The sequence below is a fragment of the Dioscorea cayenensis genome, chromosome 8 (assembly GCF_009730915.1).
Source record: "Dioscorea cayenensis subsp. rotundata cultivar TDr96_F1 chromosome 8, TDr96_F1_v2_PseudoChromosome.rev07_lg8_w22 25.fasta, whole genome shotgun sequence".
Lineage (NCBI taxonomy): Eukaryota > Viridiplantae > Streptophyta > Magnoliopsida > Dioscoreales > Dioscoreaceae > Dioscorea > Dioscorea cayenensis.
Genome location: NC_052478.1, coordinates 5949223 through 6019030, shown reverse-complemented (window position 1 = coordinate 6019030; position 69808 = coordinate 5949223). Strand labels below are relative to the sequence as shown.

At 35.6% G+C, this 69808-nt stretch overlaps 10 protein-coding genes across 11 annotated transcripts; 6 read left to right on the top strand and 4 right to left on the bottom strand.

Moving 5' to 3' along the window:
- Nucleotides 1-1272: 1272 nt before the first annotated feature.
- On the top strand, nt 1273-3632 carry LOC120266334 (U-box domain-containing protein 19-like). Its single transcript, XM_039273956.1, has one exon. It carries the CDS (start codon nt 1294-1296, stop codon nt 3370-3372), a length of 2079 nt encoding a protein of 692 aa, XP_039129890.1. The 5' UTR covers nt 1273-1293; the 3' UTR covers nt 3373-3632.
- Nucleotides 3633-12429: 8797 nt separating this feature from the next.
- On the top strand, nt 12430-16279 carry LOC120266608 (probable xyloglucan endotransglucosylase/hydrolase protein 33). Its single transcript, XM_039274249.1, has 4 exons — nt 12430-12895; nt 12972-13072; nt 14957-15165; nt 15734-16279. The coding sequence occupies exons 1-4, from the start codon at nt 12661-12663 to the stop codon at nt 16146-16148; spliced, it is 960 nt and encodes a 319-aa protein (XP_039130183.1). The 5' UTR covers nt 12430-12660; the 3' UTR covers nt 16149-16279.
- Nucleotides 16280-18047: 1768 nt separating this feature from the next.
- Nucleotides 18048-20907, bottom strand: LOC120267858 (protein STRICTOSIDINE SYNTHASE-LIKE 10-like). The gene is made up of 3 exons (XM_039275533.1): nt 20601-20907; nt 20229-20501; nt 18048-18632 (listed from the first exon to the last, which is right to left on the bottom strand). The coding sequence occupies exons 1-3, from the start codon at nt 20852-20854 to the stop codon at nt 18152-18154; spliced, it is 1008 nt and encodes a 335-aa protein (XP_039131467.1). The 5' UTR covers nt 20855-20907; the 3' UTR covers nt 18048-18151.
- A 9236-nt stretch (nt 20908-30143) lies between these two features.
- LOC120267026 (protein NSP-INTERACTING KINASE 1-like) lies at nt 30144-34723 on the top strand. The gene is made up of 11 exons (XM_039274705.1): nt 30144-30678; nt 30761-30893; nt 30973-31044; nt 31138-31281; nt 31359-31430; nt 31556-31615; nt 31753-31850; nt 33120-33269; nt 33363-33704; nt 33807-34186; nt 34268-34723. The coding sequence occupies exons 1-11, from the start codon at nt 30531-30533 to the stop codon at nt 34586-34588; spliced, it is 1920 nt and encodes a 639-aa protein (XP_039130639.1). The 5' UTR covers nt 30144-30530; the 3' UTR covers nt 34589-34723.
- A 3342-nt stretch (nt 34724-38065) lies between these two features.
- Nucleotides 38066-42810, bottom strand: LOC120266376 (anaphase-promoting complex subunit 11). The gene is made up of 3 exons (XM_039274001.1): nt 42681-42810; nt 40899-41169; nt 38066-38298 (listed from the first exon to the last, which is right to left on the bottom strand). The coding sequence occupies exon 2, from the start codon at nt 41152-41154 to the stop codon at nt 40900-40902; it is 255 nt and encodes an 84-aa protein (XP_039129935.1). The 5' UTR covers nt 41155-41169; nt 42681-42810; the 3' UTR covers nt 38066-38298; nt 40899.
- Nucleotides 42811-47532: 4722 nt separating this feature from the next.
- Nucleotides 47533-48231, top strand: LOC120266375. Its single transcript, XM_039274000.1, has one exon. It carries the CDS (start codon nt 47641-47643, stop codon nt 48190-48192), a length of 552 nt encoding a protein of 183 aa, XP_039129934.1. The 5' UTR covers nt 47533-47640; the 3' UTR covers nt 48193-48231.
- A 5653-nt stretch (nt 48232-53884) lies between these two features.
- LOC120267204 (9-cis-epoxycarotenoid dioxygenase NCED3, chloroplastic-like) lies at nt 53885-54614 on the top strand. The gene is given in 2 exon segments (XM_039274899.1): nt 53885-54228; nt 54230-54614. Coding segments are annotated over 2 exon segments (729 nt in total).
- A 391-nt stretch (nt 54615-55005) lies between these two features.
- Nucleotides 55006-57881, bottom strand: LOC120267203 (G-type lectin S-receptor-like serine/threonine-protein kinase At2g19130). The gene is made up of 5 exons (XM_039274898.1): nt 57584-57881; nt 57353-57494; nt 57155-57211; nt 56646-57036; nt 55006-55182 (listed from the first exon to the last, which is right to left on the bottom strand). Exons 1-5 carry the CDS (start codon nt 57879-57881, stop codon nt 55006-55008), a joined length of 1065 nt encoding a protein of 354 aa, XP_039130832.1.
- Nucleotides 57882-57914: 33 nt separating this feature from the next.
- LOC120267202 (G-type lectin S-receptor-like serine/threonine-protein kinase At2g19130) lies at nt 57915-58766 on the bottom strand. The gene is made up of 2 exons (XM_039274897.1): nt 58530-58766; nt 57915-58424 (listed from the first exon to the last, which is right to left on the bottom strand). Exons 1-2 carry the CDS (start codon nt 58764-58766, stop codon nt 57915-57917), a joined length of 747 nt encoding a protein of 248 aa, XP_039130831.1.
- Nucleotides 58767-62560: 3794 nt separating this feature from the next.
- On the top strand, nt 62561-68765 carry LOC120266717 (eukaryotic translation initiation factor 3 subunit C). Of its 2 annotated transcripts, none has more exons than XM_039274373.1 (4): nt 62561-62644; nt 62867-62929; nt 63025-64842; nt 67547-68765. In XM_039274373.1, the coding sequence occupies exons 2-4, from the start codon at nt 62906-62908 to the stop codon at nt 68522-68524; spliced, it is 2820 nt and encodes a 939-aa protein (XP_039130307.1). In that variant the 5' UTR covers nt 62561-62644; nt 62867-62905; the 3' UTR covers nt 68525-68765. The 2 variants fall into 2 exon arrangements, with proteins under 2 accessions (XP_039130307.1, XP_039130308.1); XM_039274374.1 differs by having other exon boundaries at nt 62608-62713.
- The last annotated feature ends 1043 nt before the right edge of the window (nt 68766-69808 follow it).

Sequence of the window (69808 nt, the reverse complement as noted above, 5' to 3'; positions counted from 1 at the left end):
CCATTAGTGAGAAAACTATGACCATAAAAGTTAAAACTATATATCTAATATATACTTGTAGATCCCTTCCCATTGGCTCACTTGATGGTAAGTGTGTTATATTATTTTCCGTTGCTCAACCTGGCTGGTAGTCTGGTCTTATGAAATAAATATTTTTCTTTAGTTTTTGAAGTGCAGGCTTCCAATCAGAAAACAATTGATAAAGAAAAGAACTATATATCTGTCAGATTCATCTGTCTTATAATAGCTTTGTTTATGGGCGTTGTTGATTAACGCTTCTATAATGTTATATTTTATTTTTAACAAAATAATAATAAAAAAGTATAACCCGAGGTCTTCTCGGAAGGTCATCTTTAATTATAATACATTGCTCTTCTCTAAACATATATTTATATATAGTTAATTTTGTAATTTTGATAGCATCCCGTACTTTATCACAGATTGTACAATCACATTTTTAACTATTAAATTAACTATATCATGTGATATGAGTTATCTCATCCATTAAAAAAATTATATATTATATTATATTAGAAGAACTGTAGTTAATCCAAGATTTTTTCTCTCTTGGTATAATAATTTAATTTAAGTTAGTACTTTTTAATTTGTAATCCGTTATTTGAATTATTGTTTTCTTTGCATATAAAAGATCTAGACACATTTTTATTTTAAAAAAATTGAATCCATTCAATTTTTTCTATATAAAAGTTATAAATAATTAAAACCAATTAGAATATTCCATGTTGAGTTTCCCATGAAATGAAGCAACCCTGGTGGTCGTGGGCAAGCAGTCATCTTCCCTCTGACAACGTCCTACACAATGTACTTCCACATAACTCCAAAAAAAACACTATTTAATATCATTTCATCTTAAACAGTACTTTTAAAAAAAATCTACCAAAAGCTACACGTGGCAAACAATCAGCAAATTCATTGCTGTTAGGCCCATCACAGCTGATCCAATCCAAGTCGGCAAGAAGTCTACTCTTTGACCAAAGGCTCTTCAGCCACGTGTAATGGGCGGTTAGTAGACCCCACTCCAACACGAATCACAAAGTCCATGTCACCACAAGCGCGCGACAATTCCCCGCCCGTGCAGGCAAGACCACTTCCCAGCCCGCCATCCGGGAAACACCCTTCCTCCTGCCACGTGTCCTATTCTCTCTCCAATCAGCCTGCCACGTGTCCAACCTCTCTATCTCTCTCTCTCTCCCTCTCTGTCTTTATATAACTATCTTGTAACGAACTCCCCCAAAAAAACTCAAAATCGAAAACACGATTCCAAAATCCAAAATGAAATCAGAATCATCACAACGCCGGTTTCTCTCTTTCCCGGCAGTCCACCCCTGCGAAGCCATCTCTCCGGCGACCCTTCTCCGATCTCTCATCACCCTCGCCGGTGACATCGATGGCTTCCGCTCCGAGACCTTCACCTGCCACCGCCGCAGTGCGCGTGAAGCCATCCGCCAGGTCGGCGCCATCCTCGAGTTCTTGCAGGACATCTCCTCCTCCTCCTCCTCCTCCTCTCTTTCCAAATCCACTGTTCTGAGCTTCTCTGAGCTCCATGTCACGCTTCAGAAGATCAGGCTTCTTCTTGGTGATTGCTCGAGCCGTGGCGCCAGACTCTGGCTCCTGGTGCGCTCCGACCGCGTATCAGGCGAGTTCCGGCTTCTCATCCGGTCAATTGCGACGTCTCTTGATGTTCTCCCGTTGGACTTCGTTGATTCGTCACCGGAGATAAAGGAACTGGTTCGGTTGATCTCTTGGCAGGCTTGGAAGGTTCCGATCGAGACTGACGCCGATGATGAGCGCGTCGCCGGTATGGTTAGATCGATTATGAAACAGTTCGAGCACGGGTATGCTCCAGATACGGAAAACGTCGAAGAGGTGATGGATCATTTGAAGATCAAGAACTGGGCGGAATGCAACGAAGAGATCTCTTTCTTGGAATCAGAACTCTTCTCCTGCGAGGACTCCATTGATGCCGGAGTACTCAGTAGCTTGATGGCATTTATGGTGTATTGCCGAGCCGTTCTTTTTCATTCCGATTCCGATTCCGATTCCCGGTCCGGCATTGCTAATAGGAGGAGCAAACAGAGTACTAGATTTCAAAAAGATTCCTTGCTCAGCGATATCAATCTGGAGGATTTGAAATGCCCGATTTCTCTGGAGTTGATGACTGATCCTGTCACGCTCTCCACCGGCCAAACATACAACCGTTCATCAATCAAGAGGTGGTTCGATTCTGGTTGCCTCACTTGCCCGGTCACCGGCGAGAAGCTCACCAATGCAAATATGATGGTACCCAACTCCACTCTCCGGAAACTGGCGGAGCAGCTTTGCCGAGAAAACAACATCCAAACCAATGAATTAAACAATAACAAAAGAGATCTCTCCAAGACAGTGAAGCCTGGCGGCTCTGCCGCCGCCATAGTGATGAGAATGACTGCCTCGTACCTTGTCGACATGATCTGGACTTCTTCTAGTGAACAAGTTAAAGCTAAAGCTGCGTATGAAATCCGGTTGTTAACAAAATCCAATCTATTTAATCGAGATTGCTTCGTGCAATCCGGCGCAGTCCCTTGGCTACTGAAACTCTCTTCTTCATCCAATCCTTCAGCTCAAGAACACTCAGTGGCTGCACTTCTCAACATCTCCAAAGTGGAGCTTGGCCGCATTGCTATCTTCGAGAATGGTGGCCTGCTATCATTGCTCAGAGTATTAACTCATGGAATCAAGGTTGAAGCTAGACAGAATGCAGCTGCCATCCTTTTCTACCTCTCTTCCATTGATGAGTACCGAAAAGTTATTGGAGAAGCACCGGAAGCCATTCCGGCATTGGTTGATCTTCTCAAACGAGGAACATACAGAGGAAAAAAGAATGCAGTTGTGACACTGTTTGGTCTTCTCATTTTCCCCGGAAACCTCCCAAAAGTCATTGCCGCCGGTGCCGTTCCAGCCCTCATTAATATACTATCAATAGAAAAAGAAGACCTCATTGATGACACCACAGCTGTTCTAGCAAGGATTGCAGAGAAACCAGAAGGAGCTAAAGTGATACTGCGGTCCTCTGCTCTGCCATCAGTAGTACAAGTTCTCCGATCATCAACTTCAAGGTCCGGCAAGGAGCATTGCGTTGCATTGTTGCTCTCTTTGTGCCACAATGGTGGAACAAAGGTTGCAAGGCTTTTGGATGAATTCACTACACTAATGCCATCACTGTATTCACTCCTCACTGAAGGTTCTCCCCACACTGCTAAGAAGGCAAGAGCTCTGCTCAACCATTTGCATCACTCCCATGAAGAAAGCTGCCCGGCTGGTTCGGTTCCTCCACAGTATCAACAAGATCAGTGGTCTGTTTCTGCACAGTGACACAGATACTGATTTCTCCCACTCTTGCATACAAATTAGACATTCTTTTTCATTCATCAGAGACATTTTAGAATTCTGAAGGTATATATGTATGACGTTCTAGCTCGAGTTTTAGAAAGAGCTGGAAAGGTTTCCTCGTGTACAGAGTTTGTAAGAAATGTTTCTTTTTTCTGAATTTTGTTAGCCATGGGAATAATGATCACTGTATTCATCGACTTTGTATTATGCATGGATTGAATAAAAAGAGTACATTACAATTCTTCTCTATCTCTTTTATTTATTTTTATTTTTTTTTATTTTGTTGGGTTAGGTTGATTAAAAGCATATAGAATATCAGAACTATTCAAAGTCTTTTGCTCTTCATCATCAAGCTCTAGGAATTCATTGCCCCATGTTTGATTCAAAGGGTAGCTTTGAAAGTTTCAAGCTGTTTCTCCTTGTCTGTAGTATCTTTATGGGTTTGTGTATCTGTAATCCTGAAACATTGTAGGAACAAAGTAGAACTTTGGCATGAACAAGAACTATACAACCAGCTACATGACATAGATTTTGACTGCAAAACAGTTCTATATATGTATCAGTTACCCATATATATTACAATAGCATGGTAACAGATATCAGTCACTGGATTAACATAGAATCACAGGGTAAACTTCAGAGAGTCCAGTCTTTGCGTACCATTTTGCAATTAATTCATGCTCAGCGTTGTAAGGTTAAAGCACAGTAATCAGATTGCAAAACAATTCATTGATTCATATAAAACCCTCTTTTTTTTTCTTTTTTTTTTTTTTTACAAAATAGACAAATAATTATTCACATTATTCACCATATATATATAAAGAGATTCAATCTCCTAATCTCTTATATGAAACTCAAATGCGTTATTGTTGGACTGTACCAATATTAGTTAATATAAACCTTTTTCATCACCCCAAATTGGACTTCTACGTCCTTTTAAATATATACACTCGATTAGGTAGACACATCCTACAATTAATTCCTGTTAACTTTTTGAAGAGATGTTCATATGTGCTTTTAATCCTAAGAAATACAGAGACATATATATATATATATATACACACGCACATGAACTAGAGATTCATTAGACATGGAAACTTATAGAAATAGAGACTAAGATGACTCTAAAAGCCAAAAGAAAACATACACACAATGATACCGGAGAATATATGTCACAGTTTTCTCAAGCTGTCAGCTCTTCCTCTTCAGGTGAGTTACCTCCGTTGAAGAGAATGGAGAAGCGTAGTGGTTCCGGCCTCAATGCCGGTCAGTCTTCTCTCGCTGGATCTAAGAGGCCGAGATCCCGAAAGATACGTCCTGTGGTCTTTGCTTTAGGAACACCCACAAAACCGTGGAATGTTGACATCAAATAGTGTGCATGTGTTGTGCGTGTGTTGGCCATATGGCCGCTCGCTGTCCGGTGGTGTCGAGGAGGAGCCCACATAGGAAGAAGGTGCACGTTTGATCCAAGCGTGTTGGGTTGCAAGTGGAGTCGTCAGGTGCTCCGGTCGTTGCAGAGGTTGACTTGTCTCGTGGGGTAGCGAGGAACCAGCAGGTCAACCCGGCTTCTCTCTGGATCCCTTACCATCGGAGACCTCAGAGCTGCGAGAGGAATTGGCAAATGTGGCAGAGTTGACTCTTGTGGAGGGGTTTGTTAATGAATCGAATCTATTGGCTGTTATCCCCTCCGTTATCAACATGACCTTGGCTGGCCCCATTACACTGTTAAATGCTTGCTCGTTCTTGCTTCCTTTGTCAAGCAAGGAGGAGGTGAAGGACCTTTGTAAACTAGGGAAATCTAAGATCGTGACGAAGGATGGCCCTTGTGTGATCATGGTCACTCCTTGGTCTGCTGAGATTGGAGCGGTGGGGAGAGCTACGGGAGAGGGACAGTGGGTCCTAATTTAGAACTTGCCGCTCCATGCTTGGTGTTGGCGAGTAATCTCGGAGGTTATTCGCCCAGTGGGAGAGCAAGTTGCGTTGTCGCAGGCGGTACTCCCCCATAAACAATACTTATTGGTGTTAGTGCGGCGTCGATTGGGTGTCTCCTTGCCTATGGAGTTGGATTTCAGTATGGAGATGAGAAGATATAATGTGCTCTTTACTGAGAAGCGTGCGGAAGCCCCGGTCTTTCGTAGGGATCTGGGATACTATGTTATCGCACCAAGAGAGAGTACTGCTGGGGAGGGAGTTGCTTTGGGTGACCGGAAGACGAAGGAGGTGGAGCGGCGACCGTCTTCTGGTGCTTCCACGAGTTCGGTTAATAATTCGATGGTTGAGCCTTGCTCCCATCTGGTAGATAAGCGTAACAAGGTGACTCCGTCCGACCACGCCGATGACGAGAGTACGGTTGGGTTACCGGCTACTTTGTTAAAGGTAACGTCGGTGGTGGTTGAGCCTCGCTCCCACAGTGGTGCTGATGAGTGTCCTCTGTGCGGGGACTGGTCTGCAGGACTGATGGTTCGTCCATTATCTCTGGGAAGTCCGGTGGTCGTTTATTGGCTCGGTCTCCCGAGCGCCGCTCGTCAGAGGGGGCAAGGAGTGGGTTTTCGCAGGGTGCGAAGGATATACGTGTCGAGGTCTGGCTCGCTCGTTCATGGGAAGCGCTGGACCACGATAACGAGAGGACAGATGGCAACGTCGGGTTGGCTGGGGGAAGTGCGGTGCAGGTTAAGGAAAGGAGGGTGCAGGTTAAGGATTCCAGAGATGATGCGGTGCAGTTTCAGGAAAGTGAGGAGCAGTTTAAGGTTAAGAATTTGAGCGGGAAACCATTGGTCCACATTAACGAAGGAGGGGGCCCAGCTAATGGCTCACTTAAGTTGGTGCTGGACCACGTTAGTGAAGTCAGCGTTGAAGATCCTCTGGTTAACGTGGCTGGGCTTAATTTGGAGGTGGGCCGCGACACGTTTGTGGAGCTTAATGATCCAGTTATCTTGTGTGAGGTGGGCCAGCAATTGGGCAGTGCTTCTCCTTTACTTGTTCCTGATTCTGTTGAGAAATATGGGCCGAACAGAGATGCTGGACAGGGGTTGGTTACTGATTTGAAGATTTTGGGCCATAATTCAGCCCAGGGTTCTCACACAAGGATTGATGATGAAAACCACCATAAGCTCTATGGTGGTTTCAGGGACAGCTCTATGGTCCCTAAATTGGCACCACCATAAGGTTATTTTTGGAAGTTTTTTGCAGTGGTTTCGGCCCTTGTCCCAGGATCTTCTTCAACTGAGGTGGGGGGTAACTGTGACACTGACCTAGTGGGTGGAGGGGATGCTTCTGAGGCTCACTCATCAGATAATTCGGTACAGGACATGGAAGGTGACTCGGATGATTCTGTGTCCGAATTTGAAAGGAACTTAAGGAATCTCCTGCCATGTTTGCATAAGGAAAGTGCAGCGGCTAAGATAGGCAAGCGGCGGGGACCAGGAAAAGTGAATGGCAGAAGAAACCATCCTCGAAGTTCAATGAAGAACCACCTAAATCGGCTAAGAAAAAAGGTGTTTCTGGAGCATGTGACAAAGGTACTAGCTCGAAACCTTTATTCATTGCCGATTGGTCTGATGCGTAAATTGCTAAATACTGTAATGCATGTGGTATTTCCTTTTCTGATTCTGCGAATAAATGCATCAACCATATTCATTTTTTAGAAGTGTCTCGTTCTTCATGTCCTTTGGGAACCGTGGCGACCTCTGTGGACGATCGGGAAACTAATTAGTTGTCAATGAACTTAGTTAATTGGAATGTTAGGGGGTTGGGATGGCCGTCTAAACGCTTCTTAGTTAAGGACTTTCTTATTATTCATCATGCTGAGGTTTGTTGTTTACAAGAAACTAAATTGGAGGAGATCAGTCTAGCCACCTGGCGGGAGATTAGTGGGAGCCACCTGGATCAGTTTGATTTTGTGCCGGTTAGGGGATCGGCGGGAGGTATTGCTGTTGGTTGGAACAATGTCCTTCTGACTGGTATTCTTACTATGCAAGGGGAGTTTAGTTTAATGATGAAATTTTGCTCTAAGGTGACTAATCTTACCTAGTATTGTATGGCGGTGTATGGGCCAAACGACAGGTCTCGAAAATGTGCTTTCTGGGAGGAGGTGAGGTTAATAAGAGGATCTTCTTTGGGCCCATGGGTGATTTGTGGAGACTTTAATGCTATTTTTGATGTGGGAGATAAATCGTCGGGCAACCCTAATATGGAGGATATCTATTGTGCCAATTCCCTTATGCACGATTTGGGGTTATAGGAGCCGCCTGCGACGGGTAGAAGATTCACATGGACGAATGGTCGAGAGGATCCTATCTGGGTCAAATTGGACCGGTTCCTGGTTAACACTGATTGGATGGCTTGCTTCCCCAGAGTGATTCAAACTTGTCTTCCCAGGCTGGGATCCGATCATGTGCCGATTAGACTGGAAGTGGGGACCTATACTTCTAATCCTCGGCCTTTTCGTTTTTAATTGGCCTGGACAACTATAGAGGGGCTTCAGGAATTGATTCAATTATGGTGGTCTGATATGTCACAGGTGGGATGTGGGGCTTTCATCTTTGCTAAAAAAATCACGAGGGCTAGGGCTAAGTTAAGGCACTGGGATAAGGTTAACTTTGGATCAATTAAACTCAAAAAACTGGCCTTGATGCATGATGCTGAGGGCCTGGATATTATCAAGGAATCGAGGAGGCTCACTTCGGCAGAGATTTGCCAGGAAAAAGTTCTTTTAGAGAAATTGGCGGAACTAGGCAAACAAGAAGAAATTTACTGGAAGCAGAGATCTAGATTGCAATGGTTAAAAGAAGGGGATGAAAACACAAAATTTTTTCATGCTGTTGCAAATGGTCGCAAGAATCGCAATTTCATTCCTCAGCTGTGAAATGGCGAGAACACGCTTGTGTCCCCCCGTGAGATTGGTAGAGTGTTTGCTGATCTCTTCAAACTTCATTTTGGACATAAGCGCCCTTCGAGATTCAGAGTGGACTTACATAAATTGTTCGCGCATAAGGAGTCTATGGATCTAGAGGATCTGGAATGGCCCTTCACGATTGAGGAAGTTAGAAGAGCTATATTTGACCTCGGGGGTGATAAAGCTCCGGGCCCGGATGGCTTCCCTATTTGCTTCTTTAAGCAAAACTGGGATACGATCAATGAGGATCTTTTTCGTCTTTGCGAAGATTTCTACTTCCTTAGAGCTAATCTGGAGAAGATAAATTAGGCCAATATTGCCCTTATTCCTAAAGTGGATGCGTCGGAGTCTCCCAGTGATTACAGACCTATCAGTTTAATTAACTCGGCGCTGAAGATCTTGTCCAAATTACTGGCCACTCGGCTCGGTAAGGTTTTAATTGATCTGGTGGAACCTAAGCAGTCGGTTTTCCTCAAAGGTCGGTGCATTCTTGATAGTATTTCCACTGCGGAAGAACTGCTTTTTAGCATTCATAAGCATCGGGCCTCTAGTCATGTTTTAAAAGTTGACTTCTCTAAAGCTTTTGACATGGTGGATTGGGACTTCCTTTTTGATTTATTGCAAGTTAGGGGTTTTGGGGATAGGTGAGTGGGATGGATTAAAAGTATCTTGTTCTCTTCTAAGGCTTCTATTCTGATTAACGGTTCCCCAAATGGATATGTTCGTTATCAAAGAGGTTTAAGACAAGGAGATCCGCTGTCTCCCATGTTGTTTGTGCTTGTCATGGACTCTCTTTGCTCAATGTTCACCCACGCGATTAGATCCAAGGTTTTGATTGGGGTGCTTTTAGGGGACTTTGGGAACAGATGTAACCTGCACTATGTAGACGATCTGCTAGTCTTGACTATGGGTGGCCTTGAGGACTTGAGGGTGATTAAGCTGATGTTATATGTCTTTGAAGGGATGACTGGGCTAGCGATGAATTTTTCCAAAACTTGTCTTTACGCTTCCGCCCGAGACTCGCTTCCAGATTCAGCTGTGGCAGATATCCTCAGCTGTGCTAGAGGGAGTCTCCTGGTTACCTACGTGGGCATCCCGATCTCTGGTAGAAGGCCTCATAGGCAGGATTGGGAGGAGCTCATAATTAAGGTCAGCATACGGCTTGCCTCGTGGAGAGTGCGATATCTGTCGCTCGGTGGATAACTTACTTTGGTTAACTCTGTCCTTTTGGCGATTCCTACATATTGGTTATCCATTTTTAAGGTACCTTGTTAGGTCATAAAAAAGATCAATAGGATTCGTAGAGATTTTTTATGGTCAGGAATGGACATTGACCATCCTAAATGTAGACTGGTTCGCTGGAAGAATCTTTGTCGCCCTCGCGACCTGGGGAGTTGGGGAATCTTAGATTTGCAGTGTTTCAACCAAGCCTTACTAGGCAAATGGTGGTGGAAATTCATGTCTGACGCGTCTTGGTGTGGGGCGAGTGTTATACGTTATAACTATGGTTTTCAGCGTTGGAACCTGTTCCCTAGGCTCTCAGGGAGGGTCTCCTTCTTTTGGAAAGGAGCGCTGAGTTGCCTCCCTGCTCTAAGAGGATGTGTGCTACAAGGAGTGAGCTCGGGGATGGAGTCCCTTTTTTGGAAAGATCGTTGGATTAATGGTTGTGCCCCTATGTTTATTTGGCCTGAGAAGTTCAGTAGGACGAGTGCACCCAATGGTACGATCCGTGATATGCTGTCCGTTTGTAACCAAGCCCCCTTTTCGTCTAACCTTGATATCCAGAATACCATGGCTCTGCTATAGAGAACGAATAGGAGTGGGGAAGATAGGAAGTGGTGGAGGCTTACGGGAAATGGTATTTTCTCGGTTAAATCGTTTTATAGCTTCTTGATAGATGGTGGGTTGAGGTGCCCTATTGCGCGATTTTTCTGGCATAACTTATGCCCCAAAAAAATCACTTTGTTCAACTGGCTCGCTTGGAAAAATAGAATTCTTTCTCTTGATAATTTAGCGAGAAGAAGATGCAACCGACTCCCTACTGCCACCTGTGTTATGTGTAATGTCGGACTGGAAATGATGGATCACCTGTTTCTCCAGTGCTCGTTTGCTAAACAAGTATAGGACTACTTTGTGCGTCTCTTCTAGCTCCCGGAGGCTCCTATATTCATGCATTTGGTTTGGGGTTCTTAGCGTTCCTCGCTGAGGAATGATTGTCGAGAATTGGGGAATCTAGTCGTTAAAGCAATTGTTTGGAATATTTGGATTGCTAGAAATGACTGCATTTTTAATGCTAATTGTTTGTCTGCACATGCTCTTGCCATTAAAATTGATCATATGCTATTATCTTGGTTTACTTCAGTTGTTGAGTGGTCTAGAGCGAAGTTGGAAGCCCCCGCTGATGCCATTCGCCGTAGCCTGTTACTTGATGGACCTTGGGTGGAGGCGATAGGAGGAGTGTTGCCTTCGGAGGAGTCAGGAGGCGCTGTGCCTTCTGAGGACACTTTGGCCCAGTCCACGGGCTAGTTGTTGTTTTTGTGCAGGCGCGGTGTGGCGCCTTTTTGTCAGTTTGTTGTTCCTTCTTTCTTTTGTTGTTTGCCTGCTTGTACTGTGCCACTTCTTGTGGATTAGGTGATGGTCCTTTGTTCTGTTATTGTGCCTTGACTCGTCTGTGTAGTTAAGGCATGTGGGTCTTTGTACTTGTTTCTTTTTTCTTAATCGAAGTGGTTTATCCACCTTTAAAAAAAAAAAAAAACTAACATAGATAATATAAGGTCAACCTACCCCCTGAGAAGTAGATGGCTCTATCTCACAGGGTTCTAAAAACCTGTGACTTGACTATGCTTATTGAATCCTATAATTATATTCGGCTCAGGAGCCATAGAAACCCACAAAATAAATATATGATTAATTTTGTCTGGTGTGATGGATATCTATGTTCATGTGGAGTTAAAAACTGTGATTATTTCAAACCATTCAAATATTATAAAGCTATTATTCTTTTATAAAAAAATAATAGCTTTAGTAAGGAAATCCTAAGTTTTCTTTTCCAAGATGAGCGGAGGAGCGTATACAAGCGTCGGCGGAGCAAGTAGGAGTGGGGTCTGCACACACAAGGGCGCTAAGACCACTCGTACACAATCACTACTCACACTCCCAAAAATGTGCCATCACCTATTAAATTTTTTTAGTGAGCTTTAAAAATTTTTTTCAAAATTCTCATAGATCACTACAAAAACTAGGCAAATCTGACAACCCAAATAGATGGCCTTAAAATGCCCAAATTCACGAGGTAAAGAGGCACACAAGGAAAAGATGATAACTCCATTCAATTATCAAGTGGCAGAGAATGCAAGCAGTAATTGGGAGTCCATTGCATCCCCTAATGCTTGGGTTATCTACAATGAGAATTTTGTTATACCATGAATAAATTGTTTTCAAGGAACTTTGCACACTTTAAACTGCAGGTTTATTGAAAACAAAAAAAAAACAAAAAAAACAAAAACTTTAAACTGCAGGGGTTCCTCAGCATATAGACTTCCATCAATGAGAAACAAATAAAATGACATAAACTAAAAAACCATAGCTGGATCTAAATTTCATCTATTGTGATCATCCTCATCTGATGGTGTGACAAAGATTCTTGAGCCAAGTTCACGGCTACGTCCGAGAAGGGACAATATACTTTATTTTCAAAAAATTACTTTTTTTATTTATAAATTATTTTTTCTTAATAAGAAGTGGATAAACAACATATGCTTTGTAAATAAATTAGAAAGTGACATCTTCCTTTACTTTGCCTCCCTGTGAGGTTGTAAAATCACTTCAATATAAAAATAACCCAAATGAGACTGTGACCATTACATAGATAAAACATCACTTCATCCGTGTCTCCACTCTCCAATCATTTGAACATGAAATGTGAGATTTCACCATGGATTTCACACCACTTTTAAACTATAGTTTTTTTTTGTCCAGAATGACACCCGCATCTTAAAACTTCAAACTTCGATTAAACTACTGTAAATTGTTATTATATATATATACAGTAAACGAATTTAATTAAAGGTGACAGAATAATCTTTCTTTTCAAATAGTCCTTGAGTTCATACACATACTTTGCATAAATTTGGGCAAGAAGTTGCAGCTGTAAAACATTAAAGAACAGCCCATGCACCATTCCCTACTAACAAACCTCAACCCATGTGCCACCCCTGAAGCATGTCTTGTAATCCAGCCCATTTTAGAGAGGGACATCAACCAGCCAAGAGAATAACCCTGCACCTGCAGCTCTCCCTATTCTCCCTATTATTATTTATATAAATACCACTATTCAAACCTCTTCTTCTTCTTCAATCTCAAGATTCTCAACAAGTATGACCATGTCTCTCAAATACAACTTCTTCTTATTGATCTTAATCTCTTTTTGTTTCAGCATCACCACTCACTCTTTGCAGCATGATCTTACTCCTCCAAATAACCTCCAACACCTCACTAATCTCTTCCCTCATCTCTCCTTTAACAAGAGTTTTTCGTATTTTTTCGGCAGCCAAAATATTCAAATACTTGATAATGGCTCCTATATCAACCTTATTCTCAATAAGGTTTCAGGTACATAGTTTCATCAGTTTCATGTTTCATTGCATAGCTTGTTTCTCAGAGAGCTTTTTTTGTGATTAATTTATAGGGTCTGGTTTCAAGTCACTAGATATGTATTACTATGGCTTCTTCAGTGCTAGTATCAAGCTTCCTTCCACTTACTCTGCCGGCGTTGTTGTAGCATTCTATGTAAGTCCTCCTCCCACTTATTATTAATTTCTTATCACTATTTTAAGCTGGAAATACTAGTAGTGACAGTTGCATATCATTTAATAAATTAGCAAAACTTTATGGTCCAAAACTTATGAATTTGTTTTAATCTTGTGATCTTGTTTTATAACCAGAAAATACATGAAAATTCTTGAAACTAGTGCCATTAATTCTAGTACTGAATGCACTTTTTATTGGATTCCAAGTTGACTGTTCTTGCAACAACACATTTAACAGTTTTAATTGCTGTAATAGCCACCCACCGGTCATTACGTACTGTATAATTAGTGTCATTGATGTAACATAGCAATACATTATAAATATGCATTAAGATTTACATTGAGATCTGACAGTACACTCTCAGATTGGAGGCCTACTTTTTGGAAATAAAAAAACTTAAATGAATGTGTGGGTAAACTTCATGTTTCATGATGGTAAATTAAGTCATGTCTCATGTTTTCACCATTGCTTCATTGGTACATATATTTGGCTGTTCTAGTTAGTTATTCCAAAATCATTTTAGTTAAGTAAAATATTATTATATTTGTTTTTTTTTTTTATGATGTGGTCTAGCCATATTTTTATTTAAGCTTTAGCCATATTTTATGAAAGAATTAAAATTTTAATTCTTCGGTACGAGAATCATTCATTGAGTAGATGGTTATTATTTAAAAAAAAAACTTTCATGAGATTTATGTTTACAATTGTGGGTTTTTTTTTAATCATTTGGTTTATTTCTATCATTTAGACATAATAAAAGATCTTTGCTAGAAATGAGACAACCCCAAGTCTTTGTCATTCAAATGCTTGCGTGGGGGCATGAAGATAAAGTTAATGGGTTTGGGGACTTTCATTCCAGTTGTTGGCACAAGTTGTGAATGGGACATCTTATAATTAAACATTTTAGGTTTGAGTCTACTAATTAGGAATTTTTTGTCATTTAGTTGGAAAACTAGGCGATCAATGATTGGTTGTGGGATCACTGTAGGTCATCCATTTTTTTATTTGTAAAAAAAAAGTTAATTAGATAAATAAATATTTTTAATAATTTCTTTTAAAATTATTAATATTGAATATATATCATTAATTAAAAATAATTTTAAAATATTTATTTTGATTACATAACATTTTCATATACAAAAGTTTCCCTTCACACAGATTTCAAATTTTCAAACCTTAATTTAATTTTTTTTTCTAAACCTTTCTGATAAATATTTCGGGTAACTTTATTCAAAATAATAATAATAATAATAATAATTCGGGTTTTTAACTGTAAATTTACTAAATTTTCTCAATAATTTTTTCTATGTTTTTAAATATAGAAAAAGTTAATAATACATTTTTTACCATCATTACACCATAAAAGTTGGTATTTTTTTTCTTATAAATTGAAAACTAAAAAGTCAGATTCTATGATTTGTTCATAATTAGAGTTGATATTTTATTTTTCTTCAAAATTGAAAACTAAAAGGTTGGATTATATGATTTGTTTATAATTATAAAAAAAATTTATGCAAACATTGTCAGTTTACTAGGTTTTAACTAATGTATATGATTGAATGCATTGGATCTAGAGGAGTATTATTGGCAAAGTTTTTTTTGTAGAAAAAAAAAAGTTTTTTTTTTAGATCTTTTTCGCCCTAATGTACAGCAAACAAGCTCACGAGATGCTGCTACATTGATATGAAAAAGCTTTTAAAGGACATATGCAATCAACCAAACACAATGTCTGTTTGTGTGATATGATGGTGTGGGTTATGGCATATTGGCATAAATGCAAGAACTCATGGAATTATTGAATGAATGTATATATAAACGTTTATATTAAAAAAGAATTTTTTTCTTTTATCTTTGATACATCAGATGTCAAACTCAGAGGTGTATCCAAAGAAGCATGATGAAATAGACATTGAGCTCTTGGGACATGAAAAGAGGAAGGAATGGGTGCTTCAAACTAATGTGTATGGAGATGGAAGTGTTTCAACTGGCAGGGAGGAAAAGTTTTACCTCTGGTTTGACCCTTCTCAACAATTCCATGAATACACCATCATTTGGAACCCCCACCATATTGTGTAAGCATATTTCTAACCCTAAAAATTATACATACCATAGAATTTATATTTAAGTTATATCTATCTATATATCTATATATGTATATATCTATATCACCACAAAAAGAATAAATTAAGGCATTAATTATGTAGTAAGGGTAAAAGATTTTTATATTTAGTAAAAAAAAATATATTAACTGATTTAGTAGTATCGATTGTAATAAACTCACGAATTAAATTACTATTACTTTTTTTTATATATCTTATGATCATGTTAACTTCGTAAATAAAATAAATATTTTGTTAATAAAAATGTTTATTAAGAAAATATATTTGTTATAATAGTGTTTTAGTAATTGAGATATTAAGTTAAACATAGTTTTAAACAAATTTTAAATTAATTGTATTATTAGGCTATGGTGTTTGGGGTGCATTTTGATCTATGTATTTCAGAAAAGAGGATTATGGTCATGTACTATGCTTATAAATTCCATTTTGATCCGTATTATTTACATAGTATCCCCATGATAATTCTTTTATTTTTTTAAAAAAAATACTTAATACTGAGATCTACATGTTATATATATAGGTTTATGGTAGACAATATTCCGGTAAGAGAAGTGAACCATAGTGAAGCCATGTCAACAGCATACCCTTCAAAGCCTATGTCAATGTACTCAACCATTTGGGATGGATCAGATTGGGCCACACATGGAGGAAAGAAACCAGTCAACTACAACTTTGCACCATTTATTGCATCATTCAAAGAAATGGAAATGGAGGGTTGTGTTTGGAATCAATCAAATAGCAGTAATTACAATTGCTCAAACAATAATGGTGATCATAGTGTGCCAATGGGAATTAATCCAATTGAAGGAGAGCAATTTGTGAAGCTTTCTGAAGAACAAAAGATGGGAATGAAGTGGGTTAGAGACAAGTTCATGTTCTATTCTTATTGTAAGGATCTTAATAGGTTTAAGATTTTACCACCTGAATGCAAGTAGATCAAAGAATTTAATTATAGTGGTTAACTAAACATTGTTGGGAGTTTATGTATTTGTTCGATTATTTTTAAATGTTGTAATAGTCTATCTTTTAAGAGAAAAGAATTTTGAGTCATGCCAATAATTATTTGCAGTTACTTGCAATTCAATATGTAAACTAACTCAAGGGGCTTTTTATATATATATATATATATATATATATATATATATATATAAAGCCATTCTCTATATTTGGCAATTCTTCTAAAAATCCTCAATATACTGTAATTAATTAGAACCTCAACGTTTATATTAAGGTGTCATTTTATTTTATTTTATTTTATTTTATTTATTATTATTACTATCATTATCATTATTATTATTATTATTTTGATAATATGAACTAATCATTCTATACACGTTTTTTTATTATTATTAGGCAACAATCATGCATTAAGAGAAAGTCAAATCCTCTACTTTTTATATAAGAGTCAAATCTCTTACAATTAAGTTATTGCCACTGAGACATGTTTATGACATGATATTTAAAATAAAATTATTTTTCACCTCTTTAATTTTTTTCCTTTTTTCTTTCAATTAAAAGAATAAATTTTAAAAAATTCAAAAAAAGTTTGTGAATAATAAAGTCACAAATTGAAAATATTATAATAGATTAGAGTATTAAATAATTAGTTTGCTTTAGCCTTTAGTGCATATTATCTAAGGTGTCAATTTTGCACTAGCTGGCCTAACCCAATGGATAAGGCATTCCATTAATAGAGGATGCCCAGGCGCACTATGGGTATGTGGCTATTTGTCAATGCACCGGGTCTAACAAGCTGGGTTCTAGACATGACACATTCACTCTCATATAATAATCAGGTGTTTAAAACCCACTTAATGTACAATAGGCAAACATACATTTTACGTAGCAGGTGACGAGAGTCCTCTTGTGCACAAGATACCATAAAGAATCCTTGGTGTGGAAGTGGGTTTACAAACTTATCACCATGTCACCAGGTGGGCTAGGACATACGACTGGACAATCAATTTCCGGCTTTACACTAGCCCTAAGTATTACATTTGTCGTATTTGTCAAATATGTATATATATATATATATATATATATATATATAATTTACATCTTCTATGAACGTCCATAAATAAGAAATCTATGGATGTCCAATTATCAGCCGTTGAATCAAAATCCAACGGCTGACATTGATAAACAGTATTACTGTTCATTATACTATTCCAAACAGTAATTACTGTACATATTTCTGTAGTAACTACTGTTTATCAATATTAGCCGTTGGATCGAAATCCAACAGTTAATAATGGATATCCATAGATTTCTTATCTATGTACGTCCATAAAAGATTGGTCCTTATATATATATATATATATATATATATATATTCTTTAGGGTTTTATTTGAAATATATACACATATTCTTTTAAGGGTTTTTTTTTCAAATTTATTCTCATTTAAACACTAGTTTCTATAAAATTTCACTTTTACCTTCTAGTAATGGATGACCATACACACTTTGACAATCGCTTGAAGAACAGGATGGAGAGTTAACATTAAGATCACATCAATTTTTTTCAAAAAAAATATTTACAAAAAAATTTTAAGACAAATAGGGAGTATAAAAGTTCCATACATAATTATAAATTCTAAAAATCCAAGAAGGTAGAAAATAATCTTAAAATATGTGGTCTCATATTATAAGACTCAAACTTGACCTGTACCAAACTCATTTGGATAAAACATGAGAATTTCAATGAAACTTCCATTGTAATTTAAAAACACCCCAAAATGCTTAATTACTGAAATTGATTTTTTTAGAAGCGAAGACCTTCATATTTCCAAAAAGTCAAAAAAACATATTACTAAAGCATTTATTCCATTACCATTCAGTCTAAACAAGCACACTGACCACTCACAAAAACTAGAATTAATTAAAACCATTCCAAATAAAATATAACTACAACACAAACCCTAAAAGAGCTCAACCTAATTAATTCTTATAAACACCAACGTAGGGCATAACCACAGACCCAACCCACAAAGTCCCATTGCCCTCCTGCACCTCACTAATGGAAGTCCAAACTCTCCCTTTCAACACCTCCAACACTTCACCATTTTCACTAAACCTCATTCCCACAGGGCGCTCAAAAGACCAATCAACTCTTCCATTAACCTTTTCTTGGTTTAGGGCAACCCAAAACTCACCTTTAGGGTTCTTCTTGATGTTATCAGGGTACCCAGGCAGTTGTGCAAATATTTCTAAGGTGCCTGTTTTGGGTCCTTGAAGCCAATAACGTAGGAGTCTGCATCTAGTGGTCTCTGCCACGATGAGAAAAGTGTTGTCTTTGTTTAAGGCCACCCCATTTGGGAATGCAAGCCCTTTTTTTAAGACTGTCACTAATTTGCTTGTAGGGTTGTATTTCATTAATCTCCCTGTTGCATCGCCTGCTATCACTGCCAATATATATTCTCTGCCATAAAAATAATTAATTAAATAATTAATAAACTTAATTAAGTTGTTAAGAGTGGCATGCAAAGATTGTTAAGCTTGTGGTGATTTTTGGGTTATTCTAGAGTCATATATTAATTTTTTAGTGAGTTTTAATAAATTTGAGAATAGGATCTTTACCCTGCAATTAAAGGGAAAAAAAACAAACAAATCTAAGTGAAAAAGTTAAGATTTCTAAACCTTTTTTGTTTTTTTGTTTTTAAAAAAGTTTTTTTTCCTTGCATAGTCCTGTTTATGAAATGAAAATACCTAGGGATCCCTAACAAGTTTCATAAGAAATTCAAGGTCCCTACTACATTCTAAATAACTAATAAACTCTAAAGTTATTACACAGATACTTGTCTCTCCTTCAATTTTTAAAATTACTATTTTATCCCTTTTTTAAAAAAAATTCTCAACTACAAAGCTCAAAGAAAGTGAGCTCAACTAACCGTGAGAACCCTGCATATGACTAGGCCAAGCTCACATAGCCCAATGCCTTAGCACAAAGCCAAATGGGCCTCATAGAACTCACCCAACCCGAATAACCTTAACTTGTAGCTAGGTGAGCCTCAGTGAGTTCGCCTAGCCAATAAACAAGCTCCAACTACGAGAAGCCTACTTGTGGCCAGGGTAGGCTTGCCTTAGCCTCGATAAGCCTCGCTAGAGCTATTTATGTTCATCCACGGATCAACTCTAGTCATATGGGCTTATCGAGATTAGGCGTGAGTTTATTGGTAAAACACCGGGAGAGAAAAGAATAAAGAGAAAAAAGAAAAAGTAAATGTAATTTTATAAAAAATAATTATTTTTTAAACCAGAATTATGAAAAATATGTATTTGACATTTTCAAGGCCTATATTGGCTATTTGTTATGATATGTGTAACTTTTCTTTGGGCCTCATACATCACTTAATAAAAAAAAATTATATATTGGTATAAAAATGATATTTGTTTGTATGCCCTATAAATGATTGTTATTTTTTTTATACTTCATCCTATAAAAAGCAACCATAAAACAAATTATTTTGATTATTTTACAATTTTTTTATGTGAAACAAAAGATACTATATGAATATTTATAGTTATTTAATTATCCAACAGCATACTCTGTTTTTTGCATATGCATCTGATCTGATACATAATAAATACTATTGTGGTCATTAATTGCAAACCAAATTATGAAGTAATTAACACCCTCATGAGTCTCATTTATGCTACTTGTTGGGATTCTATCTGAGTTAAATAGGGGATTCAATGTTATATTTAATTCGACAACCACCAATATTTTCTCATCTTAAACATTTAACAAAAATACTGAGAATAATCATGTCATGTCATGCTACATCAGCTATAATTTAGCATCAAATGAAAAATATAACAATACTCCATTTATAAGCTGATGACCTGAATCAGATACAACAATTAATGATTCAGTTGGTGCACTTGGGTTTTAAGTTTTCATATCACAAATATTAGTTAATTTCTTTAATTTGAGAATAATGAAGAAGATTTTCAAAGAGCTAACAGCAATAATAAAAAGAAAAAAAGAAGAAAACCATAAATTAGAATAATTCACCTTCTTTGGAAATGAGTACTGCTATCAGTGAAATAAACCATGCCATTCTGTTGATCAACATCCAAACCATTAGTGAACCCAAATGGTTGATCATCAGCAGAAACAGCAACCTGTGCCGCCTCTCCTCCCTCACGTCCAACAGTTAATAATCCAAAATAAGCATCAGTGATATAAAGATCACCAGTGCCTTCATTAAACTGCAACCCTAATGGCCTCCCACATTTACTCTCTAAACTTACATGAAAATATTTTATGTTATCACAGTCACTTGTCCTGAAAATTCAGTAATTAAAACCATAGTAAAAAATTCATAAGATATTATCTTATGTATAGTTATATATGTATCTGTATTATATACATATATAAATATACCTGATGTTTGAAGTGGTGGCAAACTCTTGCCAACCAAGACTAGAGCCTCTCCATTTGAGTATACGGCCATTGGAGACGCCGGTGTAGGGGCCTTCGCCGACGGCATCGAAGGCGATGCTTTCGGGGCCAAAAGCTGATGAGAGGATGAGCTTGTCTTGGACATGGAGGTTGACAATATCCCTTTCAAGCAATGCAGAGGTTAATGGGTTTTCTAGTGTGAAGAAGATGATGAGAAAGATGGTCAAATTCTTCATTGCTGGTGTTTCAACTTCAAAAGGCAAAAAAGATGAGAGAGCTTAGTTGGAGGTATTCTTGAATGCTTTGCAGGTACTGAGAAGCATTGACATATATATATATATATATATATATATATATATATATAAAGAGCATGAGAAGGAGAAGGAGGAGGTGGAGGAAGAGGACGGTTGGTAGGTGCTGACAATTGTATTAAATTTCGTCAGACAGAAGAAATCCAAGGAACTTGCTTGGATCATGTTCCATTATATATATAATGTTATTTATAACTTAATTGTTTCCGTGATGGTTAATGTAACATTTAAAAAATTATAGTTTCTATATGTTCATGTAAATCATTTATATTTGTCAATATAGTTATCATCCTGTTATTTTTATTTATATATAAACAATGAAACTTAGAAGGTAATAAAAGATCAAGATTAGTAGTAAAAACTACTACTGCTACTCCTCCTCCTCCTCCTACTACTACTACTACTACTACTAATAATAATAATAATAATAATAATAATAATAATAATAATAATGGTATAACACTTTTCTCCCTAATATAATTTCAATGATGGGCATTATGTCCAAATAGCTTAATTTAATAAAAAGAATTTAAGAAAATGAACAAATAACTTATCTCAACAAATACTGCATAAAAGATTTATTTTTTTAATGTAAAAAATGGTAATATATCTTTTTTATAAATTTATTAATTATTATTTTTAATTACTGAGGCATACCAGTAAATATGCATATGGTTTATATATAATTTTTAACAAAATATATATTAGCAAATAAAAAATGTCATGGTGTATATCAATATATAATATTAAATAATTGAGATTTTTATGTACCATTTAGTCCAATCAATATTTAGACATTATAATTTAGATGAAATTAATGTACTAACAGTCCTCAAATTATACAAGAAAATGTACTCTGGTCCATGAACTATATCATTATATGCAAATTAATTATTTCATCTAACTCTATTGCTGGCATGACAATAATTCTAAATTAATGATTTTTTTATTTAATAAGTGCATTTTTCAAGTGACATGGTACTAACATGGTAGTGCCATGTCATCAATAAACCATGCCAACTGCAAAAGCTCTTCAATTTTAAAAAAATTAATTTTATATATTGATTGGCTGGTTATAATGTATCAATAGTCCATGGACTTCAAATATATATATATATATATATATATATATATATATATATATATATATATATACTTTGGTCCCAAAATTATACTATTTTCAGTCAGTTGGCCCCTCAATTATACCATCATGTGCAAGTAAGTCTACCTTTTTAATGTTCAGTGATTATCACACATTTTCATCTAATAGTTAATGTTTGAGAAGCATGTAAGCAAAAAGATCTAAAACATGTGAGTGAAAAACTTATGCTTCCTCATTGTTTTATACTTTTATTTGGATACATAACACATGCATGATCAACAATGTTAGTTTTAAGAAAGTGGATAAAACAATGTTCATTTTTGACTGACAATGAGTACAAATATATTTACCTAAAGTTAAATAATTAATTTACTTAAAAAGCCCAATGAATGTCTAAAAGAATTTGCTATTTTATTGATGTTTTCATTTTTGTACCGTGGTTTATTTGTGTTGTTTTATCCATTTTTGACCTTACAAGGGCATTCAATGCAAATAGCATAAAGAATTAATAAACTGCACATATTGGGTGGCAGCTGTTATCACATTATCACCAAATAAGTCAAAGTAAATTAGAAACATAATTTTCTTTTAAATTAATACTCTGATGTTTAAATTTTGCCAACATCAATGGCTACAGTTATTTTTAATATAGTTAAGAGTATTTTAACTACATACATAATATATGTGCATATATATACATGTGAGCATATACTTATGTCTCATCAAATTTTTAAGAAAATTCACATGTCCTACAAAGAATTATTAATTTATAATTAATTTTAAAAAATTAATAAACATTTTCAGTTGACTTGGCTGCTTAGTGATATGACTTTGCTAACAATGACCATTGAGTGCATATTTTTATGCTTAGAAATAGAGATGTCAACTGGGAGGAGATTCATCGAAAAATATATTTCCCGGTCTCCGGCCCTAAAATTATACTCCCATCCCTGAACTTGGCCCCGAACCTGAATACGGGGAATTTTTTTTTTCGTTCCTGTCCTCACGGAGATTTTTTGGGTTCAAAGATTCTATGTCAAATATTAATAAATTAAAATATTTATTATTATTTAAAATAAAATTTATAAAATATTTATTAAAAATATCATAAAATTTTTTAATAATTGAGAAACTCATTTACAAATACAATTTTACACAAAATACCAACATACACAACACCAATAAATTATTTGTAAAATTTAAAAAAAATTTAAAAATACAATATAGTTAATATAAGTTTAAGATTTTATTTAATTTTTATACTAACGTTCATTTAATTATTAATAATTTGCTAAATAAATAAATATATATGTGGGTTTTTTTTTCAATTTTTATTTAGATATTTGTAACATATTTTATATATATATATATATATATATAATATTTTTATACTCAATTTTTATTTACTTATAAATAAAATCTCAACTAGATTAGGGCTTTAGAAATCGAAGCTTCTTTCCTTAGGGGGGAAGGCTCACACTGCTAATCTCTATACTAACTGTCATTCCCACCTACTGGATGTCGATCTTCAAACTTCCTCGCTGGGTGTCGAAGAGCATTGATAAGATCAGGAAGGATTTTTTGTGGTCAGGTTCGGAGCCCTAGTAGCGAAAAATCAAATTGGTTAACTGGAATAGGCTTTGCCGATCAAGGGAACAAGAAGGGTGGAACATCCTTAATATTGAAACTTTCAATGTTGCTCTCCTCAGAAAATGGTAGTGGAAGCTCCTCTCGAGAAGAAGGTGGTGCGGAGATGCCATCTTTCATGAAAATTACTTCAGTAGGACGCCTTACTGGAATCTTTTCCATAAGCAGAGGGGTAGAAGATCCTTTCTGTGGAATGGAATTCTTCACTCCTTACCTACATTTAGGATTAATCTTGTTTCTTCTGTGGGTGATGGGCTACCACCCTTTTCTGGCTCAACAATTGGGCGGAGAGTCGTGTTCCTGCTGACATTTGGCCTCACCTTTACCGGTCAGCTAGCAACAAAGAAGGTACAGTGAGAGAGCTGTTTGAGACGTCTGGGGGCCCTCCGCTGGGTGACTTCCCTCCAATTAGAAGGGTAATCGACAACCTCAGGTCTTCCTTACCCATGGCTGCTGATCGTAGGCATTGGAGTTTATCCTTGAATGGGACTTTCTCTGTTAAATCCTTTTACAACTTCTTGAACGATAGAGGACTATGTTGCGGCTAAACTCCTATCATCTCAAGAGTTGCTATCCTAAGAAGGTTAATCTTTTCAACTGGTTAGCTTGGGATGATAAGATCTTGGCATTGGAAAACTTAGCGCCCAGGCATTGCAATCCTTTCTCAACTCCCATATGCGTGATGTGCCACGCAGATGTGGAGTCGTCTAATCATTTGTTAACCCAATGCCCTGTGGCATTGCACATTTGGAACTTCTTCGGATAGCTCTTTGAGGTCCGAGGTAGCCCGACCTACTTGAAAGATTTATGGGGGACATGGCGAACTTCTATTAGGAAACCCCTTTCCACTTTCTGGGACTTACTTATTAAAGCTATCACTTGGAACATTTGGCTTGAAAAAAATGCTCGCATTTTTTCCTCTGCTTGTGCCTCTACTGCTACCATTATTATTAAAATTGTTCATATGGTTCTCCTATGGTTGAATGCAATCCCAGACTCCAAGAGGACAAAACTAGATGAGCCAATGAAGAAGATCAAGCGGAGCCTTGAGTTCCTCACTTCTAGGGACGCGGAGTGTGTCCCCTCTGAGCCTCATTCCTCCCTAGGCGCTGCTTAGCTTCTAAGTGTTTTATTATTCCCCAGAGAGGCCACTCTCTGAGGAAGGGGGTCCTGGGGATTCTCTTTTTGTTGTTCTTGGGTTCTTGTTGGTGGCTTTCTCCACTTCTTGTGGTTGTTTGCTGTTGGTCTTTGAGTTTTGTATTGTTTTGATCCTTTTAATAAATGTGGTTCATCCACTTTTTTTTAAAATATATATATATATATATATATATATTTCGGGTCAAGACGGGGAGGATATTCTCTGGTCCTGGTCTCAACCCCGATAGGGATTTTTTTTTTTACCCCAGCCCCAACCCCGACCCCCAAAAAATTTCCCGACCTGACCCCAACGGAGTGGGGAATCGGGTTCTCTGTTGGGGCTGGGGCCCATTGACATATCTAATTAGAGATGCTTTTAGTATTATATGAGTTGAAAAATGCATATATTATATAAAAAAATTTTAATTTACTATTAATTAATGGAATAAAGCATATCCAGATTTACATCCTATTCAGCTATATATATCAAATATAACAACTTTGTGGCCCAATTGGGCCAGTCTACCATGGCCCATGGACCTAGCCCAACTTATTGAACTATGTATTACTCCATATTATTAAATGTGAGGAAAAGATCTTCCCAAAAGACAAAGTCATAAATCATGTGTGTATTTCTCAAAGTATTCAATGTTCACTTCGCATAGATAACAATATTCACAAGTTATATAAAATCATTTATAAAAGAATATAATATCCAATGATATGATATTTTCAACTGTTCTTTGAGAGACTTGTGGTAAAAAGAAGAAAGAAAATTAGTAAACTTAAAAGTTGAATTTTTTAATAATAAAATTATTACTCTAATAATTTTCAACATATCTAAAGGCTACAGTATCAAACATATATGTCGGTAATATTTTTCATTTCTCGAAAAAAAGTGAAGCTCGTTGATGCTCGAGCTTTCTAAGACACATGTAGCAGTGATCATGGTTTTTGTATGTATTATTATAACATAAACCATATGAATTTTTTTAGGAGAATTTTTTAAAGAAATAAAAATGAAATTTAAATAATTTCTTAAAAACATTATAAACCAGTCGTGTTGGATCATGTTGTTAATTTGCCCAAAAAAATAAGTTTTAGAATATTTATTTATTTATTTTTAAGAAATGCGAACAAACCCAGATAGGATTTAAACTTTGGGATTTTGGAGTTAAAAGGAAGATAAATATTATCTTTTTGGCTAACGATTTCTTAATCTATTAATACTAAATGGTAACTTTTAACCAACAACCTCTTGGTTTATTGGTATTGAGTCTTATGCATAGAGTGTTTTTGTTCATGTCGAGAAAATATGTTCAAATTTAAGCTTACTCAATGTGAAAACACAAGTGTATTAATATATTAACTCCATATTTATACATATTTTATAAAAAAAAAACTATTCTTTGCTAGGGATGGTATTTAAAATATCAAAATCTGAACAAATATATTAAATATTGATTTTGATCTTCTTAGAGGAAGCACAATATATATAATAAATAATTATTTAAAAATAAAAATACTTAGTTTAAAAATATAATTAGTGAAATATTGGTAACCACTCCTCACCCATCCACGAAAGAGACATTATTTTTTTAAAATTTTTTTAATTATTTTCAACATCTAGTAGATGTTTGTATTTTAGTTTTACTCTTGTGTTACATTATTTTTTATAATCCCATATTTTTTTAATATAAATGATTTATTTATTTTGTGTTACTTTGTAAATTTATATCACTTGATAATAATGTCTCCTATAATATATTTTCACAGATATCATATTAAAAAAAACACCCCTCACCCATCCGCGAAAGAGACCTTACTTTATTTTAGTTTTTTAAATTATTTTCAACATCTAGTAGATGTTTGTATTTTAGTTTTACTTTTGTGTTACGTTATTTTTTATAATCCCATATTTTTTTTAATACAAATGGCTTATTTATTTTGTGTTACTTTGTATATTATATCACTTGATAATAATGTCTCCTGTAATATGTTTTCACAGATATCATATTAAAAAAAACACCCTCACCCATCCGCGAAAGAGACATCACTTTTTTTTAGTTTTTTAAATTATTTTCAACATCTAGTAGATATTTGTATTTTAGTTTTACTCTTGTTACGTTATTTTTTATAATTTTATTTTTTTTTAATACAAATGGTTTATTTATTTTGTGTTGCTTTGTAAATTTATATCATTTGATAATAATTTCTTCTATAATATGTTTTCACATATGTCATATTAAAAAAAAACATAAAAGTATATAAATTAATATATTTAGTTTAAATCTAAAATCACAAAATAGAACAAGGGATATGATTCAAAGCCCAAATTCCCTGATTGGTTTACTAAAAATACACCTGTCCATACATATATTTGAAAAAAAAAAATATAAAAAAATGGAGAGTTAAATTGGCAAGAAACCCAATAAAGGTAGAAAGAAGTGGGAGAGTGCCCCACCACCCAACAAAGATATGCTGACAGCCTGAATCTCGAGATTCCAAGCTCTTGCTTTTGTTGGCTTTGGGTTTAGGCTTTATTTCTATTTTTAATTATTTTAATGGTGAAAACCCAAGGGAATGTTAGCCCAACCAATTCCAACAAGCGCGCGCATCCATCTCCCCAACTTTTTTTTTTTTTTCTATTCTTTCCCTCATCCACTTTCTTTTACACCTTTGCTTCTTCTTGCATCCTTCCAAGACAAAAAAACTAAAATAAAAAAACAGAACTGTTATAAAAACCATTTTCTATCTTTAGAAATATGATAAGTTATTTATTTGTGTCTTATGAATTATTTTACAAGGTAGATAAACCACCCAATGCAATTAATATTGTGAATGCTTTTAATCTTTGATTTAAAAAAAAGGGTAATTCTCTTACAAAAGGTAATTTGTATCTTTTAGCTATATGGACAAAAAAAATCGTTGGTTTTGATTTTTTTTTTTTAAATTAGGTTTGTTGTAAAATTAGTTTTCAATAAGTTAAAATGTTGTTTGAAGTATTTTGAAAATATTCTATATAAATAATATATGTGTAAATAAGAAAATGTTTTTATTCATGTATGAAATATATTTTATATGCATTCGTTATAAAAGAAAATAGTATGGGACATATAAAATTGATTTGAGTGGGACAACCACATTTTCAAAAATAGTTTCAACCTCTTTCTCCTTATTCTCATTAACATTAATCATATGTTTTTTTTTTAATTATATGCGGTTTTATACTAGAAGAAAAACATACCAGAGACCTTTATGTCGATCATCAAGTAAAGCTTTGACATCTTTAGCTCAATTTTTTAATTTAGGATAAACTATAAACACACCCATTGACATAGCTAATTAAGTTTGTCAGCGTCTTTGTTACTTTTTATTTTGTGGAGTATTTTGTATTTTCAACTTTTTGCTATCACTCTTAGTAATTAAATTTGATATTTTACAATTGTTAATGCATTTGTGGACTATTTATTTATTTATTTTTAATGTAACAATTCATAAAATATATTAAAAAGCTAAATCAACGGTTAAATTAGCTTAGAAGTGGATAAAATTTTATGTATACTCAATTTTATTATAAGTCATAAATAAAAATAAAAAATAATAATTATATATGATAAATATGAATAAGCTACAAATTTTAGCCATTGTTGTGAGAGACCCCCAACCTCTCACTCACAAGATTTTCCTTATTGATGAGGTGAATACTTATATTATATATGGATCTCATTAAATGTTTTAAAAATATATAAAATAAATATGAATAAATACAGTCAAACACACAAAGCTCAATGTGCATTTTCAACTTTTGAAAGATACACAACTTTGAGTCTGGGTATACACGAGGCTACAAAAAGCATCAGTCCACACAATAATTTTACATTGTATATCATGAATGAATTATTATTAATTTATTATTATTATGTAACACTATTGATTTGTTGTTTTATGCCACAAAATACTATTTTTGAAACCCCCCAAGGCCCCAAATAATTCAAATAGATTAATAAAAAAGGAGGCCCTTTGCTAGGAATGTTTTGTGAACATATAAAAAAGAAATGGGGGAGAGATCTAGAGGGAATTAATGACTCATGTTTAGTCCTAATAAACAGTTGTTAGTACAGTCCCCAAAGTTTAGGATTTTGTTAGGGGTTTAATTAAGTAAAAAATTTTGGAGGAGTGGTCCATGATCCAGTTAAGCTTGGACTATTATTTGGTGTTTGCAAGGGCTGCTACATTTGGAGGATCACATCAACTCAGTTCATTGAAAGGGATGATAACAGGAGGGATACATTGTCCCCTTCTTCTGGACAATGAAAATCATTCTTGTTTCCAGCTTAGTGTCTTGATGATGGGGACCATTGGGGGTACATGATATTGCTTACATGGTCCTCCTCCTTCTATGTCCTTATTATTACAGCACTGTGCCTCCTCTTTCTGAAATTTTGAACTTAATTGTACATTTTTTTTTTTTTAGATATATTCTTTGTGTTTGTGTTTGTCTCCCCCACAACTAAAATTCTTTTTTTTACCCATTACTTCATTGAAAGAATATATAGGTAATAGACAAATACAACAATGACATTACATGAGTAAAACCTCAAGATCCAATAACAATAAAGAAAAACACCGGAACAAATATTAAAGGTTTGTTATCTACTAATAATAGAGAAAGACACCGGAATAAATATTAAAGATTTATGAAAAAGACTTAACAGCACATAAAAGACAATCATTTATGACAGTTTTTTTTTTATTTTTTGTGTATTAGGTGACTTTTAAATTTAATTATTTTTACCGAATTTGATGTATGGGCTTGTTCTATGAGATGTGGGTGTACTAAGATAGTTGAGGCATTTATCGCAACAATCATGTAATCTTTTAATTTAATCTTTTTTCACATATCACAATTACATGTTTTTTTACAAATGTGCATCAACATAAGTTTTGAATGAGAGAGTATCGTTCATTGTTAAAAAATTTATGAGTGGTATTCGCAGTGGTAATAAAATTTTCTGATTTATTAACAATGTATTATTTTTAGTTATGTCTCTACAAAAATAAAGGGAAAGAAAGAAAAAAAAAAGATAAATAAACACAGAACATACGTACTACATGTCTGACGAGCCAAGTTGGTGCCCTGCACAAGCATCAACCAACCAAGAGTTGGTATGACTGTCAGAGCAAAAAATAAAAAAATAAAAAAGGAAAAAAAAAGAAAAAGGAAAAGAAATAAAAAAAAATAAAAAAAAAAGAGATGCTGTTGTGCATGCAATCAATCTTTTCTTATCTCTATCCCTTTTTCCATCTTCTTTATTCATCAATGTTAGTATCACGCGTGAGTTATGCATTTCCATCTTGGCACCAAACCAAACATCTCTTTTTTATTTTGAAGAGTGCATGTCTCATATTTGAGACAATGTTGTTTGTGAGCAACAAATCTTTATTCCACTTGAACAAGCCTCTGTTTCAGTCACTTTGCAGTTTCTTGCACTCATTTCTTCTTCCTGCCATGTGAATCAAGTGACAGGCATGTTGGTCCCTCACTCTCTCTTTTTCCTCCTTTAACCTGCTTTCAGAACTCCAAGGACTCTGGCCCCTGTCATGGACCCTTGACATCAGAGTGAGGCATGGCAAGGCTGCTTGTCACTTTGTGAGCAGCACTACAAGTAGTGACAGCTAAGAAGAAGAAGAAGAAGGCAATATAGCCCATCAATGATTTTTCCATCTTTCCTTGTGACAATCTCTCCAACAATGGCTAATGAGAATGGGAAAGCTGGGATCTTTCTCTTCTTGCTGTTGCTGTTTTGGTTTTATGGTTTTGGTTCTTGTCTTCTCTCCCCTAAAGGAGTTAACTTTGAAGGTAGGTGGTTGTGGTCTGGTGTTTGGACATTCACATTGAATGCTGCCTTTGTTTTGACTGGTCTTTTTTCTTCATGTTGTAGTGCAAGCTTTGATGGGGATTAAAGCTTCTCTCAAGGACCCCCATGGTGTTCTTGATAATTGGGATCAGGACTCTGTTGATCCTTGTAGCTGGACTATGGTTACATGCTCAGCTGAAAACCTGGTTATTGGACTGTAAGACTTTGTACAAGTTTTGTTTGATGCCCATTGAACCTCTGTAGAAATTCTTATATATTTGTTGCCATTACTGCAGAGGAACTCCAAGCCAGAGTTTGTCTGGAACACTCTCTTCAAGTGTAGGAAACTTGACAAACCTTGAGATTTTGTAAGTTCTTCATAGAGATCAGATTATTATTATTATTATGTCATTTTCTTGTTTTGTTTTTGATATTTAACTTTCATCTTAATTTAAGTGTAGGCTCCTGCAGAACAATAATATATCAGGACAAGTGCCCTCAGAGCTAGGCAAGCTTTCAAAGCTTCACACACTTGACCTTTCAAACAACTATTTCACTGGTGAAATCCCCACTTCCCTAGGGAAACTGAAGAGCCTTGAATACTTGTAAGGGTGCCAGATTGTGATCCTATCATGTTACTTTGGTGTCTGATTGGTTTCTCTTCTTGATTGATTGTTAACAGGAGGCTGAGCAATAATAGCTTGTCTGGAACTATTCCTTCGTCCCTGGCTAATATCACTCAGCTTGCATTTCTGTAAGAATTCCTTCTTTCTTTCTTTGTTGTTGATATGCATCCTTTGGCTGAGACTTTTCTGGTGTTAATTACTCAGGCTTTTTTTGTTTGTTTGTTTGTTTTTTTTTGGACAATGAATTGCTCAGGGATTTGGCCTATAATAATCTTAGCGGTGTTTTACCCAAGTTTCCAGTAAAGACATTCAAGTAAGCTGTGAGATTTGATACTCTTCAATACTGCTTAAATTTTAGTGTTGCATTGCTAATTACATGTGTAATAGTATATTTGCATTATTTGTTATATCTGCAAAACACTGCATAATTTTTCTTTTTCTTTTTTGCAGTATTGTTGGAAACCCTTTGCTATGTAAAACAGGTCAAGAACAAGGGTGCTATGGAACAGTGCCAATGCCTATTTCTTTTGATGTGAATGTTAAGCCAGGTAATAATTTATTACTGAGCAATTGCTGTTAAAGAGTTTTTTATATTTTCGTTTGTTATATCCCTATATGAACCATTTTTTATCAGAATGCATAGATGAACTGGATATAATTTGGTTTGCGTTGTCTTGATACTCCAATTAATTTGGATTATATATTTAATTCTGTCTTTGCTTGATATTATTTTAACTATACAAATTTATAAGCATTGATCATGAATGATGTCTTATGATGATTTCCAACAACTGGATGGGCAATTAACACATTGGTTTTCGGCTCCAATTCAATGTGTTCGTTGTTCTGCATTATTCTACTCTATATGCCTTTTTCACACACAAATTATAACCTATGCAATGAGTGAAACGTTTCACTTAATATTTGGTACCATCACAATTTTTTCCTTCCTTTTCCCAAGATATTCAAACAGATAAGTTGCTTCAGAAGATGGCATTGAGGTCTACTCTTGCTTTATGTGTAGCTTGTTTGGATGAAAGGGACATCAAAGTCTAAGCTTCAAATACAATATAATTAAAAGCGTTAGTTGGGAATCAAATGCCACTTAAAATCCTCATGATAGCTAATTAGATATCCAAAAAAGTTTGGTAAAAACCAAGAAGTGATTATTCTCCACTAGTTTTGTTTGTGGTCATCCTTGCTCCAACAGAAAAGTTAAAAAGGATCACTTGTGTAGCTTCATTGTCAAGATTGAATTTGTATGATGGAAAGAATTCAAATGGCATCTATTCAGTGGAGGGTAGAACGAATTACATTTCTTAGATTATCATTGAATTATTGAGGATTTGATCAGTGTGGTCTTTCAACTTGTTGGTCACAGCCATCACGATGTCCATATGAATGCGACTCGTGCCAGAAAAAATGCACTTATTGCTATTCCTAAATCCTAATTCTATTGTTCTTGGCGTTTGAGTGGTTGCAAGGCCTAATGCCACTGTCTAGCTCAATTTGCAGGGGCTTTCCAATTTACATACCGTCACTTTCTCTGGTGATCAATTGTTTGTTAAGTTAAAGAATAGAGCATAGTTAATTAATGTATTTTGTGAAATTATTTCTCATATAAACCAGTCCTTTTGTTCATGTTTTTGTCGTTTATATTAATCTATTTCCATTTGTTTTCCTTAATGTTCAAGGAGCAATTTCTGTACTTTTTCCAACTCTATGCCTTAAATTAGTAAGGCACTGATTAGTGCTGTTTACACTTAATTTTAAATGGTGAACTTTTAATCATGAATTTCACCACCTTTTTTCGGAAGGCTCTCCTCCTCATAGAAGATCTAAAGGCCACAAAGTTGCTATTGCATTTGGTGCCAGCATTGGCTGTGTCTCTCTTCTCATCCTCGCCTTCTGCTTGTTTCTATGGTGGAGACAAAAGCATAACCAACAGATTTTTCTTGATGTAAATGGTTAGTAATATTGCAAGAAATTCAAGTACTGTGCCCTCTATCTAAAGATTCAAATTATACTCTTACTGTTATTGAATTGTTTCTTTGTGTCAGACCAACATAACAGCGAAGTTTGTCTTGGAAACCTGAAGAGATTTCACTTCAGGGAGCTGCAGATAGCCACAGATAACTTCAGCAGCAAAAACATTCTAGGAAAAGGCGGCTTTGGAAATGTCTACAGAGGTCATCTCCAAGATGGAACTATGGTGGCAGTAAAACGACTCAAGGATGGCAATGCTGCAGGTGGAGAAATTCAGTTTCAGACTGAAGTCGAAATGATTAGCTTAGCAGTACACCGAAACCTCCTGAGATTACTGGGTGTGTGTGTCACTGCAACTGAGAGGCTTCTCGTCTATCCCTACATGTCTAACGGAAGTGTTGCTTCCCGACTCAAAGGTAACCATTGTACGTAATTGCAGAAGTCTTCGATTATACTAAGACTTATTTTTGTTCAGGTTAGAGTGAATTTGCTATTGTTGTCTTCATTCTGCTTTTTAGGAAAGCCACCACTGGATTGGAACATGAGGAAGAGAATAGCACTTGGTGCAGGAAGGGGTTTACTATATCTCCATGAGCAATGTGATCCAAAGATAATTCATAGAGATGTAAAGGCTGCAAATATATTACTAGATGATTATTGTGAAGCAATAGTAGGAGATTTTGGACTGGCCAAACTCCTCGATCACAAGGACTCTCATGTGACCACTGCTGTGAGAGGCACCGTCGGCCATATAGCCCCGGAGTATCTCTCAACCGGACAGTCTTCTGAGAAAACCGATGTCTTTGGTTTTGGTATTCTCCTTCTTGAACTGATTACTGGTCAGGGAGCACTTGATTTTGGCAAGGCAGCAAATCAAAAAGGAGCAATGCTTGACTGGGTGAGCACAAGCTATGTTGCTATTTTACTGAAACTTTAAAGTTTCATTGATACTCATTTTTATTTTTATCTGTTGATGCAGGTGAAAAAGATACACCAAGAGAAGAAGCTTGACATGCTGGTAGACAAGGATTTAAGGAATGGATATGATCGAATTGAGCTTGAAGAAATGGTTCAGGTTGCACTATTGTGCACACAATACTTCCCGGCCCATAGACCGAAAATGTCTGAAGTGATCAGGATGCTTGAAGGTGATGGACTTGCAGAGAGATGGGAAGCATCTCAAAGAGTTGAGGCACACAAGTTCAAAATGTCGGACTTCTCTTCATCGGAAAGATACTCTGATCTCACCGATGATTCATCGTTGCTTGTTAATGCAATGGAGCTCTCTGGACCAAGGTGACAACAGGTAAAGAACACAGTAATGAGACAGACAAGAAGAGCTTGTATAGTTAAAAAGTTTCTGCAGAATTTGCAAGGGAAGCTCTGAAGTTGTATAGTGAAGTCTTTTTGTTGGTTCAAAATGTTTCTTTTTTAATCAATGTGCAGTGAAAACCAAATTGAGGTGCAGAATTTCAAAGCGTTTTGGATTTTTTGTAAAACATTATCTCTCATTACGTTTTACACGTATAATTTTCTCAGTTGTGCGGTGTGTTAATTTATTGTTGTATCCCGCACTGTTAAATTTTTTTTTAAAAGATAGATAAATTACTTTCATTAAATTAAACTAAAAGAACAGGAACAACAAACCCTCCACTGAATTTTGAACCTCGCACTCTAAAATTGAATTTGTGATTCATATGTATATATGATTTGGTCTAAATATACAACGAAATATTTTATTTTAAAAAGAAAAATCTAAGATGATAATATATATGATTTCAAGGAGATATATTCCAAAAAAAATATAAAATAAAAATCATGTACTTTGTGTTTTATGATTCATTACACTTTAATCAAAGGCTCTATTTTCTTTTTAAAGTGCTCAAATAAATATTAACCAAAGAATAACTATTTCTTAATTCTATTTTCATGTTTGTTTATTGCAGCAGTGCTATTTAATTTATATAACACACATACAAATTAACGCGCTTCTAAAAAAAGAAATATTAAAAAAATAAAAATTAAATAAAAATATTGCAAGCGCTTGGGGCATTGAACAGAGCAGTCTGATATCATGATGTATTTTCATTTCATCTTTTCAACAAAAAAAAAAGGGTAATAAAATTTAGAAATTAGATGAAAACTTGGAATGAGCTAATCTTTAAAGTGAATAATTTAAAAGAGGGAAATATTTATACTCTCAATTGATTCAATTTTCTTTGGAACATTCTTCTAACTCGATGACTTGATTCTCAATTTTTAAATTAATTAAATTTTATTTATTATATTCATATTAGAAGGATTATAATTCTTTTGATAAGTATTAAGTAAAAGACTAAGGGATCTCTCACAATATTAGTTTAGGTGAGTGATTTGTCTATATAATATAAAAAGCCTTTACTTAATTTTAAAATTTTGAAGATATATCAAATTAATATAATAATAATTAATGAATTATTCATTGGTTAACAGTTACAAACAGTTACTTTAATTTACATACACGTATATTATCAAAATAATAGAGAAAAATATTAAAAAATCAAAATATTTATTAAACCAAAATCACTTCCATAAAAAAGATTCAACAATGCTTAATTGAATTTATTACTGAATATAAATATTTAATTGGAATTTTTTACAATGCATAACATTAGGCACTACCATAAAATATTATAAAATAGAGTAAATATATTATGGGGATGTCCACATGAACGTCCCCAGAATTTATAAAGGTAGAAAGATATTGAGAAAACGAGAGAGACAAAGACAAAAAGGTTGATGAACAGTGTTTGCAACAGTAGTCAACTACTGTCCTTTTGTCGAATGGGTTGATGTGTTGTTCATTCGGTTGGTTTTGGTTTTAGTTTAATTGGTTCTACCACTGTAAGTTTAGTAGAAATGAGATTAAATAGTTGTGATTGATTTAGATATTGTATAGAGAAAGATTGGATGGTTCAGATAAAATTATTATGCATTTCACTTTTTAGTGTGAATCGACACAGTGTTATTATTCCTCAAATAGGTCATCATCGTTGGATTCCAATCTAACGGATCAGAGTAACTACGGAAGTTCACAGGAAACTCAATCTTTATAAAACATGAGAATATTTTTTATTTTTAACTAAAAAATCCCTACGGAAACCAATGTTTTTTTAAAAATTATTATTTATTATTAAGATGATACATTTAATTATTATTTAAATATAATCATTATTTATTATTAAAAGTATATATTTATTTATTATTTAAATAATGAAATAAAAAAAGTAAATTAGACATTTCTCAAAAAAAAAAAAGTAAAAATTGAGCAAACCTTCTAGTTTTTGAGAGAATTGCTCACTCATTATTCAATCCTCACTCAATATTTACCCACTCTTCTGTCACTTCCATCCATGATAATTCAAATAATACATGAGAATCACAAAATAATGATTCTCAGTTTAATTAGATACAAACATAATGACCCTCAGTGTGGGTTTCTTACAAGTGACATGACTCATGAGACATCACGGACCAATGAAAGCGAGGAGGGTTATGACTGAAGATTATGCCTACGTGTGAAGGCGTGATGAATGAGAAGTCAGTGGAGGGAGAGTCAGTTATTTTAAAGGATGCTGAGGTGGAGTCAATTAGGATGGGTTTGATTGAATGTAGTTGAAAATGCAGTGGATTTATATTTACAAATCTTTATATTTGAAAATTCAGGAGAGTCAAATCCAGTGTTTGGTTAGATGTATTTGCAATGCTGGATCAAAGAATTTTGTGTTTGGTTAGAGGAATTTGTAAATTTGTATTTGGAAAATGTGTTTATAAATATGAATTCAAATAAGTAATATATATATATTATAAAATCTATATTTTATTTTATGTAAATATGAATTCAAATTTCAAATATTATGAATAATTAATATAATTATTAATACTTAATTTATTATAATAAAATATAATATATTAATTATTTATTCAAATAATTAATTTAATACAATATATCTATTATATATTATACTGCTAATATTAATTACACTATAATATATTTTATTTAATATTTTATGTAAATATGAATTCAAATTTCAAATATTATGAATAATTAATATAATTATTAATACTTAATTTATTATAATAAAATATAATATATTAATTATTTATTCAAATAATTAATTTAATATAATATATCTATTATATATTATACTACTAATATTAATTACACTATAATATATTTTATTTAGTATTTTAGAAAATAATCACTAGTTTTATATATTATCAAATATTAATGAAAAATAGTAATTTATTAGAGTTCCAAATCATGGAGTTGGAACTACACCCAATTTGGGTGTAGTTCCAAATTCATCCAAAACCATTGATAAAGTATTTCCAACTACAATATCTTTTTCAAATCCCTCAAACCAAACACATGATTTGGAAAAATCTTGTAATTCCAACTCCCATGACTTTCAAATCCACCAAAACAAACACCCCATTAGTTTAAAGACTACTGATGTGGAAAATGATGTGGCGAAATCTTCTACAGTTGAACGAAAGAGTACAAGGGAGAGGAGGAGCAATGTAAGACTTGCGGGTACATCTTACCAACAACTCAACAGAATCTAAAAGCTGGTAAGGAGAAGGAAAAAGGCATGTTGATCTTGCAGGATTGAAGGCCCTGGTTTCTCTCACAGAGTTTGAGAGCTGGGAGGTTACTTAACTGGGTTATTCTGTGGATCGATCTGGTATTTATCTTCTAAATTCTTGCACAATAGTTTGTAATATTAAGATAAAGAGACAAGATACAAATGGCACATCACAAGAAGTGATACGACAAGACTAAAACAAAAAAATATAAAACAGAGGAACAACAGGCCTCCTCGAAGCCTACAACATCATAGGGAATCTAGCCCATGAATAGATCATGTGCCTCCTCGGCCATCCCAGTCATATCCCCACACGATCCAAGGAACTCCAGGCTATGACGAACAGGAGCCATAGATTCCTCCAGCTTTGCTTTAGCACCGTCTGTAAGAACATCAAACCACGATTGGAGCATATGATTAATCTTCAAGAACAAAGCATGCACAGGCAAGCAAATTGAATTAAATATACGATTAATCTTCATGTTTGTGAGATTGTTCTTCTCTCAAACATTGTTTACTCTTGTTAATTATTCTGCAATGCTTGTTGATGACTGAATTTGGGATCTCCTGGATCTGTTGATATTGATATTAATTGAGGATTGATGATGAAGGTCTGAGACCTTAAAAGAGTTTTTCTCTAAAATTTCAATGAAGCTTAGTATTGAGTGATTGATTGCTCTAGGTCTGGTGAAATTAATTGTTTGTTGAAGCAATTGTGTTTTGATATGTTAGTTAGAATTGATTTCATTGTCTAAAGAACTCTGAAGATTTTTTAGACATTACATTTTCTCAGTATGTTGATGGAATTCTATTACTTAGTATGATTGTCACTTGGATTGGTTTGTAAGAACTCTGAGTGTTGGATCTGAGGATTTAATGCTCTTATTTGAGAGTTGATCTCTTTCTTTGCTTAATCTGTTGAATTAATGAAATCTTCAGTTAGATCTAAGATTCAAGAGTAATTGGGTCTTAATTTTTCTTAATTGATTGTTAAATCTATAACACAATCCAGCTAAAGTCTTGACTGTGTGGTTCTGACGAAGATCAGCTTGGTTATCTCTAACTTTCAAAAGATCAATCAGGTTGCATCTTTAAATGTCATTAAAATTCTAATATATCTCAGCACCCTTCTGGTCACCGCCACTCACCTTCCAACACTGTTGCAGGAGAACCTGGTGAGCTTTAATAAGCCAGTGCTAGTTACATTTGTCAATTAAAAAAAAATAGAGGATAGAGGCAACTCTCAATCTGATTTCTAAGTGTCTCATTGTTTTATCTAACAATAAAAATTTGTATTACTTGTGTGTGCACAAATAGATTTTAAAAAAGGTGCAACAGGATGCCGACAGATACTTGTGTCCAATGCCATGCGGGGACAGAGTCCGTGGACCACCTCTTTCTTCAATGTCCTTTTGCTAATAAGGTGTGGGACTATTTTACCAGGTTACTCCAGTTCCCGCAGACTCCTGGATCCTTGCGTGGCTTGTGGGGGCTGAGTTTGCATCCCGCCAGGAGGCCGCTTGGGGACCTAGTTATTAAAGCGATTGTTTGGAATATTTGGCTTGTTAGGAATGATTGTATTTTTAATGCCAATGTTGTTCATGTGCAAAGTATCTTACTAAAATTGATCGGATGATTTTGTCTTGGTTCTCTTCACTTAATGTGAGTGCTAGAGAGAAGTTTGCTGACGACATTACTTCTGTCCGGAGGAGTTTGGAGTTCTAGGGACCCAACGGTGAGGTTCATGGTGAGACCCGGCTTACTGAGGAGGTTCATGACCAGATTGTAGGTTAGGTGCTTAGTTGCATGTGGCCTTGAGAAAGGCCGTTGTTCCTCATTTTTGGTTTTTTGGTTGTAACTAGTTTGGTTGTTTGGTTTGGTCTTGTTGTTGTACCCTTGCCACACCTAGTGGTTGGTGCTTTTCTTTATTAATATAGTGATCTATCCACCTTGCCAAAAAAAAAAAATTTTAAAAAAAATAAAAAAGCTGACCTTTTTGTATTGATTATCATTTAATGAAATTGAAGTAAAAACATCTCAAGTTGATCGTTATCTTAGCATTAAACATGAGCAATGTAGGGATGAACATGGTGGGAATAGATATTATTTTAGATCACACGTTGGGCAAATGTTATAAAACTCAATAACTTTGTTCGCGGTGACAATGTTATGATTTGGGCATATGAATTCGAGGGTGAAGATGAAAATGTTAGTATCCTCACATAAATTCTAACACAAATTGAGATTTAAGTTAAATTATCTCTATTTTCTGTTTCTCTTCATAGATTATGATCCCTACTCCCTAATCAAATGCACTCTACACAACAGGGGTAGTTCTTTGAAAAAATCGGTGAAGCGTTAATTACAACTATACTCTCAATTAAGATTTAATTATATCCTTAAAATTTGTACAATAAAATTGGAGTTCTCTAAACAGGGTTTTTTTTTTTAAAACAATGTGATAATCCACACCACACGCAGCCAATTTGTTACACCTTTGTATTTGAAAAAAAAATCGGACTCTTGAGTCAAATGCCTGAACCCTTCCGGCATTGCAACTGTAGCGCTAATTCATGTTGGCAGGAGAGCATGGTTCAATAAAAATATAAGGATGATACTGCTAGACTATTTTTCAGAAACATATCTGAGCAAAGATGGTGGTCCTCAGATGGGGAAACCAAGTCAAACATTTAATTTTAAGACCAAAGTTATAGTTCTTAATGCAGCCACATTAAGTTTAAGTTGGTTTAAAATTATAATTGCGAGTGTTATATTAAATAAGGCCTATGCACGGGAAGAAACCATTAGCAGAAGAATGAATCTTAAAACGTTCCAATGAAACACTCAATACAATGGACATGCTAATGTGAGAATTCGGAACCCTGAAAACATCATTCTTAAGGCCAGCACAAACAGGGTACAAACATACAAAAACAAGAGCAAATTTATTGCAGAAATCTCATTTCTACATTTTCAGCGTACCTTAACCTTTGAATTGCCATTCTCTGCGACACATCGGGCAGTGTGGCTGGGGAGTCTGCGAGTTCACCCATTTCAGGATGCAATGGAGATGGAAAGAATGGTTGCAGGCTCCCCAGATTAGGGGGCAATCATCGCCGGGGAATTTACAATCTGGGCAACATCCATCAAAGGCCATTCGACATATGCCACAGGTTTCATCTTGCGCGTCCCATGTCCATGATGCTACAGCATGCCATTGTAATATTTTGACCTTCATTGTGTCACCTAATAACTAAACAAAAACAAGAAAAATATCAGGGTTGCCCGAATTCTTTAGAAGATAATTAATTTATCCTTTTTATGAAAAAGTTTATCCTTCACTATCCTATTGCTAGTAGATAATTAATTTTCTTTTTAAGAGGTTCCACTGAACTATCCTGCATGCTTTCAAACCATGACTTACAACAAGGAACGTGCAACCCTTACTCCAAGATTTACAAGCCAATCACCATAGAATTCTTATTTAAACTAGCACAATCCTATCTATGCAAAGCAAGATGCCAAATTCTGGAGTGATCAAATTCCTTTTCTAATAATTTCGCTTATTCATTCACTAAGAATAGGGAGGAAGAATAAGCCAGCTTCTACCTTAATCTAAGTTCTCTTTCCTTAATCCAACCAACACGAGCAAACTCAGATTCTGGAATCAACTAGTGCCCCTCTAACACAATATTAGTTTATTCCTTGACTTTTGCAGAGGAAAGAACAAGTTATTCATCTTAATTACAGTATACAACAATGCTAACTTCCTTAAATAGCATTAATTTTTTCCCAAGAGGAGTAGGTAAACACCCTCATATAACCATCAACCTTTTCACTCATCCTTAAATAAGCACATCACCAAAAAGTTAAAAATGAAAACAATTTCCACAATTAAAAGGGCTCATCAACTTTTATATCAACCGTAAACCACAACAAGATAAATAAACTCCCCAAGAACTTGCAACCAATTCCTAAAAAACAGCACCACAATATATAGTTAGATTTCAGAAAAAAATTTATATACCTAGCTAAAGTGGCCTCTTATCTCAAGGTACAAGTAAATAAATATTATTGTTCCATGTTATCAATCTTCAAATTTACTTTTTGTTTTCCTTGCTCTTATTTCATGAATTTCTCAGGAACTCTACATACAATTCCTAAAGAACAACACCATAACATATAGTTAGATTTAAATGAACTATCAGTATCTCTGGGTATAAGTATCATCCAAATGAAGACATCTTCTTGATTTCCTCTCCATTATTTCAAGTCCACCTTGCAACACCATGAATTTTTAATCCCATCATTTGCAAGTTCTTTCATTAATCAAAGAAAAAAAAAGACATTTTGAAAATCTAACAATGTTCGAGATCATCCCCACAAGCATTTCCAAGAAACAAAAATTAAATGCAGCAATAAAAATTTTGCACGCTAAACACTCTCTCAATGTTCAAGATCAATACAACAAGAATTTATTTTAAAAAAAAAAAATCCAATTTTCCATTTCTTTACTTTTCTCTACTTTCCTTCATTCATGAAATTCAACAAATATAATTAAAATTTCACAAGATATTGACATAAACCATGAATGGCACATCATCATCATCAATCTTAAACCTAATCCTAAGCATACTCATCTTAGCTATGTTCAAATCAAAGAAGATCAGACATACATAGAAACTCAAATCAAAACAAAATCACAACACTATAACACCGAATTCCTGCCACAAAAACCCTAGAGAGAGGGGGAAAGAGAAGTACCAAAGGTTCTGAATTGGATTGAAGAGGAAATAGAGAGATCGCCGCCGATGATCGGAGCAGGGGAGTGGGGAAGCAAGCCCTAATCCTAGGATACAAACGAACGAAGGGGGGGAGGGAAATAGCAATGAAGTTGAGTACTTTTCGCTTTAAAACCCCTGAAAATTGTAAAAATATGTAACTTTCTCAAATGACCCTCTAAATTTAAACTTTTTTAAAAAAAATCAATAAATTGGAATTATTTATTATGTAACTGTATACCCATAAATTTATTTTGAAATTAATTTTAATTAAAAAGTATTAAATTTTTATAATAAAAAGTGGATGTATTACTGGTTCTTATAAAAAATAATGAGCTTGTTTGACTAAAAATATAGGTTGTTCTTATATTTTATATGCTATGTATTATAAAGATTTTTTTTTTGTAAAGCAGACGGGAAAGAAAAATTGATTTATACAACTCGAGTTTAAACTGTTAGTCCTGTCAATGTGGTTTGTGGTTTAAAGAACACTCAAAACACTCAAAGGAAACTCACACAAACCATGCAAGGAGACACATAAGATTGGTAACCCAGTTCGGCGTCCACTCGCCTACGTCTGGGGGGCCAAGCCTGGAGATAAACAATCCACTAAAAGAGATGAAAATAGATGAGTACAAACACTTGTCACTCACTCTCTTAACAACAAAAATCACTGCCCTCTCAAGATTGTCTTGTGCTCACACACTCTCCTCCACAAGTATCACCCACAATCTCAGAGCAAAGTAGCGCCTCAACGTCCCAAATATAGCACATACCTCTTTTAAAATCTCCGCGGCTACTAATTTAAAAACCTTCCAAAATTAGCTGTTGCAACTCATGTTGTAATATGAATTGCAACATAGCCCTGACTGCTGACTTGACTGAGTTCTGGTTACATTGCGGACGACCTCAAGACCCATCAATCTCCCGGTAATGCTTAGTCTGACTCGGTGCAGCCAAATCTCCCGATCTCAGCTGCCTGCAACTAGCCTACCTTCTCAGTTCCTCATCACACAGTCCCCTCGCAAGGGGCGCACGTTCTTGTACATCTTCATGAAACTTTCCAAACTTGATCTTCAATTCACCCAAGTTTGGCCTTCAAATTTTCCAAAGAATAGATCTTCAATCAATCAACTTAACCATGCCAACAATAGGCATGTCTTCAAATCTTGCCCTTAATAGTCTTCAATCATCCCATTGATATGTATTTCTTCAATTAAGCTCCATCCATATTTAGTTTTCAATCAAATCACCTAAATATGGTCATGATATAATCTTGTCTTGTAACACATTACCAAAAATAGTTCCACCAAGATCTTCAAGATATTTTCCTCCAAGCCAAGACTCCTTGCCATGTCACCATGCTTTGTCATGTCATCAATTATGTCATATCACACAGGTTGCCAAGTCATTTTGACTATGTGTCAAATTATGTCAATAATAATGTGGTTGCACTAACATAAGCATCCATAAATAAAATAAAATTTAATAAAAAAAAACTTGAAGGCATTATAAGGGAAAAAAAAGGTGACATGAAAATTTATTTTTTTATAAGCATGTAAAAAAAATTAAAATTTTAATTTTAATACAAAGAAAGGATAAGTCTTTTTATAAAAGTTGCATATAGCTCCTCGCAATTAGTTATGAGTAGTCTTCATATAATCAAATCAGCTCACCCGTTCTAGTAAATGGTTGTGAGCCTGGCATGGCTCCTCTTACTCGAGCGGGTTTATTGGCTAATGAAATACACCAACCTCAATAATCCCTGCTTGGCTCTTGAGTACTAAGGAATAGATAACGAAGTGAGCGCAGCTCACCAAGCCTCATGTTGGTTAGGTGAGGTCAAACGAGCTTGCCTCAATCGCTCAAGGTGTCTTACTAGCAAGCTTATAAATAAAAAAACATAAATTAACCCAATTATGTGGTAAAAATAATCAAGAGCTAATAGTTAATATACCCAATTATCTCTGCCCAATTAAACCCCGCATGGCAGGCATTAGTTCTTTTGTCTTATACGTTGTGAATGAATAATCTATTAATTGTAGAAACTTAATTTGTTAATTTAATCCATGCGAGTATATAATTGAAAGTTTATTGGAATAAATAATGTGAGTGAACCTATGAAATAAATAAACAAAAAGACACTGAACATTCTTGACCTTTCTTCTCTTAGCTTGCATTATTTCCATTTTCTTTCATGGTTTTTTCCATAGAATCAACAAATCAAGAATTATATATAAAAAAGAAAAACTATAAAATTTCATATCTAAATTAAAATAAAAACAAGAAGCCACTCTAACCATTACAGTGATTAGATGATTAGACAAAAGTAATAAAACAAATAGAAACTTCGAGGAAACAATCAAAACTAATAAAGCAAATAAAAAATTTAAGGAAACAATCAAAAGAAAATTATTGGTAGCGTCACCCTCAATGAGAGGAAGAGGTAAAGAAGTTGCTCATTTTATGTATTTTCATGATCTAAATAGTTTACAAAATTTGTTTTTTTTTTGTTTTTCTCATATGAAATAATGAAAGGTCAAGATCATTTCATAGCAATTTTTTTCAAAATAAATGTGGATAAATCACAATTTTATTGAAATATCATAGTAATTTCTAAGTATAGAAAATGCCAGAGGTTATTTAATTAAGAGAACTTATTTGATCATTTGATTAATTTAATTAACTATTTCAGCCTCCAAGACTTGGCCGTCCCGCCGTTGACAATTTCATACTAGAATTGATTAATATTTGATTAGAGAAAAATTTGTATATTTAGCATCAGTTAAACATCATTTAATTAAGTAAAGCAAAAGGATGTTATGAGGTTACTTCCTGCCCTTAACATTGACTTAATAACATGACTGAATAAAATAAGAGCTTATATATATATAATAAAAAAATAGTGTTTGCCTATTGCTTTGCAGCTAAGAAACTGAGAAAAGACAAGAAACAACCCGCTTTTCTGTAATTCCAATTACTACCCTTCTGATAAAGGTTTTTTTTTTTTTAATTTAAGAAACAAGTACCAACTCCTAATAATATTTTGGAATAAAAGGACCGAAAAATCCTTTGTACATTCCAAAATGACCTTAAGATCCCAACTAAGAATTCAATACCCAATAAATTTTTAATTTTTTTTAAAAAATATATTACTTGTACCTAATGTTATAATGTTATAATTTTACTTTTTTAAGTTTGTTATATTTATATTTTAATTTTTTATTCTTTATTCTCACCATGCCGAGGCTTTGGGGACCAGCTCGTTTGGCCCCGGTGAACTTGTGTGAGGTGAGAAGATTCACCTTGAGCTCAAAAAGTTCTAGTTCTATGAGCTCTCCACAATGTCATATTATTCAAGTAAAGCATTCTGGATGATGAGTGCGCATGTGAGGTTTTGTTTGTCAAAAATGACTACACTTATTTTTGATTGGTGGGTGAGATTATGTGAGTTAGTCAAGAGTTTAACTCTTTAATCTCATCCAACCTTGCTTATATATAGTCATTAGGAATGAAATTCTCATTGCGCCAAATTAAAAAGAGAAAATGAGAGTGAGGGAAAAATGAGAAAATAAGAGAAAATTAAATTTTGAGAGTTAGAATTTTATTCTTATGGTATAAGAGAAAGTACTAGTTTTTCTATTTATTATTAGAGAGATTGTAACTTAGAAATGACTGCATGTATTTTTGATTGGTGGGTGAGGTTAGGTGAGTTAATCAAAAGTTTAAACTCTTTAATCTCATTCAACCTTGCTTATAAATAGCCACAAAGAATGAAGTTTTCATTGCACTAAATTGAAAAGAGAAAGTGAGAGTGAGGGAAAAATGAGAAAGTGAGAGAAAATTAAAATTTGAGAGTTAGAGTTTTATTCTTCTGATATAAGAGAAAGTACTAGCTTCTCTATTTATTATTATAGAGATTGTAACTCCAAAATTATTTCACCTAGTAAATTCTTTTATTTTTGTCAGTGTCTTTTACCCTAATTATTTAGAGATTTTTCATATAATATCTTTGTGTCTTTTTATTTTTAATATTATTACTATTATTATTTTGTTGCGACCTCGCTCTATTTCATTATATATTTTATAACACAGATAATCTCTTCACAATCTCAAGGAGCTACACTTTGATTTGTGGGGCTCAGCTTAACTTTGAGACACCACATAGAGACTTTATATATTAAGATTGGGATAAACCTATCTAATGCAAATCAGCTCCAGACAAGTTTGAAAGATGTTACATGTGTGCTAGCCCTATCTTAGCAAGCCACACTCAAACTTGTGGAGGCAAACTCTAATGATAGAATGGAGAATATAAGAGTAGAATTATAATTTAAAAAAATAGTTTAAAAAAGAAAACATCAATGACTCATAGGAGACTAGGACTTGAGAGTTAAAAAAAAATTTAAGGGTTATATGGTCATTTTGAAATTTGAGAAGACTTGTAGGTCCTTTATTAATTCTTATTATTATTATTATTATTATTATTATTATTATTATTATTATTTTGTTGTTGTTGTTATTATTATAAGCAAAAGTTAATATCATTTCAAGAATATAAAAACCCATAAGCTTTTTATTGTATCTTGAAAGTGATAGTACCCAAAAAAAACAAGGATATTTTGGGTAATCTACACTCAAACAAGTATTTTTTTTAATATATATAAAAAAAAAAAGCCAAAACAAACACCGCGTCTTTGCACAAAACCGTGTTCGTTCACCAACTCATTCTCATCTCCCACGCTCCTCTCCCTTTCAACCAATCCGCGTTCACTCTTTCTTTCTTAGATATATATACATGATCATGTCACCACCCTCACCATCAACACAATACTCTTTCACTTCTCTTTAGCCTCATCAAAACCTTCAATTCTCTTTAGTAGTTTAAATCTCTCTTTCTCTTTATATATATATATATATATATTTAGATTGATTAAGAAGAAATGGGTGAGAAGATGATGACGATGAAGAAGAAGAAGACAACAACAATGAGGGGACGTGCATGGAGATTAATACGTATAGCATTAATATGGGCTAGAAAAGGTGGTGCATTCAAGCAAAGTCTTCTTCTTTCTCTCAAGCTTGCTTTCAAGAACATTACTAATTATCATCAGAAGAGCATTCATTACTTGGAACGTGAGTTCTCATTTGATGAAACCCCTTCATTTCGTTTCAAGCTTCACCGGCCTCACTTTCCGTGCATTGGTTTTCCTGATGATCATGATCAAGATAATGATGATGCTGTCTTCTTCTTCAGTGGACATGATAACAATGTTAATAATTCCATTTCTTATGATCATCATAAGAATGATGATGATAATGGCATTAAAGAAGAAGAACAACAAGAAGATAATGATGATGATGAAGTGGAACAATTAGAAGGGATTAATAGCCAGGCTGAAGAGTTCATTGCTAAGTTCTATCAAGAGATGAAGCTCCAACGCCAAGTCTCTTTCATTCAATACAATGACATGCTTCTCAGAAGCATCTCTTGATTTTCTTTTTATTTATATTATATATATATATATATATATATGTTATTTCTAATGTGTGTTGCCTCACATTCTTTTGATTTGGTTTTTTGTTTTACTGTGTTCACATCTGGGAGGGTTTTTGTAGAGAGATTTAATTTAATTTAATTTAATTTATTTATTTATATTTTTTTTTTATGAAAGTGGATAAACCACAAATTTATTGAAAAGGAAACACAACAAACTAGCACATGACAAATAAACTAGAAGAAACAGAGCTCTCACCAGAGGTGACGCACGAATACAACTACAAGTATAATTATGGAAAAGACAGTGAAAAGATAAAGCAGCTCTGTAGACGAAAGCCACCAACAGGAGACACAGGTCTACAAAGCTGAGAGTAAAAAGCTCTACTCTAGAGCTGGATTAGGATCTGGTTCACCGGAATTGTTGGATACCCTAGCGCTAATGAAATTGATTGAGCGTTTGATCTTCTGAGTAGCCTCCGCAAGAGTCTGTTGATGATTATCAGCAACCACTGAAAACCATGAAAGTAGCACATTAGCAATTTTAATCATTGAAGAGTGAGTAGGTAATGCTAAAAATTGAAATATGCGATTGTTACGCTCAAGCCAAATATTCCAAATAGCTCTAACGCATAGATCCCATAGGGGTTGGCATTGAGGTTGGAAGGAAGTAATCCAAGTGGTCCAAATCTTCGAAATGGAAGAGGGGGTGGAGTGTATTTCCAAAAGTTATGTGAAGTACGACTAGATACGTGTTGTGTATAAGCAGTCGATGAAGAGATGATCTACAGTCTCAGAAGCCCTGTGGCAAAATACGTATGTATTAGTTGTATTTTGAAAGTTGCATCCTTTTTTGAAGAGGTTTGTAAGGGTGAGAATTTTATCTTCCCATGCAAGCCAGCAGAATAAGGTGATTTTTGTTGGGCATCTAATTTTCCAGAACTGCACATAAAGTGGACAACGAACACCTCCATCGATAAGAAACTTGTAAAAAGATTTTACCAAGAAGGTTCCACTTTTATTCAGAGGCCAAGTGGAAAAGTCTTCAAGTCCACTGGAACAATCAAGGATCACTTCCAAAAGAGAAGATAATTCTTCAGTGGTATAGTTAATGAAGAGATTTTCAAAGGAGCTAATTTGTTTGAAAAACTGACGAACTGTGATCCAACGAAAGATACAATCATTGAAAAGAAGAGGCCAATGGTCTTTTAGAGTTTTCTTCAAAAACCACCTATCGTACCAAAAGTAGGTATTGGCCCCATTTTTAATTGTTTTTGAGAAGCAGGAGCGATAAGAATTCAGGGAAAAAAGTACCCCTGCTCAGAAAAAGGATTTATTTCTTGGAGATGGGTGAAAAAGAGGCCATGTAGGGTTTCTGGAAATGTATTTAACTTAAATAATTTTAACCCAATAGCCGTTAGGATTAGAATTAATTTTCCACCCCCATTTTCCAAGAATAGCACAATTGAAATCCTGAAGATTAAGAATTCCCCAACCACCCATGTTCCGTGGTCTACAAATTTTTTTCCAGGCAACCAGTCTGATACCTTTGGGACCCAAATCAGGACCTTTCCAAAGAAAGTCCCTATTAATCTTGTCAATGTCCTTAATCACCCAAGCAGGAAGTTTAAACACTAACATCCAATAAACAGGAACAGTCAAAAGAACAGAGCTGAGAAGAGTTAAGCGACCACCTAGTGAGAGATAAATGGCTTTCCAAGGCAATAGTCTGACACGGACAGTTTCAATGAGATGAAACCAGTCTTGTCTTTTTGGTCGTCGACCAGATAAAGGGACCCTCAAGGAGGTAAGTGGAAAACAATCTCTAGAACAGTTTAGAAGCATAGCAGATGTGAAGTGAGGTTGGAAGCCATAATTAGTGGAGTATAAACAACTTTTCGAGTAATTAATGGTAAGTCCAGAAGATCCTTTAAAAAGATAAAGAATTAACTTAATGATGTTAAGATCCTCCTATCCTCCAGTAGAGAATATGATCAGATCATCCGCATACTAAAGATGGCAGATGCTATTTGAAAGGTCCAGGGGCACACCCACTAGGATTTTGGATCTAAGGACGTTAGAAAACATAGAACTTAGAACATCAGCAGCTAAAGCAAAGAGAAGAGGGGACAGGGGATCACCCTGTTTGAGCCCTCTTTTACAACGAATATAGCCCTGAATTGTTCCATCAATGATAATATGTGTCTTTGCAGTTTTAAAAATGGTGTGAATCCAAGAAATCCATTTGGAACCAAATCCCCTAGCTACAAGGATTTTGAATAAAAAATCCCAGTCCAAAAAATCAAATGCTTTAGCAAAGTCCACTTTAAAAGCATAACCAAGAATTTTCCATTTTTGAAGGTTGAATATCACTTCTTGGGCGGCAATGATATTATCTACTATGCACCTGCCCTTAATGAAACCAGATTGGAATTCATCCACCAAATCACCAATCACCAAGCTTAATCTAGAAGCAAGAATCTTGGATACAATTTTACAGATGGAATTTATCAGGCTGATAGGGCGAAAATCAGAAACATTTGAGGGCGCAGATTTTTTAGTGATAAGAGCAATGTGTACACAGTTCAAACGTTCGTAATTAATAGTACCTTTGTAGAAATCTTCACAAAGGTTAACAATATTGTCCTGAACTATGCTCCAGTTTTTTTGAAAGAAAAACATAGGAAAACCATCAGTTCCTGGAGCTTTGTCTGCATGGAGGTTAAAGACAACAAGTCTAATTTCCTCTAAGGTTAAAGGTAGTTCAAGGTGAGAGAGATCAACTTTTTTTTTTGTAACCAAACAAAAGTTGCCAATCCAGCAGAAATCTGTTAGATATTGGAGTGCCCAGTAGAAATTGGAAGTGATCATTGAAAATTATGCCAATTTCTTTTTCACCTTCCATCCACTGTCCTAGATGGCAGATCCGTGAGATAAGATTCTTATTCCTTCTACCATTGGCTATTTGATGGAAAAACTTTGTGTTAGCGTCCCCTTTCTTAAGCCAGGAAATCCTGGATCTTTGTTTCTAATAAATCTCTTCCTGGTTTAAAATAGAAAAAATTTCTTGGCGAATATTAAGAATACAAGAGGATTCATCTACAAAAAGGGGTCTGCTTTCACCAATAGTATCTAGAGAATGAAGTTCTGCCAAAAGTATCTTTTTGTGTTGATTGGAATTACTAAAGATAATTTTTGCCCAGTTATGGAGTTTATCTTTCAGATGAGCCAATTTTTTTTGGGAAAGAATAAAGGCACCACAACCTTCAGGGTTAATTGCAATCCACCATTCTTGAATTAGGATTGGTAGATGGGGATTGGTGAACCAAATTTTTTCAAAACAAAATCGTTGTGGATCAGAGTCGTGATCCCCAAAGTCCAAACAAATGGGAGAATGATCAGAACCAATTCTTGGAAGAACATATTGATTGAATCTAGGATATAAAATGGACCAATCATGTGAGATTAGGAATCGATCCAAACGAGTCCAAAGTGGTTCTGATTGCCCATTGGTCCAAGTGAATCTATGACCTTGTAAAGGAGGGTCTAGGTGATTAAATTCACTTAAGAAGTTTTGAGAAGACTCAATATCTCTAATATTAAAATCTCCTAGATTTTTATCTTCGGAAGTGAAGATAGTGTTAAAGTCTCTACAAATCACCCAAGGATTATTGTGAAGAAATCTCACTAAGCAAAGTTCAAAAATCTGATCTAAGATTTCGAGAAATAGGTCCATAAACATTTATACAAGCCCAAATATTATTGTTTAGTATGTTTTTGAAAGTAATCGAAATGGAATATGAACCTTTATGAAGAATAGTTCCTAAGACCTGAGAACGGTCCCAAGCAGTGATTATGCCACCCGATGTGCCTTGCACTGGTATGTAATCAAAAAAACTAAAACGCAAGCCACCGGTAGATCTCCAAATAGAGCTATGAATTTCTTGAAGTTTAGATTCTTGTAAATAGATTATATCTACATTAGCATTGAGAATGACATCTTTAACTAAATGGCGTTTATAGGGTCTGCCAAGACCTCTAACATTCCGGCTAAGGATTTTCATAACAACAGTAATGGTCTAGCTGTCAGAACTCTGAAGGGAGTTTGAAGAATTTTTGAATTTTGTAACTCTATCTTTTTCTAAAGAACGAATTTTATCTAGGCATTTGAATTTATGATTCGGTGAACCCAAGAATTGAATACCACAAGAGTTGCTATAATTAAAAAATTGAGTATCAATCCAAGAAGATAAGACAGAATCAGAGGGATTAGGAATACCTTCTCTGGGGTCTTCAGGAATTTTCTTCTTAGTAGACCTAGGAGGGTGTGGAACAAACCCTGCTTCTTCAGTCCAACGGCCTGAAGGTTTCTTGTTTCAATCACTTCTTCTGATTTGTCTTGTTGTGATATCACTGGAAGTTTGATCAGGGATGATATCCTTTGCAACAACCTCCAAGGGATCCTTGTCGACCCTATCTTGATCAGGAAGTGGATCAAACTATTGTTCCAATAGCAGAGCATCTGAGTGAAAATTTGTATCAGATGGATTGATATATATTATCTTCATCAAGAAAGTGCTCATCCTCAGCTATCTCCTCAGTTAAAAAGTCATCTTCTTCTCCTCAGTCAACGAGCTTATCATCAAATGGTAAGTCTAATGAAACCTTCTGGGGAGAAAGATCTTGAGCACAAAATTTATCTGTATTAATTCTTGGGATTTATGTCCATTTACCGTGAATGAAGATCCATTTATACCCTTCTAGTATAACTAGAGTTGGTGGGTTGTGTTTCAGGTGAGAAGGTAATGTCTCCGAAGCAGAAGAAATATTTGAAATTATTTGATTAGAATCCTTGCTAAGGATGGAAGCAATATTGCCTGTATTTTGATTAAAGTCAGGAGAACTTAAAAGATTAGAATCTGAAGAAATAATTTTAATTGAATCATTGACAGGACTATTATCTTGAGGCACATCACCTTCAAGAGATTGAATAATAAGTGGTTCAGGATTTTTCTTATCACGAGGCGCCTTGAGCAAGAAAGCTTTGAGAGATGGTGCTGAGTCCTGATCACAAGGAGATGATGGATGGAGATAAGATCCATCATCAGTATTCTTATCCCGAGAAGAATTTTTCTTCAAAGGGTTGCTCTTAGAGTTGATCAACGGTTTTGAAAGAGTCAAAGGGATTTGAATTTCATTGGTTAAATTTTTTTTTGGTGGTCACCTAATTTTAATTTTATATCAAATTAATCATCGAATTTTAATTTAAATCAATTTGATCATTTTATTTTAATTTTGTTACACCGGTGAGTCATTGGCTGATTTTTCATACCTTTACTTATGTGGCAATTGGAGACTCCAATCATCCTCTGACTGCATCCACGTTAGCTTTGAAATGCACACATGTGTGAGAGAGGAGAGAATAATAGAGATGGAAACCATGGAGAGAATCCAGAAGATGCTAGAAGAAGCAGCTACTTCAAACCACCATTATAATCATTGGCGATGTCCGGTTTTTGAATGAGATAGCCCTTGCGGAGAATATGGTCACCTTGGATCGCCAGTGGATACCACTCCCGATCCAAGCCAGCCTAATGGCGACGCTTCAAGCTGGAGATGAGCATCGACGATGATGATCCGTCTCCATTCTACCACATTCCTTCGCCCACCACCTCTTCGATGATGACGGCATGATCCACACTGTCGTCCTCTTCGGCGAGAAAGATGCATGCTATGCATGCATGCTCACTAGAACCAACAAGCTTAAACAAGAAGTCAATCATGGCCGGCCATTGTTCCCTAAACCTGTTGGTGAGCTTCATGGCCATTCAGGTATTGCAAGGCTTCTCTTTTTCTCCATCCGCGCCGCCGCCGGCATTGTCAACATCTCCGGTGGCTCAGGCGTCGCCAACGCTGGTGTTATCTACTTATCCGGGAGGTTACTAGCCATGTCTGAAGATGACATTCCTTATCAGGTTAAGATCACTCCCGATGGTGATCTTGAGACCATCGAACGGTTCAGCTTCTCCGGCCAACTCTCAGATGATCGCCCATCCTAAGATTGACCCCATCTCTAGCGAGCTTTTCTCTCTGAGTTACCAACTTTTAAACAAACCTTACTTGAAGTACTTCTACGTAGACCCCATCTCCGGCGAGAAGTTGCCGGATGTGGCTATAACTCTCCGGCAACCGATGATGATCCATAACTTTGCTATCACTGAGAACTTCATTGTGACTGCTGATCAGCAAGGTGTGTTTGATGTGAGGAGGATGGTGTATGGGAGGTCTTCGGTGAGGGTTGACTCCGGGAAAAAGTCAAAGATTGGAGTGATGCCACAGTATGACAAAGATGAGAAGAGGATTAGGTGGTTTACAATCCCGGATTGTTTTTGTTTTCATTATTGGAATGCATGGGAATAGATCGTCGGCGACGACGGAGAGTGCACTGTGGTGGTTGTTGGGTCTTACATGTCGCCACCGGATAGTGGGGTAATTTTTTTGGTGGGATACCTTATTATGCTCGTGCTTCATTTTGAGCACCTTTTTTAATTTGTATCAAAGTGAGCACTTTAATTTAATTTGCTTTCACAGGGAGGGCACAGGGGCTATTCTGGTGATTGAGAGCTGATGTGTCAACCGGAGATCTGACTTGGAAATTTAATTCCCACCTGACTTGCCCCCATGGAAAAGCCACGTGGACAACTTATCCATGTCACCCAATTCTAAGCCACGTGGACAACTTACCCCTTTCTTCTCCCTTCTACTTCGTCTCCTTCGCGTTCATTCACAGAGAGAGCAGAGGTTGCCCTAACTATCTCCCGGCGTCCATCTTCTTCTCCTCCTTGTTTGCCGAAATAGAGCAGAGTTCCCAGAGAGAGTAGGCGGTGAGAAACCAGGGATGCAGACCACCTCCAGAGCGCACACCAAGATACCAAATTGACCGACCATCTTCAGAAGATTTGATCCGGAAGACATGGAAGTTGATTGGCTGATAAGGCCACCCAACGCAGAAGCACCAATTTGCCGTAAGACATTGCATTATTTTTGTTTTAATTTTGCATCTACACTGGTTTTAGGTTTTCCCAGTTGAGTAGTTTATATTTTAGGTTTTTCCAGTTGAATAGTTTATAGTTTATTAGGTTTTTTATGTGTTGGATTATGTCTTTCTGGTTTGTGATATAATAACAAAATCTCTTCAAATTTGAAATAATTTCGTACAATGAATTGAACACATATTTGGTTTTTTTTTTCAGCACCTGGTAGTGACTATTTTACAATTAAATTGTATTCTACAAATGGTGAAGTACACAAATATGATGGCCGTGAGTTTGTTGGTTTTGCTGATTATTGTTGCCACGATAAGATTTCCAAATTAGAGATTTTAAATATGGCAAAGGAGATGAATGTGGAAGTAGATGGGACTACATTTTGGTGGTTGGATTGTAGAAGTTTGACTGCGGGTCTGAGAGAGATAATCAATGATGGAGATGCTTTGGACTTGGCTCTAAATCTTAGCCCAGATAAATCAAAGTCTCCAGTTTGAATAGTTGGCCCCAGATACATTGCCATCTCCGGTCTCTGCCTCTACAGTCACTTCGAGTGCAGATGTAGGTGTGGGGAAGTAACAAATTTGGCCAGATTCATGGTTAGGGCAAACAAGCTTTGCTTGCAGAGCAAGGGGAGCTTTGCTTTCTCTGTGAACGAACGCGAAGGAGACAAAGTAGAAGGGAGAAGAAAGGGGTAAGTTGTCCACGTGGCTTAGAATTGGGTGACGTGGATAAGTTGTCCACGTGGCTTTTCCATGGGGGCAAGTCAAGTGGGAATTAAATTTCCACGTCAGATCTCCGGTTGACACATCAGCTCTCAATCACCGGAATAGCCCCAGTACCCTCCCTATGAAAGCAAATTAAATTAAAGTGCTCATTTTGATACAAATTAAAAAAAGGTGCTCAAAATGAAGCACGAGCATAATAAGGTATCCCACCAAAAAAAATTACCCCCGGATAGTGTGTTCAATGAGGATGATGATGTTGAGCTTAAGTGTGAGTTGATGGGGTTCACCTTAGTATTATTTATTATTTTATTTTATTTTATTTATTATGTATTAATTATTTTCAAAGCTGACATGGAGTTAGTCAAAGGATGATTGGAGTCTCCAGTTTTCACATAAGCAAAAAGGTGTGAAAAATCAACCAATGATCTACCGATGTAACAAAATTAAAATAAAATGATCAAATTGATTCAAATTAAAATTTAATGACTGATTTGATACAAGACTAAAGTTAAGTGACCACCCAAAAAATTTACCCCAATTTCATTGATCAAAGAGTTCTAGCTTATATAATTTTTTTTATTTAATAACATGCTTTATTTATTTCTATAAAACATTTGTTAATTTTCCATATCGATAACTAGGGCCCGAAAAATACTAGGAATTGGAGGAATGCTAACCTCCGTAAGTCCTTCAAGCATCCGAACAACCAACCCCATTGTTGGCCTTTGGCTTTCCAAACCTTGAACGCACCAGCAAGTAACTCTACAAGCTATGATTAGTTCATCCATGTTGGCGTTTCCCTGCAATCTATCATCCAACAAGCATTGAATCGTATCTTCTCTCACATTCACTGCTGCCACAGCAGGGAAATAATAGTCACCAGACTCACCACTCTCTGCTAATTGCTCTGTGTTTCTCTTTCCTGATATTATTTCCAATAGCATCATACCAAAGCTATAAACATCAGTCTTTGGTGTGATTGCTAATCCTGTAATCCATTCCGGCGCCAGATACCCAATAGTTCCTCTCATGCTGGTTAACACATGATCGAACTCCCCCGCCAAGCGACTTTTGCAAGACCAAAATCAGCCCACCTTTGGGTTAAACTCAAAGATCCAAAAAGTATGTTCTTTGGTTTGATGTCACAATGGATGATACACTCTCCGCATTTTTTTCATGGAGATACTCTAATCCTCTGGCAATTCCAAGTGCAATTCGATAACGAGTGGACCAGTCTAAGACGCTATCATTTCCATGAAAGAGATGTGAATCCAGAGAACCATTAGGCATATAATAAAAAACAAGCAATCTTTCTTTCCCTTCAAACGACGTAACCCCCGAAACGAACTAGATTGACATGTTGAATGGTCCCAAGCGTGCTCACCTCCGCTCCGAATTGCTTCTCACCTTGACGAAGTCCTTCAAGTTTCTTGACAAAGAATAGCGATTGAATCGGTAATGCACCTTTAGAAACAGAACCAAAGCTCCCGGCGCCCAGTTTGTCGGAGAAGTTCTTGGTCGCACGTCTGCAAGTCATCATGCACCAAGGCCACCAAAGGTCCCATCACTAACTTGAAAGCTCTTCTTCTCATTATCCTTATTGTTACCAGAGTACAAATGATCCCGAAACAAACCAAAGATGCAGCTACCACACCGGCAACAAGGCCGGAAACACTTCCGTTCTTATGATGATTTGGAAGCTCGGAAGCAGCTAGACGGAGGTAGAGAGTTCCTCCATCTGATCCCTCATATTGATCTTGGAGATTAAGCAAATCACCATACCATACAGTGCAACCAGTGCCATTATAAAAATAGGCAGTGCAAGAGCAGGTGTACAAGCAAGCCTGCATACATTCATCATCATTCCCAACTTGCATAGTCTGGCGGCCATCAGGCAACCTCACGTTTGACATCTGGGAAAACTTATCTCCCTCACTAGCGTAATCTCAGCTAGTGCCATTACAGGACTGTAATGGTGTGTCCCGGACACAGACGCCACTGTAGTCCCTCGAAGCCCAGTCTTTTGGGGATCTTTGGCTGAATCCCCTGACGCAACTGCAGTGCTGCTGGCTCTGCTCATTGCAGCTGCCGAAGGGGCCACAGAAGTTAGTAACGTCACACTGAGCTTCTGGCACAGAGAAGAAATATGTCCATTTTTGGATGCCTTCCATCCACATCATCGCCTTCATCTGCCCTGAGACATCCATCAGCAGCATGAAAGGAAAGATGCTGTTGTTCTTGAGAATGTATATGAAATATTTCTCTTTGGTGTTATTGATATAGCAGTAGTCAGCTATTGAACAACCTCGGATCATCTCGGGCACTTGTCTGAATGTAGCATGACCATCCCATAGCCCTGAAAACCAGTAGGTCTTGCTAATGTTCCACTGGATTACGTACTGACCATCCTCTTGTATAACGAGGGAGAATAACCCTGGAGCTGGGTTCTCAGAGTTCTTCCATGAAATGAGTCTCTGTCCTACTCAAGTTACTTTATTGAAAGCAATCTTGCCCCCAGGGAGCCAATTATCGGTTGGGTTTTCAATGCTTTGCCAGAAGACGTTAGAAGAGTTCTCAGCATCTCTCAAGACAAGGCTCCCGTTGTCTAGGAGGACAGCAACTGTGGAAGAATTAGAGGAGATGGCGGTGTTGGTGGACCATATGAGGGACTTAGATTGATCTAGGAGAGCCAAGTTACCATCTTTAGAGATATGAAACAGAGACTTGGTGATTTCTGAGACTGGGGTGGCTCTGTTAGCGACCCAGACAGGGTTGATTTTGTTATGGGTCCAACCCATATTTGCAATATTTCATATTGCTTTTGTTGTTTATGTTGGGCCTTTATGTTGGACTTGTTATGTCTTATTTCTTGGGTCCATTTGGCATTGATATTAGGGTTTCCAAGAGAATTTTCTTTTGGTGATTTTATTCTTTGGTTTTGGCTGTACAACATGAAAAAGGCGGACGGCAATCAAAGAAGAAAAGAGAGAGCTTAAGAGGGGTTTGTTATTCCCGGTTTTGTGTGTGAAGTTTTGATCAACTCTACGATCGGAGGTGCTCCCGTGGTCCGATTTTGCTCAAATTTGGCCAGCTTGTTCCTGACAAGAAGGGCTTCATTTTGAACGGTCGGATCATCCTCAGGTGCTCTGGTTTGGTCAGAAACGCAGCTTTAACAGACCAGCAGTTTTTGGGTGATTTCTACACTTTTTTGCTCTATCTTGATCTCTTATTGTTCTTGAAAATTGTTGGTGGGTTGTGAATCCTTTGTTGACTGATTTGGGATTCTTTTGCCCTCAATTTATCAATAAGAGAAGTAAAGGGTGGACTCCTTGAACGGTCTCGTGGTTTTTATCCTTCACATCGAAGGGGTTTTCCACGTATAAATTGGTGTGTGCTGTTTGTGATTTATTATGGGTTGATCGAATTGTTTAATTGGTTGGTTGTCTTGATTGTTTGACTTTGTGAGTGTCGTAGAGACCTCTTGCGATCTTTACAGATTTGTGGGAATTTTTTATACCAGATCCCAATGTAGAATTTGCTAGAGGAGCTATCTTTAGTGAAGAAACCAAACACAAAGTTGCCACCTTTGGAGAAGAGCCTCTGGTCACCAGTGAGGGCTTGGTTGCTGGTGATGGAGTCTAATGCATGCGAGTAACAAATGGCTAAAGAGAGGGTAGAAAACATGAAAACACTGAATGTACTTCGGGGAGTCATGGTTTGGAGTTTGGAGTTTGGAGTTTGGTGATAAGTGGTGTAGAAGAATGGTGGCAAAAGAAACATATTTAATAGGGAAAAGTACAAAAAAAACTCATGTGGTTTCCGAGTTTTGCAAAATAAGGAATGAGGAATTTTTTTTTCGATTCTATGATATGTGGTTTCCCGATTTGCAAAAAGGGAAAAACCGTTAATCAGCGTTAACTTTTCCGTTTTTAGCAGGGGCAAAATTGTCTATTTATGTAAAAAAATCATTATGTGGCTTAAAAAAACAAGATTTTTTTCAACATGATTTTTGTTTGATTTTTTTGGAATTTAAGTCTTGTTTAGTGAAATTTTTGGAAGAAAAAAATAAATTTAAAAAAATAAATTTTTTTATGTCATATAAGTTGATTTTTTTAAATAAAAATGACGATTTTGCTTGCGATGAGTTAACAGTTAATTCGCTGATAACGGTTTTTCCTTTTTTGCAAGTCTCAGAAACCACATATTATAGAATCGAAAAATTCCTCATTCCTTATTTCGCAAAAATTTGAAAACCATACTAGTTTTTTAGCTTTTTCCCTATTTAATATTGTTAAACATAAGCAAATAAGACAAATTAGTAGTTCATGTCCCTAGAGGCAAACAACGCATTGAGCGGCTTTGACGGGCTTCTATGACCAACCCTTGACTTTTAAACCGACATTCATTACCATGGAATTTCCTTTTGAAAGTTTGAAAGTTTATGATTTTCTTCAAAGTAATTAATGCTTTATTGACAAATGTTTTAGCTGATTTTCTTGGGTGCATTTGGATTGGAATTGATTGCATGCCCTCAAATTTGATAGCTCTTTTACAATATTGGTTTTTGGCTTTATGTTGCTGTGTCGAATATGATTTACAATCATTTGAATATAAACTGTGTTTCAGAGGATTATGAATGGCAAGGTTTTTTTTTTTTAAATAAATGAATGGCAGTGTTGGCATAGGTTCTTTTTTTCCAAAAAGATAGGTAAACAACATGTATTAAAGGAAGAAAGGGTACAAAAGTTCCACTAGATGTGGAAGACAAACACAAATAAGAAATGAAGAAAGGTTGGCATATATTGTGAAAACTCCATGTAATTCCTTGATTAAAATCTTTTTCTGAAGGATGCTACATGATCATACTTCTACATATAATTTTTTTTGTATAATCTGGACATTGGCTCAATTAGCTTGCCCTTTGTGTGGCCTGGCTAAAAAAACAACTAACCATATCTTGTGGAGTTAATTGATTTTGTAAAATGTTGTGAATTATATTGATATTTTAGATTAAATTGAGAGAGAAATTTTTTTATTTTGAGTTACAGGTTTTGTTGGTATATGTGTTGGATATAATATAAGATGGTACATTTTATATATAAAAAAAAAGTATACAAACAATGCATTTTGATTCATAAAAAGGTATTCATTTTGATTGGTAGGTATTCATTTTGATTCATTAATAATGTTCATAATCCATGTTAAGGCTCCTACAAATAATGCATTGCAGTTAAATGAAGTTGCAAGAGTGCAAATTGCAGAAAAATTCAGATGATGAAAATAACAAACTAAAAACGCGGATAAAATGCCCACTTGATCAATAACTTTTTCCATCAAATCATGTTACTTTAAAAAATCTAGAGTGTTGAACTATGACAACTTATTTAACGAGATTTTAGTCTTAATTAATTAAGCAAATAAAATCAAGTCTCTGGAAATAACAATGAAGAAATAATATCTTACTTTGCTAATCGAGCTGGAGTGATCCATTTCTGTTGATAATATCTTGCATTTTCCGAATCAAAGCTCTAACAAAATCAACTTGCTGCATAGGTTCATAAGATAATAATATTTTCAGCCTGAAAGCCTGTAATTGATCTGAGTTTGAGCAACTTGGGCCATATTGAGCGCATCTTGGGCTTTGATAGGTTTACGCAAGCCGTTCGGAACTCAAGCCCAACCTAATCAAACTAGCTCTATGCTTCATATAATAAATAGTTTATATATATATTATAAACTTCTTGATGCTTCTTGTACTAGCATGAAAAAATCTTTGGTATAAGTTTTTTTGGAACGTAAAGCCTTTGATAAAAGGTTTAACTTAAATTAAACAAACAATAAAGGTTTTATTAGATTGGTTTCTTTAATTTGATTTATTTTTTTTAAAATAGAATAAATCATAAATAAGAAAAATTTACCTGTTTTACATTTCTTGCCAATTAATTTTTAAATAGCGACCAACGGCCTTTAAGTCAATTGGTACTGGGTCTCTTATATAGGGCGTTCATTTCGGGGAGAGCCCGAGATCGAATTCCATGTCCACGCAAGATGAGGGCACGTGGGTCGGTGTTGAGCTCTGCTCCCCACACGTGCATGTTCCTGACTTACACTTAAATGGAGGGCGCTTGTCTTCTCTTTGTTAAAAAAAAACTTTTAAATAGCGGTGCTTATTGTGTAAAAAAAAAAATTTGAATTGGTTTATGGAATAATTTTTTTTATATAGTTTTTAGGTGATAGTTATTTTTTTTAAGTTAAAACATTTTATTTTTGGATGAATTATAATAAAAAAAAATTTCCTCGAAACTAAAATATTCAATAAAGGTTTTGGTCAGAATAATTAAACGAGAGTATTTTTTTAATTTTGATTTCCTAAAACTAATTTACTTCTATTAATTTTTTTTTAATAAAACTAGTGTTGCCCATAATTAGTATTTTAGTTCTGACATGATGAAAATAAATTATAATTTCCCATAACAAAGGGGTGTTAAGCAAAATAATTTGAACAAGAGGGGGTTAATGTAAGAAATGGACAAGCAAGGATTTTTATATAATTAGAGAAATTTTCAGGGGGTATTCATAAATATTCATATATATCTCATCAACGTTCTGGGCCACATCACAAACCCTAGACGGCCACCGCCATACTGTTCCTCCATCACTGCTGCTTGAGAACCAGGTGAGGTTTGATTCTTTTTCTATCTCCCTAATTCTCCCTAATTCGTAAAATCTACCAATTTTTCTTCAGGTTTGTCTCCTTTTCTTTTGATTGCGATCGATATAATGATTATGTGATCCCCGTTTGGCTGTGATTCGGATTTTTATTCTATAAAAATTCAATTTTTTTATAGATTTTTTGAAGTTTTTCTCTGATCTTGAGTGCTGGATTTTTGAATTCTAGGGTATTCTTCTCTGTTCGAATAGACTACGCTAGAGAATCATGGCTTCTCGTTTCTGGACGCAGGTGATTGAATTTGAAAATCCTAACCCATAGTTTGGCTTTTTGTAGTTGTGATTTAGCTTAAAACTTGAAAATTGCTCTGCTTTTGATGATTTCAGGGTGGCAGTGACAGTGAGGAGGAGGAGGAGAGTCAGTATGAGGGAAGCGATGTTGAGGCGGGGCCGGCCGAGTCGGCCACCGGCCCACCCGAAAATCGATATATTAAGGGCAATGCTTCTGATAGTGAAGACTCTGATGGTGGTCGCCGGCGTGAGGTCAGGTCTGCACGGGATAAGAGGTTTGATGAGATGGTGGCCACTGTTGACCAGATGCGCAACGCGATGAAGATCAATGATTGGGTGAGCCTCCAAGAGAGCTTTGAGAAAATCAACAAACAGCTTGAGAAGGTCCTTCGTGTCACTGAGTCTGAAAAGGTGCCCAACCTCTACATTAAGGCTCTTGTGATGCTTGAGGATTTCTTGGCCCAGGCCTTAGCCAATAAAGATGCTAGGAAGAAGATGAGCAGTTCCAATGCCAAGGCTTTGAACTCTATGAAACAGAAACTAAAGAAGAATAACAAACAGTATGAGGAGTTGATAATTAAGTACCGTGAGAAGCCTGAAAGTGAGGATGAGGGGGATGAAGATGATGAGGAAGACGGTGAGGAGGATGATGATTCAGGTTCAGAGGTTGAAGAAGACCCTTCAAAGATTACACTGTCAGACGGGGATGAGGATGAGGATGATGATGCGCAAGCAGAGAGTGGAGGGTGGGAAAAGAAGATGAGCAAGAAGGATAAGCTCATGGACAAGCAGTTCATGAAAGACCCTAGTGAGATCACTTGGGATATTGTTGATAAGAAGCTTAAAGAAATTGTGGCAGCAAGGGGCAGGAAGGGAACTGGAAGAATCGAGCAGGTGGAGCAGCTTACTTTCTTGACACGAGTTGCAAAGACCCCTGCACAGAAGCTTGAAATTTTGTTCAGTGTAATTTCAGCTCAGTTTGATGTGAATCCAAGTTTGCTTGGACACATGCCTGTCAATGTGTGGAAGAAGTGTGTTGACAACATGCTCCTTGTGCTCGATATTCTTGAGCAGTACCCCAATATTGTAGTGGATGACACTGTTGAACCTGAGGAGAATGAGACACAGAAGGGTGTGGACCATAAGGGAACTATACGAGTGTGGGGCAACTTGGTTGCCTTCCTTGAGAGGTTGGACTCTGAGTTTTTTAAGAGCTTGCAGTGCACTGATCCTCATACCAGGGACTATGTGGAGAGGCTCAGGGATGAGCCTTTATTTTTAGTTGTTGCACAGAATGTTCAGGAATATCTGGAGAGGGTGGGGGATTTCAAGGCAGCTGCTAAGGTGGCACTAAAGCGTGTTGAGCTTATTTATTATAAACCACAGGGCGTCTATGATGCTATGAGGAAGTTGGCAGAGTCTGATAGAACTGAAATTGGTGGAGAGGATGGGGATGAGGAAGCAAGTGAGGAACGTCAGGCTGCTGAGGAGATTAGGGGCCCCCCAGCATTTGTTGTTATTCCTGAGCTTGTCCGCCGCCGGCCTACTTTCCCAGAGAGTAGTAGGGAGCTGATGGATCTGCTTGTGTCACTCATCTACAAGTATGGAGATGAGAGAACTAAGGCTAGGGCTATGCTTTGTGACATATACCATCATGCCATTTTTGATGAGTTCTCCATTGCTCGGGACCTGCTTTTGATGAGCCATCTGCAGGAAGGGATTCAGCTTTTGGACATATCATCACAGATATTGTTTAATAGGGCAATGGCGCAGCTTGGGTTGTGTGCCTTTAGGGCAGGGCTTATTATTGAAGCACATGGATGCTTGTCTGAACTGTATACTGGAGGAAGAGTAAAGGAGTTAATTGCACAAGGTGTATCACAAAATCGTTACCATGAAAAGACCCCTGAGCAGGTGTGTTCTCTTCTGATATTTAGGTTTTAAATTTCTTTTTCTTGCATTCATAGCCTTTTGTCTTTTTCCACTGTTCGCATGGTATAATGACTGGTTTCTTACTAAAGCTGTCGCTGACTAAATTATATGCTTTGTGGAATTTGTTGAGCATGGTACTGTCATTGTTTTTTTCTGAAGGTCCTTTTGGGCATTCTGTCATTTTGCCTTGTGAAGATGAACTAGAGTATATTCTGCCTTCGCAGATTTTGCTAGTTTACCTTAAGTGTTTTTTGATTCAGATTGTTCATTTGTCCGTTTAGCATATAAAGATGTTTCCATTTATTTTTAATGTGTTTTGTATTGTACATAAGTGTACATTGTTATAATTTTGTAGTTCTATTGGTTCTGTTACATCTTCACTTAGGTGACACATGATGCTTTTTCCATGTCCAAAATTATTTTTGCTGTATACATTGATTCACATATTCTTGAGGATTTCCTTTGTATGAGTTCATATCTTCTATTCTACATTCTAGAATAATTTAACAATAATTATTTTGCTTGTTATGATTTAGGTACTATTTTATTTATCCATTATAAAGGCTATCTTCCTACAGTTCCTTGAGTTTAATATGAGATGGAATTATATTCTTTATAATTAAAAAAAAAACAGTATACTTCATAGGCAGAGAAAACCATCTTCCCTTAAGTTCATCTTGCAAGATAAGATATGCATCCCTTATTGTTAGACAAGGCAGTATAGTTTATAGTGAGATTTTGTTCTGTTTCTTGCATAAGGCAACGAGCTTTATATGCTTGTAAGCTGGGGCTACAGCTAGATTTGTTCTCTGATCTGAGATGGCTACAACTTAAGCATTGTGGTAAAGCCAGAAATAATTATCGTGGAAAAAATCAGATTAATCTGATCAACTAGCTATTGTTTCAGTCATTAGATTTTGGGCTAGAATTTTTAATTATTCTTTATTAAATTTTCATGAACTCTTTGACTAAACCATGATGAATACAGATATTAATCCTGAACTTCAAAATTGAATATCATTCCCTCATGAGTATTTTGATGATTATCATAGGCTTTTTTTCCCTGTGTGATATGAAGGCTAATCTTATACTGTATAGGATCATGAGGATATTCTCTCATCATACCACTTATGTGCTAAAGTTTTGCCTGTAAACTGTGTATGACTTATTATTTTGATGCAATGTTAAATATATGTGGTGATTTTTTAATAATTATTGTTTACTTTTCAAAATTTCTATTGTAGATTAGGTTGTTTAGGATAGGGTGCATTTTATTGTTTAGCTTTGATATTTACAAATTTTTAAAGACCATTTTGTTCTTTCATTTTCTGAGAGCTGATTGTTTCAGTTTCTGCTTTTGTGTAGATATTCTTAGGTTTGGTGGGATATGGTATTGGTTTCTGTGTTTAATTAATTAATTTTAAGACGGTGGTTGGCTCTTCTAATGATTTTTGTTTTCTGATATTGTGCATCATAGATAATGTGTTTGCAATAAGAGTATTGTTTTATAAAGGAGTTGAACCAGGCTGGTTTGAATCCCAGATATTCAAATGGGTGAATTTAGATCGAGAGTTATGCTTAACCACATCCTTGTGTCATAACAGATATTTCACCTCCCAATTGATGAAGCCTTGTACCTTCTTGAGAATGCCTTATAAATATGTTTCTTCCAAGAGTACTACTTGCATTGGGGGTAGATTTTTACCTAAAGCTCATCTAGGGGCTTGGTTTTTGTGTGATTGGTGTGTGCAAGTATTTGTTTGGAGGGAAATTTTTTTATAGAAATAGATATTTCTATAAATTTTAATTTTTTTTAAATTTAATTAATAAATATATTATATAAATAATTAAATTTTATAAAAATGGGTTAGTAAGTTTAGGGTGTTTGTTGGAGAATGTATATTACCAACTAAACATCCTCTTGATGATGTTACCGCTGCAGCTCTTGATGATGTTACTGCTGCAGCAGCTCTATGAGGATATTCCTAGTGGAGCAACATTTTATGTTTATTCTATCATGATAATTTGAGGAACTATGAAAAGGAACATAAAATTGTTCTCTCTCTCTTCCTCCCTCTCCCCCTCTCAATTGTTTTTAATGATCAAGTGAATGAGATCAAGCTGTATAAGAATTTCCACTTAGTATTGTTTAAAGTTCAGACTTATTTATCTATGTTAACAGTCTGTAGACTTACCTAGCTCACCTAACCATCCCCCATGGAAACTATGAGAAAAATCCGTACTACTTGGAAATTGATGGATAAATCTCTTTTTTTTAGTGGCCATTTAGAGTGTTAGTCTGAATGATAGGCAACATGTAAAATCAAGTGTTATATGCTTTAGTAAAAAGTATTTATTAAATTTTTTCATGTTTCTTGCACCTTCTGATCTTTATCTATGTTTATTCTTTGCTTTCTTTGTGTAACATTTATGCTCTCATCTTTGTTTCTCTGTAACTACCTGGAGTTTTCTTGGAAAATATTTCTTTGTTTAGGCCCTTTTGAGCTTTCTGTTTCCTTGTTTTTATCTTTTTCCATTATTTTGGCTTCGTGATATGCTTTCAATGCTGATTTCTAATGTAGGTTTTGCTTGCAACTTATCTTTAATTGTAATTGTTTTCAACTTACAGATTCTGGTTTTACTTTATAGAATTATATGACTTAGTCTTTTATTTGATTTTTATCAGGAAAAACTCGAGAGGAGAAGGCAGATGCCGTATCATATGCACATAAACCTTGAGCTCCTCGAAGCCACTCATTTGATCTGCGCAATGCTTCTTGAGGTACCCAACATGGCTTCCAACATTCATGATGCCAAGCGGAAGGTTATAAGTAAGACATTTCGAAGACTCCTTGAAGTAAGTGAGAGGCAGACATTTGTTGGGCCTCCAGAGAATGTGAGGGACCATGTAATGGCTGCCACAAGAGCCCTTAGCAAAGGAGACTATCAGAAAGCCTTTGATGTCATAGATTCCCTTGAAATCTGGAAACTCCTAACAAACCGGGTGAGTGTGATGGAGATGTTGAAGGCTAAGATAAAGGATGAGGCTCTAAGGACTTACCTCTTCGCCTATTCATCATGCTATGAGTCCCTGAGCCTAGATCAGCTGATGATCATGTTTGACCTTTCGGAGTCTCAAGCTCACAGCATAGTGAGCAAGATGATGATTACAGAAGAACTTCATGCTAGCTGGGACCAGCCAACCAAGTGCATTGTGTTTCACAACGTCGAACACAACAGGCTGCAGAACCTTCTGTTCCAGATGGCAGACAAACTTGCAATACTTACTGAGAGCAATGAGAGGGCATTTGAGGTACGAACTGGTGGCGGAGTTGATGGATTGCCACCACGGCGGAGGGGAGATGCACAGGACTATACAGGTGCATCTGGTAGATGGCAGGAAAATTTCCTCTCAAACTCACAGGGGAGACTGGGTAGCGGATATGGATCACGGACAGGATATGGAGGCAGATCAGGTGGCCCTGGGCAGGTTGGAGATCGATCTGCGCAAGGTGCTCGGGGGCCGGGTGGTTATCAGAGCATGCGATTTCAAGATGGTTACAGGAGCGGAGGCAGGAACTATCAGTCTGGTTCAGGAACTAGGGGTTCACAGATGGATCCTTCAGCGCGCATGGTAAATCTCAACAAGGCTGTTAAGGTTTAATAATAAGCCAAGGAACTTGACGGAATTTACGACTCTGAGAGAAAGGCAATCAGTCTAAATTTTGGTTCTTCTATTTATTTGCTCCGTTGTCAATTAGTAATTAATTTGGTTACTGTATCAGTTTATTTCTCTAGTGTTATTTTGAAACAATTTTATTGGCTTCTTCTTTGAGTGTTGAGGCTGTAAACTTAATGGCACTCTTGAAACTTAAGCTTAACGTATGTTTACATTTTTGTATTCATCTTCAGCTTTTTTTCCTTGTGGCTACGTATATTGATGTCTTGTGAAATGTTGGAGCATTATCTGGCTCACTTGCTATGTTCGCATTGGTGGAAGACGGCGGTTAAATGGATTGTCTTCTTCGGTAGATTTATCAGGGGATAGATGGATTAACCTTATATATGTGTGTGTGTGTGTGTGTGTGTGTGTGTGTGTGTGTATAACTGAATTTTAGGTTAACTCAATTTGTATTCCGTTAGCCACTGTTGTTTTGGTAGAAGGTTGAGGATTTGGCCTTTTCTGATAATGTGGGCAGAAAATTGAGGATTTGGCTTTTTTTCTGATGATAATTTGGTTTTCTCTAGATGTATCTCTGGGTTAAAGCATAAAAAATGTGTCTATCTCTCTCGATATTAAAAGAAGAAAAAAATTGCATCTCATTAGCATGATGTTGTGTTGTCGGACTAGTTCTGAAATTATTTAAATTATTTTGAATGTATGCAATATATACATTAGGGAAATGTGCACGAGTTGAAAAATAATTATTTAACATGCTTACTCTCAAATAGGGATGATGAGTTTGGGCAGTGAGGCCGCACCCACAATCAGTGATCTGTTACTATTATTACTTCTAACGAGTCTTAAATTCGAGGTCTTTTGAATATTTCACTCTCGCTAGACTATGAGTTATTGGGTAAAATTTTTTATCTTCAAAGCCAAGCATGGCTTTTTTTTAATAACATTTATTTATTTAATTACTCAAACAAATATAAGTTAAAAATTATTAATATTAATATATACCGTTAGGAAAATGAATAACTAAATTTTTAAGTGGAAATTGCCAAAAACACCGTCTAAGTTTGCATTATTGCCAAAAACACCCCGTTAGTTTTGCACTCCCCAAAAACCCCTTCCTTTTATTTCCATGTTTTTCAACCCCCCAAAGCATGTAACGGATGTCAACGGAGTGATTTTAAAATTTTATGGACAAAAATGCCCTTGCATGGGGAGTCGTGACTGCAGCTATTTCGGCGGTATGAGAGGAAGTGGGGGGGTTTTCCGTAG

What these genes read in the sequence shown, in the direction of transcription:
- LOC120267858 (XM_039275533.1), bottom strand. Translation starts at nt 20,854, where the DNA reads ATGAAGAATTTGACCATCTTTCTCATCATCTTCTTCACACTAGAAAAC. An exon ending in GCCACCACTTCAAACATCAG is followed by an intron (nt 20,502 to 20,600) that starts GTATATTTATAT and finishes CTGAATTTTCAG; the next exon opens with GACAAGTGACTGTGATAACA. An exon ending in AGTACTCATTTCCAAAGAAG is followed by an intron (nt 18,633 to 20,228) that starts GTGAATTATTCT and finishes TTTTTATGGCAG; the next exon opens with AGAATATATATTGGCAGTGA.
- LOC120266375 (XM_039274000.1), top strand. Translation starts at nt 47,641, where the DNA reads ATGGGTGAGAAGATGATGACGATGAAGAAGAAGAAGACAACAACAATG.
- LOC120266376 (XM_039274001.1), bottom strand. Translation starts at nt 41,154, where the DNA reads ATGAAGGTCAAAATATTACAATGGCATGCTGTAGCATCATGGACATGG.
- LOC120266334 (XM_039273956.1), top strand. Translation starts at nt 1,294, where the DNA reads ATGAAATCAGAATCATCACAACGCCGGTTTCTCTCTTTCCCGGCAGTC.
- LOC120266608 (XM_039274249.1), top strand. Translation starts at nt 12,661, where the DNA reads ATGACCATGTCTCTCAAATACAACTTCTTCTTATTGATCTTAATCTCT. An exon ending in TATTCTCAATAAGGTTTCAG is followed by an intron (nt 12,896 to 12,971) that starts GTACATAGTTTC and finishes ATTAATTTATAG; the next exon opens with GGTCTGGTTTCAAGTCACTA. An exon ending in TGGAACCCCCACCATATTGT is followed by an intron (nt 15,166 to 15,733) that starts GTAAGCATATTT and finishes TTATATATATAG; the next exon opens with GTTTATGGTAGACAATATTC.
- LOC120267203 (XM_039274898.1), bottom strand. Translation starts at nt 57,881, where the DNA reads ATGTCAAACGTGAGGTTGCCTGATGGCCGCCAGACTATGCAAGTTGGG. An exon ending in AGAAGCAATTCGGAGCGGAG is followed by an intron (nt 57,212 to 57,352) that starts GTGAGCACGCTT and finishes TGGAAATGATAG; the next exon opens with CGTCTTAGACTGGTCCACTC. An exon ending in TGCTTGAAGGACTTACGGAG is followed by an intron (nt 55,183 to 56,645) that starts GTTAGCATTCCT and finishes TGGCCTTATCAG; the next exon opens with CCAATCAACTTCCATGTCTT.
- LOC120267202 (XM_039274897.1), bottom strand. Translation starts at nt 58,766, where the DNA reads ATGGGTTGGACCCATAACAAAATCAACCCTGTCTGGGTCGCTAACAGA. An exon ending in ATGCTGAGAACTCTTCTAAC is followed by an intron (nt 58,425 to 58,529) that starts GTCTTCTGGCAA and finishes ATTTCATGGAAG; the next exon opens with AACTCTGAGAACCCAGCTCC.
- LOC120266717 (XM_039274373.1), top strand. Translation starts at nt 62,906, where the DNA reads ATGGCTTCTCGTTTCTGGACGCAG. An exon ending in CTTCTCGTTTCTGGACGCAG is followed by an intron (nt 62,930 to 63,024) that starts GTGATTGAATTT and finishes TGATGATTTCAG; the next exon opens with GGTGGCAGTGACAGTGAGGA. An exon ending in ATGAAAAGACCCCTGAGCAG is followed by an intron (nt 64,843 to 67,546) that starts GTGTGTTCTCTT and finishes GATTTTTATCAG; the next exon opens with GAAAAACTCGAGAGGAGAAG.
- LOC120267026 (XM_039274705.1), top strand. Translation starts at nt 30,531, where the DNA reads ATGATTTTTCCATCTTTCCTTGTGACAATCTCTCCAACAATGGCTAAT. An exon ending in TAAAGGAGTTAACTTTGAAG is followed by an intron (nt 30,679 to 30,760) that starts GTAGGTGGTTGT and finishes TTCATGTTGTAG; the next exon opens with TGCAAGCTTTGATGGGGATT. An exon ending in CTGAAGAGCCTTGAATACTT is followed by an intron (nt 31,282 to 31,358) that starts GTAAGGGTGCCA and finishes GATTGTTAACAG; the next exon opens with GAGGCTGAGCAATAATAGCT.